The sequence below is a fragment of the Mandrillus leucophaeus genome, unplaced genomic scaffold, assembly GCF_000951045.1.
Source record: "Mandrillus leucophaeus isolate KB7577 unplaced genomic scaffold, Mleu.le_1.0 Scaffold142, whole genome shotgun sequence".
NCBI lineage: Eukaryota > Metazoa > Chordata > Mammalia > Primates > Cercopithecidae > Mandrillus > Mandrillus leucophaeus.
Genome location: NW_012101388.1, coordinates 3,993,202 through 4,057,177, shown reverse-complemented (window position 1 = coordinate 4,057,177; position 63,976 = coordinate 3,993,202). Strand labels below are relative to the sequence as shown.

The window sequence follows — 63,976 nt, the reverse complement described above, 5'->3', positions numbered from 1 at the left end:
TTTTTTTTTTTTTTTTTTTTTGAGATGGAGTCTTGCTCTGTCATGCAGGCTGGAGTGCAGTGGCATGATCTTGGCTCACTGCACCCTCAGCCTTCTGGGTTCAAGTGATTCTCCTGTCTCAGCCACCCCAGTGGCTGGGACTACAGGCATGTGCCACCATGCCTAGCTGATTTTTGTATTTTTAGTAGAGACAGGGTTTTGCCATGTTGGCCAGGCTGGTCTTGAACTCCTGACCTCAGGTGATCCACCAGCCTTGGCCTCCCAAAGTGCTGGATTACAGGCATGAGCTACTGTGCCTCGCCCCCTTCCCATTTTGAAAAGTTCTTTGGTTTTTAACCTTCCTTACCAAAAATGTATTTTCATACCTATAAATCTTTTTAATTTCTTTCTCACATGCTTACTGGTTTCATTCTATGTTGTTTCTCTTTCCTTTCTAAGTCTGTATTTTGAAACAACCATTAAATGACCTCCGACTTAGACAATAAAGAACTCATTTTCTATGCCTTTCTTATAATTTTTTCCATCAAAAATACATCTTAGTTTTCTGATATACTTTGAGTACAGATTTATATATACTAATTAGGAATTTTACTCATAGTAATCTTAATTTCTAGTGAAACCTTAGAAGTGAGCAGTTTTGAACTCTTATTCTTATACCAACATCTTATAAATACATATTTTATAATTTTTAGAAACATAGCTTCTCATAGAACAATTTTTAATAGTTAGCAATTTTATTAATAGAGTCAAATATATTTAGTTGTTCTATAAAATTTAAGAAGTCAAGAACAAACTTGTACTTGTGTTCAGCAATTTATTTTTCACAGTGGAAATGACCCAGGCACTTAACAAGTATTTATTACTTAATTCAGCATAATACTCTAACATTTCAAATTACATGAAAAGTTCATTTATAAATATTTATCCAACTTATGTTTACCAAATTTATTTATTTTTAAAACAATTATACCTAGATTACTTATGAAAACTGCAATATTCAATGGGTCTAGTCATTATTTCAAGTGATTTCTTTGTTAACTGCTTTTATAGCCTGTAAATATTATGCATTTATTGCCCAAGTAAGAACTTTAAAGTAAATATGTATTTTGCTAATAATTCAGAAGGTATAGCTATTTTCATTAAATTAACAATATTAAACTAGTCTTATTCGTCAAAGACTTACACAAAGATCATTTTATTTTTAAGCTAGATTTATACTTTCATGACTTTAAAACATCTAGGGAAGACTAATATAATCCTGTCTGACCAATAAACCCAGGCAAAATGTATGCTGATAATTCTGAAGACATTTCTATTTTTATATTATCAATAATTAAAAAATCATGGGAACTTAAAAACATTTGAGTTAGTTGCTATATTTTTGATAACATATTTGATTTACACACTTATTTTTTTCCTTTAAGTTAGTTAATTAACTAGTGCTCTTTCATGAATTTTGGTTGAAAGGTATTACATACACACATCTTAAAAACATACAAACAATGTAAATACAGAAGCAGATTCCCTAGCTTCAATTTTATTTATTTATTTACTAATACTTGTTTACTTATTTTTAGAGATGGGGTCTTGCTCTGTTGCCCAGGCTGGAGTGCAGTGGTGTGATCACAGTTCACTGCAGCCTTGAATTACCGGACTCTACTGATCCTCCCACCTCAGCATGCTGAGCAGTTGGGATTACGGATGTGAGTCATGGTGCCCACCTTCCCTAGCTTTCATTTTAGAATTTTAGTTGTGAAACAGTAAAATATAGTAAAACAAACTCATGACATTAACTGTTTTATATTTTTATCCCAATTGTGTTTCTGACAAAATGGGACAAATCTATCCTGTTTGGTAGCTTAGCTTTATGATTTTTATTTGCCTGATAATCTTATGAAGACTATGGAATACATTTGGGATAAAACAGTTTGGTGTAAAAAAGTATTTAACCATGTTTTCCCCTCTCTTTTCAATTTTAAGTGAGTTGAGGGATTGTTTCAGTGTTTACATTTTACAGTCATGTGTTGTTTAATGATGAGGATACGTTCTGACAAATATGTCATTAGATGACTTCCTCATTGTAGGAACATCACAGAGTGTACTTACACGAACCTAGGTGGCATAGCCTACTACACACTTAGGCCATATCATATTGCCTATTGCTACAAACCTGTGCCGCATGTAACTGTACTGAACATTGTAGGCAACTGTAACACAATGGCATATTTTTGTGTATCTAACATATCTAAGCATAGAAAAGGTACAGTAAAAATACAGTATTATAATCATATGAGACCTCAGTCCTGTATGTGGTCAGTTGTTGACTGAAATGTTGTTACGGAGTATATGAATATAGTTAGAATTGGCTGAATTGTGCAAGACCATCTCCAAGTGGTCTTACATTTTAGTAACAAATTTTCCTTTGTTTGCTGGTCTGGTTTGCTTGACTAGTCAGTGCAGGCAGGGAAGCATTTTAGAAAAGTTTATTCGCAGTTTTTTCTTTTTTTATGGCAGACCAAGTAAGTTTTATGCTGGACAGAGATATATTATAGCTCTGAGCTCAAGATATTGACCTGTTTGACCTGGAAGCCTTTTATAAGAACATTTATCTAGTTCTTTCCTTTCAGACTATCAATCCCTCAAGTAACAGTTCCATTACTCTAAGTGATTATTAGACAGTGAAATCCAAATTTACATTAAAAGGGATGACTCCTTAAGAGGCTGTCATTGAGAATGGTCTTCTGGTGAGGGAAGTGGAAGTTGAGAGAAAGATTGCATGGACCTTTTTCTTTTGTGGCAATATTTTTTTTCCAGTCAGCTGCTTTTTTATACTCGTTTTTATACAGGGAGCTTCTATCTGTCATAATTGAAGTTTAAGGGTTTTAGTGGTTTTCTTTGTAGTAGCATCCTCACGAGTGCAGGCAAGCTGGTTTGCTAAATTAATTATAGGGAGTGGGCATAGTTTCCTATTCTGTGTGAACTCCTTTAACAAACTGGGAAAGTTTTTAAGAAAAGCAATTCACAAACATAGAATTAAAATTACTCAAATAGAATCAACATCAATAGGTAATTGATATGGTTTCGCTGTGTCTCCACTCGAATCTCATCTTGAATTCCCATGTGTTGTGGGAGGGATCTGGTGAGAGATAATTGAATCATGGGGGCAGGTCTTTCCCATGCTGTTCTCATGATAGTGAATAAGGCTCACAAGATCTGATGGTTTTATAAGGGGGAGTTTCCCTGCACAAGCTCTCTCTTTGCCTGTTGCCATGTGAGACGTGACTTGCTCCTTCTTGCCTTCCACCATGATTGTGAGGCCTCCCCAGTCACCTGGAACTTTAAGTTTATTAAACCTCTTTTTCTTTATAAATTACCCAGTCTTGGATATATCTTTATTAGCACCATGAAAATGTACTAATACAGTAATCAAGAATTAGCTAGGAAACTTCTAAGAAAAATAAGTTTAGGGAGTTTGAAAGATCTGTTTAATAGCCACAAATTATCCTTGGTGTAATTTTTCCATTGATTAAAAATGTATACAAGAATGGACCGTAAATTTTGAATAGATAGCTGGCTGGAGTCACAGAAAATTTGGCATGCCTCAAGATTTGAGAATCCCATTTCATTTCTTAGTCTTTGAGAGCAAAAAATAAATAAATAAATACAGTCTATAAATCCTATCAGGCCATGTCAGGGGTTTGGACTAATGTTTTAGATGGTGGATACTGCCCTAGGTCTTTTGATTTTGGCCATCTTGTGCCTACCATATGGAATGTTCATTTTTAGTCTTGGGAGATGTTCAGAAATGAGGTAAGGGGAAAAAAGTAAAATAGCCAGATAATTTACAGAAATGTGTAGCCAAACCAAGATGAAATTAAAGAGTGCTCACAAAAATTTTAGACCAGGCAAGCAGACCAAACAAAAAAAACTTAAATTAGGCATGTAAAAAGATCCCAAACTGAATTCACCAGAAAAAAATGAGGTCCTTACAAACAAAGTAAATTTGGTAGAAGCTAGAGTACTCTCCAAAAGGACACTCGTCTATATCAGAAAGGGCTTGCCAAAAAATACTTTATAGTCTCAAGAGGGATGCAGGGTCCTTCATTTAAGGCAGTCTTATACCAGAAGAGAAGATCCCAAATAAAGTCAAAAGAACTCATCAAAAGGAGGGAGTACAAGAATCAGAGAGGAGATTCACCAGAGTAGAAAAGGCGACTACTGGAAGTAGATAGTGCAAAGAGCTCTGCTGGGACCACTCTCAGTTCCAGGGACTATTGATCCATCTGAGCTGAGCTCACTCTATCCTGCTTCTGGACACTATTTTGTCAAACTAAATAACAAGCAGAGAGGAAGATTCTCTAAATAAAAAGTATTTATTCAGGAGTAGCATTGCAGTGGGAATACATGCGCCTTACTAAATCGTATGTGTATTCAAAGAGGTTCAGGAAAGGGGAAGTTTTTGAAGGCAAAACAAGGAGGATTATGTAAGTTGCTTTGAATTCATTATCTTTGGCTCCAAGAATCAATAGCAAGGATGGCATCAGTCCAAGGTTGGTCAGGAAGTTGCTGGACAGATGCCCTCAACGAAGTATTTTCTAAGGTTTTGATGGCCTGTATGCACAGTTGCAGCTTTGCAGAGTCTTTGGTGATAGTTCTTGTTATCAGGCATATGTGTGTGAGAACCTCCCTTCATGACTTTCCCAGGCTACGTTTTGTCAGGGATTGGTACAGGTGACTCGATTTTGATTCGACAGCTTTCACAGATGACAAGCAGTTTGGAGGAAATAGATTGAATTCAGTTTGGATTTGCTAGGTTTGATGTGTTGACAGTTTTCTACTAGCCCAGATGTCAGCACTTCATTTAAAATTATGTATCGGAATATTCTTTCATAACTTTACTGCATAAACTGGTGGAATGCTCTGTGTGTGTGTGTGTGTGTGTGTGTGTGTACCTGTGTGTATAGTTCGGGTGGGAAGAGGTGTTTAAACCAGTGAAGCATAATTATGCCAATTAAAAAATAAAATAAAATAATGTTTTGTTTATTGATTGGGGCACAAGATTAGGTTCCTTTTTTCCCCTCTGTTCATATGAAAGAACTCTTATTAGTCATCTCACTTGTTATGTAACGTTTTTCTTCCCTTTTTCAGGAACTCCTTCCCATGACAATTAAAAAACCTACAGGATGCACACTTGCTCCCAGGAATCATTGCAATTGCTAGAATACTATAATATTGAGGGAAAAAAGTTATCTAAGTCTGTGAAGGGGTCTCATTCTATTGCCGTGGTCACTGTCCCTGTTCAAACACAGGCACAAGGTACATGACTTCATTCGCTGCTAAATGATCTGGGTGACCTGGGTATGTAATGTCCCAGCCAGGTTGCTTTTCAGTGGTAGGGCATCCCTGTCCAATGAAACAAAGCTCTTTGGTGACCTAAGGCTGAAGCCAGTATTATTGGCACAAGGATGGCATTTTAAGGATAGAGTGGGAGATGTCTTTGCCTTGATTAGTATTCTGAGTTACAAAAAGACCACACCACCATAGGCCTGGACTCTCTACAGTTACACTGCCATTTTGGTGCTGATGTTTGTTTATTAATGTATACACACTTGCAGCCATTTTTCTAAGGAATGCCACAGGATGCCCAGGTCTAGACCCACCTTCCCCCTAAACTTCCATATCTCAGCTTTTGAAGCAGAGGAAGAACTTCCTTCCGTTGGATTCAGGGCTTGCTTCTACTTCTTGTCCTAGAATGACACTTCTTTAACCAACTTGTTAGAATCAATCAAACAATAGATGAAAGTCAGGCGACTGTCCCACTGCTGCCTTCGAGAGATGTCTTACTTTCAGAGTTGCCTCAATGCCCGGTGTCAAGTTGTACTAGACAACATAATCAGGTCGTGAGTACTTATCAGATGCCCACAGGGGGTGTAATACATGGTGCTCACACACTCAGGCCCTCCTTCAAGGATTTATAGGTGATAAGTTCATAATTAAGCGAAGTATATCACAGAAAGGCAGTAATTACAACTGTATCCTTAAATGGGAGGGGAAGGTTAGAGAGGGGGAGAACGAATTGGGAAAACCTAACCAAGGTGACCGACTTTGAACCATTCAGAAACTCAGTTTCATATTTAATAAACACTTACTGATCAGCTACTAAGTGCCAGGCACTTCCACATAATTATTTTTGCTCTAAGAAATAGAATTCATTCTCAAGTGTATGCTGCATGGCTCGAAAAAAACAACAATTCTTTAAAATCATAGAGTTCTGCAAGACCGAATAGACCTAAATCTTTCATTACAACATTGTAGCCTAAAGAGTGTAGCCTGCTTGCTCAAATGTGCAGGAGTTTGCCAAACCCCAGATGCTCAAGAGAGTTCAATGAGCAATTGTCGATAATTATGAATCCATGCACAAAAATGGATGAAGAGTTTCCTTGGGTCATTAATTTTCTCTTTCTTTATAGATCCTGAGACTATTAAGCTTGAGTTACTGTGGCCTTTCTCAAATGGTAGTCAACATTTGGGTTACTAATTTGTTCCAACTTCACAGGGAGGGACAAGAAATGTCAAAGACCTGGACCACGTCTGTGTTTCTCAAACATTCAGGGATGGACCGCCGAGCAATTTTTACTATCAAACTCAAATAGCATTGTTCGTTGGATGTAAATACAGGCAAATAGTTTTTGAGGCAGTAAAGATTTAAGAGTAGGAAAGATACGGGTTTGAGTTACCCTACAATTTAGAGTTCAGAGACCTCAGCAAGTCACTTCACCTCTCTGAGCTTCCATTTCCTAATCTGTAAAACTGAGATAATATTCCCTGTCTCCTACTGAGGGTTAAGTGACATGAACTAATAAAATACCCAGTTTAGTGCCTGGCAATAGTCAATATTCAACAAATATTTGTTACTTCTTTTTCCGTTCTCCTAAATTAAATATCATCTTACACCTGGTCCTAATATAGATAACTTGCAACAAATGCCAAAGTTTTAAGATATTCTTTCAATGAAATATAATTGTATTTATTACCTTTTCATTTCTGTGATTTGGGGAAATGCTGTTATTTAAATATGGTCAAGGAAAATTTTAATCCAAACTGTGGCACCCAGGGCATTGTGAGATCACAGCTTGAGACCCTCTAGCCAGTGTGGTTTAGGGATGACTGTTGCTTTCCATAATAAGGTAGCCGTGTAATCACATAATTCCCACTGATTTAAATAGTTATTTCCAAGATCTTGGGAAAGAGGATCATTGTGAATTTTCAAGATCTTTGGAGTAGTATCTTTGTATTAATACAAACCCATCAGATGGATTTCAAGGCCACTTGGACTCTAGCTCACACTTTTGCCTCCTTGTACCTTATATTCTACTGGGAAAGACAGAAGACATCCTTTCAGTGGTAGACACCCTACACAGATATAGGACACAGTCATACATCTTCGTTCAAGAGACTCAGGGGTTGCTTATCTCCAGCCTTCTGCTTACAGTTGCTAAGACCCTGACGTCCTCTTTCACATGGTTGAAAATACTCCCCATCGATATTTTAATGGTTGTCCATCAAAAACAGGGACATCTAGAGAAGGCCACATAGGTTATAGTAAGTTTTCACTTAGCCCTAGTTTGTCACACCAGCTAGTTGATATCTTCCACTTCCATGGGAGTGATGCAGACGTCAGTTTCTGGCTTGGGGCCTGAATATTGGGGGTTTGGGGTACAGCAAGAGAATGCTGATTAAGGAAGTGGGTACTATGTGCTGTAGCCCTGGGCTGTACGTCTATAGGAGTGGTGGGGATTTAGGAGGAGGAGACAAAAGTTTTGGACAGATTTTACCTACTCTATGGTTTTGTCTTTTACTTGCTCTGGCTCATCTTCAAAAGCAGGTTGTTTGAGATTAAAGAGATTGTCTCTATGGTAGATGTAAATGATTCTTGAAGTTCAGTAAGAGCTTGCTGAAGGGTTGCTAACCTCTCAGGGTGTGTCCACAAGTCAGGTGGTACTAATTCTGGCTTCTGAGTGATGTTTGATGAATATAATTGAAAAGTAAGGAAAACAACAACAGTAGCAGAAGCAAACCTCATCCCCATTCTTGTTTTTAGACCAGAATATGTTTGTAGCATGTCCCTATGCCTTTCTGAGCCTGAAAAAGTTGACCTAGCAAGTAATAGAAGCTTTTTATTATGTAAACCTTTGGTACCTAGTAAGTACTCAGTTCATGCCTTTTTTTTTTTTTTGAGACATAGTCTCACTCTGTTGCCCAGGCTGGAGTGCAGCGGCATGATCTCAGCTCACAGCAACTCTGCCTCCTGGATTCAAGCGATTCTCCTGCCTCATCCTCCTGAATAGCTGGGATTACAGGCGCCCAGCACCATGCCCGTCTAATTCTTGTATATTTGGTAGAGACGGGGTTTCGCCATGTTGACCAGGCTGGTCTGGAACCCCGACCTCCTGATCTGCCCACCTCCGCCTCCCAAAATGCTGAGATTACAGGCATGAGCCTCATGTTTCTTAATGAATGAATCAAACTTAAGTTCTGGTGGTAGGGAATGTGTAAGAAGGTTGAATCCTGAGTATGATATTTAATGAGATATTTCAACCTTGACAGCTTGATAAGATTACCAGTTAGTCCACTGTCCTCCCATACATTTCTCTTGTAAACAAATATGGCACCCAATTACACCTAATGCCGAGTCTGAAAATTATAGAACAGCAGAGCTGAGAGCAGTCTTAGAGTTTCTTTTATCCAACCCCTTAATTTTGCAGATAATGAAACAGAGGCATAGTTTTAATCCTTTTGAAAACACGTTAATCCAGATTCCCTCCTGGCTGTAATGAGTAGGTGCTGATCTCTTTCATTGTTGACCCAGAGCTGGGATTTTAGAGATTAGTTTGCCCAACACTATCTATAATAGAATATTTGTAACTCTGGCATTTTCCCACCTCCCTTTACGTGTACCCTCCCACCTCTTGAACTTTCATCGCCAAAGGAATACATCTACCAGCTTAGAATTACAGAAGTCCACATGTGCATGTGGGAAATAAACATATTTGGAGAAGGGGAGTTTTTTTCCCTCCCTCACATTTTCCTAGATGTAAACTTTTAGGGCCTTTTGAAATTTTGGGGCAGGGATATAGGCATAGATAAAGAGAATAACTGACTAAATGGGAATAGGTTGAATTCTTCAAGAATGTATATCATCTCCAGAGAACAAATCTGTTCTGTGAGGTAGTTTTGGGATGCACAGACACTGCTCTGGGCAGAGTTTGAAATTACAATGACACATCCTACTGCTTCCAGTCTTACTTGTCCTAGACTTGATTCTGGCTTTGCTTTATGGCGTAATTTAAAAAATTGATCCCTGTCACTCAACTCACAGGCCTTGTTGGAAAATTCCTCACCAATATTTTTAAATTAATGTGGCTTCACTGAAAGTCTTAGAATCTAAAAATAAAGAACACACTCATCAAAAGCAATTGTAGACTAGTAGCAATTGATACTCTGTTTTTTAAGGAGACAACTCATTGAAAACAAAAACAAAAACAAAACAAAACAATAAACCACCTAACAATTATCTGTGGATACCTGTGGGAAGCTACCAAAGTTAGAGGGCCCTGAATTTGTCAACTATGTCCTTGCTGCCTTATTGTATTATTTATCACACAAAAGGACCAGATTTTCTAAATCTGAATTACTCAGTACTCATGAAATTGTTTTATGAACTTTTCATGAATAGGTATTATATTGGCCAGCACAGAAAAGCTAGACTCTGCTGATACAGATAGTAGACTTGATTTCTGAGATTTTAATCTAGTGGAACGTGGAAATAACCTGAAATTCACAAACTTTCGTTTTCTTTTTTCCTGGTAGAAAGAATAGATGTTTAGGAGAAACCGGATCAAGCAGAATCCCTGGTAATTTGTATTCATTTCCATTCTGATATGGTTTCTCTGTAGTCGTCAGTACTTGTCTTATGAGTTGCTTTTCCAGAAGTGTTGACACTTTGCAATAACACTTTTGTCTTTGTGGCTTCTGATACAATGATTGGGTGGCGGAGGAAGCTGTTTGCTTGTGATCGAACCTATTTGGAAATTGAAACTGCAGAACATGGTCTCGTTCACAACACATTATGATCAACAAACGAGTGCGGAGCACAGTCACATATGCATGTGAAACACCCTTAGATTTATCATGAGCAGAGTAAATGTCGCAAATAAAGAATATTTTTCTTGAAACATTTTAGATGAGAGATGGAAAGCAAAACATAGACCAACTATGCTTAGTCAGAATGTTGCTAGTGGTTTATGGATTCTTCAGAACAGTTTTCCAGGTTGCCAACTAATAAATATAGAGAGAATAATGGTTAGAAAATAACTTTTAAAACATTATAGTAGTCATTGATTCAAGCAAAAATCATTAGTGGATGCTAAAATTTGAAAATGTTTGATGAGGGCAAGCACACTTACAGTCTCAAAATAGCTCCCTCCTTTATATTTATCCAATAAAAGGGGCAGTAATAACTTTACAGTGGAGAAATCTACAGGACATCACCCAACCAAATGATCAAAAGTAGAGTGATCAAAGGTAGAATGGGAAAAAGGAACATGATGCGCCTCCTGAGATGATGCCCCGAGATAGCTTAGGCATTGTGCTTGCCAAAAATGTGTAAGTTGAATCTAATCATGAAGAAACTTAAAAATAATACCCTAAACTGGGGAAACTGAGGGACATTTTATAAAATAACTGGCCCTTACCCATCAAATTGTTAATTCCATGAAAGTCAAAGAAAGGCAGAGAAACTTTCCTACATTCGAAGACAAAAAAGATATGACAACTAAATGCAATGTGCAATCCTGGTTTGGATCCTGGACTGAGAAATCTGGACGTAAAAGACATTTTTGGGATAGCTGGTGACATTGGATTATGAACTATGGATTGTGGATTGTGTTACATTTTCAGATTTCAGTACTTGTGCTATGGTTAGGTAAGAGCATTCCATTTTCCTTAGGAAATGCATGACAAAATATTTAGAGCTAATAGGACATGATGTATGCAACTTATTTATATATATACACACACACATATACACGTGTGTATATATATATATTTTGAGCTCTTTTTGTGTATGTTTTATATATGTGTGTGTATATATATGTATTCAGAACTATTTTCTCTCTATGTATAATATTTATGTGTATTCAGAACATATAAATATCGTATATGTAGAAAGAATTGTAAAACAAATGAGACAAAGTGTTAATAATTGGTAAATCTGGATAAATGATATATATAGTTCTTTTAAGTATTCCCACAACATTCTATACATTTGAAATTAATTACAAACAAAATAGAAAAAGACAGACTTGATTTAATAAAAATTAAAACCGTACGTTTTGAAAGAAATAACCATATTTAAATGTCAAATGACAAAAGTGGAAGAACATTCACAGTAGGTACAGTTAATATTTATAACAACAAAAAGGGAAGTATGAATCAATGAGAAAATATAAATTACTCAACTTTAAAAATTATTAATGGATACAAAGACACAGAAAAAGAAATAACCTACAAATGCCAATTAACTGATTAGATACTTAACTTATAACTAATAAAAAAATGCAACATAAAGCAAGGTGATTCCACTTTTTGCCATTTTTGGAAAGTTTATAGGAATTAATGTTAGAAGAAATTGTCTTTCTTATAGAGAGAAGAGGACTTCCTTTTTTTCTATTCTCATAAAAGAAGCACATATTGACTTATAATTCCTCTCTTTCCACTCCCCATCCATTTCACCCAATGAGGATTGGTTAGATTGGACAGAACCTGATCTCTATTGGTCTAAAACAACTAATCTCTTTTGTTGAGAACATTTGTATGCTAGGTACTACATGGTGTATTTTATATACATAAATTATTTCATTCACCTATCACAATAATTTGTTTTACAAATAATAATAGTCTTATTTTACAAATGTTTTAACTTTATTATATATATAAACTAACTAGATGGTAAGAGAAGCAATGCCAATCAAAGGAGGAGTTGGTAATTCATATAGTGCTGGGAACATTGGCTGGGTATTTAGGGGAAACAATTTATTTAAATCCCTACCTCACATCATAGAACAAAATAAATTTTTGGTATACTAAAAATAAAAAGTTAAAAATAAAACCTAGAAGAAACTGAAGATGAATAACTATCTGCTCTCTGGAAGTGGAACAACTTTGTAAATATCAAATAATTAAATAAGTTATCAAGAAAAGATTAAATTTATCACATGAAAACCTATGTTGATCAGAATCAACTAATACATCATGGACTACATGTCCAACATATCTACATCATGGACTGATTGCCAGCAATGGTTTGTTTGGAGACAGCTAGGGCCCTGTGAAAGAAGTGGCCTGCAGAGATTGCAGGTTGGCACCAGGTGCACTCTGTGTCTCTCCTAACAAGCTACATGTTCCTCCAGGGAAGCTACTGTGTTCTTCTGACCTGTGTGTTCCTATTTTCTTGCACTGCACCTAGTACACCTTGTGCATTGTGTTTTCTGTTTTGGTAAATCGAGTAAATGAAAGAATGTATTCAGGTGTGGCCAAAGGAGAATGATAGAAAAGCACAAAGCCGTGTTCCTAGACTGATGGCATACCAGGGGTAATGATAGAGTTGGAACAGTTTTATGCTTGAAAGATATTTGATTTAATTCTACACCCATATTTCTATATTTGTTAGGAGTGTGGATAAATTATATGAATATTCTTTCGTGCCCAATAAATTGTTATTGGAAGCTTGGGAGATGAAAACAATTCGGCAGAACTCTGACTTTCTAGGGAGGCAACTACAAACAATCAAGCCCAAGTTTTAACACTATCTGAATGAAATCTTACCATATGGAACCCTTCTTGTGCATGGTTTGAAAAAACTCATAAAGGTTGTCACATTTATTAATTTACACTTAATGACTAATCTTCAGAAACCATTTAATTACTGTTATTCAAAAATAGCATTAAGTCTTTGCACTTAGAGATGAGGTTTAGAGCCTGAGGGAGCACATTTGGATCAGTTAAGAGTAGGTGGGACAGGTATGAGACTGTGGTGGGATGAAGGCTATGGTTGAGGCTTTTCTAATATATAGGAGAAATTCCACCAGATGCTAATTTTGGATCTGTCTTATTCACTTCTAGATGCATCCACCGTAGTATTTAATAGATGCTCGATGATTATTTGTTGAATGATAATTGAGTGTAAAAATAACATGGAAATAAGATATGGAAGAACTTCAGGCACCAGGACTGGGCGACAGAGTCACAGAGTCTGCTGGAAGCCTTGATCTGTTGAAAGCAACATGTCTAGCACTTTTCTTAGAAAACTACTTTATTAAAATATAATTCACATGCAATAAAATTCACCCTTTTAAAGTGTATAACTCAGTGATTTTAAATAAATTTACAGAGTTGTACAGCCATAACCACAATAAATTTTAGAACATTTTCATCATCCCGAAATAAAACTCTGTATATTCGCAGTCCTCATTACCCTTCCCTCTAATCCTGGCAACCACGATAATCTACTTTCTCTGTCTATAGATTTGCCTATTCTAGATATTCATGTAAATGAGATTGTAAAACATGTGGTCTTTTGTGACTTGCTTCTTTCACTTAGCATAATGTTTTCAAGGTTCATCTATGTTGTAGCATGTATTAGTACTTCATATTTTTAAAGGCCAAATAATATTCCATTGTGGAATACATTACATTTTATTTATCCATTTGACAGTTGATGGACATTTGAGTTGTTTTTTCTTTTTGGCTATTATGATTAATATTGATATGAGTATTTGTGTACAGGCTTTTGTGTGGACATAGGTTTTCATTTCTCTTAGGTTTATACCTATGAGTGGAATTGCTGGATCATATAGTAACTCAATATTTAGCATTTTCAGGAACTGCCAGACTGTTTTCCAAAGTGGCTGCATCATTTTGTTTTCTAAATTGTCTGCATCATTTTACATTTCCACCAGCTATATATGATGGTTCTAATTTTTCCACATCTTTACCAAGACTTGTTATTGTCTGCTTTTCAATTATAACCATCCCATGTGTATAAAGTGGTATCTCATGGTAGTTTTATTTTGCATTTCCCTAACAACGAATAATGTTAGGCATTTAAAAATGGTGGCCGGGAGTGGTGGCTCATGCCTGTAGTGAATTCTCCTTGAAAATTTCCCCTTTGTTTCTGACCAGTATATAAATGATGGGGATCCACCTGGGATGGCTGAGACCACCAACCTTTCTCTCTATGAGAAGAGAATGAAGGTTGCTCCCTGACCAGGGTTATTTCCTCTCTCCTAGCACTGTTTTCTCTCTATGATCATGACTCTTCTCGAGGTCTCCAGTAGCTATCATCGGCAACCATAGCCAAGGCCCTCCCACAGTCTCAGTCAGAATGGATAGGGGGTTTGGAAAAAGAAAGCACGGTCTCTATATGCCTGTCCAACTTTTCAGTAATTCTAAAAGTGCGCTAAAGAAAATAAAGTCTATTCCACTTCCCCATGTCCCCTGAAAAAATAGAAACAAAATGCACAAAATTTCCATACTTTTTCCGGCAAAGCTGAATGAGCACCAGGAGGTACTGCATGCCCCAGTGGTTTTATCTCCATTTCTCCAGAAGTAGGAAGAGAAGGGTTCTAGATACATGAGATAGGGGGTAGCAGAAGGGATGTGGGAGGATTGTTTCCTGGGCCTGGGTCAAGGAACTAATGTCTATTCCCTCAATTTATCAATCTATTCCCTCCACTCATCAGGCGCCCCCCCACCCCACCCTGCCTGCTTTCAAAACAAAACAAAACAAAAACCACAGCGAAATCTTTTCATTCTTTGTGGGCATGCACACCAGTGTCTGGCACGGTGGGGTTGGTCTAAAATGAGTTATATTCCTCAAGCACACTGAGAGGCATGGTATAGGGTCATCACTCTCCCAGAAATCCTCCTGATAGAAGGGAGAACCGACTGGGCATTATTTCCATGTATGCTGTTTCTTTTAGCTTCCATTTTGTGCACAACTTTTACCAAATAAATTCAGTTTTTGAGGGTGATCTTTCTGTTTTTCAATGGTGTGTTCTATAGAAGTTATTGCTGGGTGCCACTGGAGACAGTTAGTACATGGACATAGAGAATTGCAATTGGGTGATAGAGTCACAGGGAAAATAATACAAGAAAGGTAGACTCCAACTTGTCTTTGGTGTTCCCCTAAGAATACTCAGAAAATTAGGTGGTTACACCCTGTTTCCACTCCGTGGTGAGAGATTAGCTTGAAGGATGCTTAAAACCTGGCTCAAATGAACTGTAGAATGTCTAAATAGTCACTTGTCTGATTGTGCAAAAGAGTGATTTATGTTAGAGGAGTTGTACAAAATGCTGATCTTTTTCTTTCCTCTCCTGAAGAGAGTGGAAGTTGGTTACCAGGTTTTAGGAGAGGAAAATGGGATGAAAAACAAAATAGTGCAAAGACAGTACATTCCATGCATTGCTGATAGGATCTCCCTGGAGTACAATTCAACGTGACGCATTCAGGCTTAAAAATGTTTGTGCATTTTTATCCCGTAATTCAACACCTAGATATTCTATGCTAAGGAAATCATCCGAGATTCAGATAAACTGTTAAAATCCCACTGCTGATGGGATCTCCCTGAAGTACAATTCGACACAATACGTTTCAGCTTAAAAATGCTCATGCATTTTCTCCAGTAATTCAGGACCTAGATAATCTATGCTAAGGAAATAATCTGAGATTCAGACAAACTGTTAAAATCCCACTGCTGGTGGGATTTCTCTGGAGTAAAATTCAACATGATGCGTTCAAACTTAAAAACGTTCATGCATTTTCATCCAGTAATTTAACACCTTGATATTCTATGCTCAGGAGATCATCTGATATTCAGATAAACATATTAAAACCACATATTTTTAAAATAAAACTGTGTATATAAATTAGAAATCACTTAAATGTTTAATTAATAGGAGAATGGATGTCATTAACATAGTCACTAAAATAATTCTTATGATCGGAATTTTAAAATATGAAGAAATATTTAGGTTTAAGTATTAAATGTTAAAAGGATACAAAATTACAAATTAGTATGAGCTCAGCTATGTATAAAGTGTGTATAGAGAAAAGGAAATTGTGGATTTTGATGGGCTTACAAATTATCTTTACTTTTATGTTTTCAGTATTTTTCATATTGAAATATTTTCTCAAATGACATATATTATTTAAAATTCATTTGCACTCGACTACCCCATATTTTGTACCATCTCCTTAATTCAAAACTTTTATTGCTTTGATAATTATATTCTCAGTTATATGATTATTCTGTGGGTTAAATCTGGTTCATGGGAACCTAATTTCATGTTTGCAAGTTACATGCCACTCGTTCCCTCAGATTCTCTTACTACCTGGTTTATAGGTTAAGCGTTCACAACTTTAACACCCACAGCACCGTAGGGCTTTCTCATGTGGTGGGGTAGGGTCTTCATTTTTAATACAATTGCAGACAGTGCATGCTCCCCAAGTTATCATCCTCACTCAATCATGATGCACGATGGGTTTTTGTAGATCTTGAGTGTACTATCCTAAAGTTACACTTCATGACAGGCGCCTCAAGAGGAGGAAACTTTTTGTGGAAATCCAAGGGCATGGCTTTGCTTTAAGACTGCAAATTGAACTAAATGTCCTCAAAATATCTCAAAAAACCTCCAAGGATGTGTTATTTTTCTTAACCAAATATGAACCACATTTTGAAAAAGAGCTGATGTTGTTCTATGATGATAGGTAATATTTAGTGAGTTTTGCAGGTGAATGAAGTCTTCTGAGGTGTTTGTACTGAGCTAAGGAGAGGAAGAGGGAGAGGGAGAAGGAGAAAGAGACAAGCAAATGGGATGAGGTGGGACAGAGGCGAATGGGGATGGAGGAGATGAGGAAGATAGAGATGAAGAGAAGGAACAGAGACAGAAGGGAAGAGGGGAGAGACGCCTTTTGTTCATTTGCTAAGTACAGTCTGACATACCAGAAGAAAAAACAATAACTGGTGAGGATGCTCAGGGAATTATCCTAGACAGCTGTGGAGTTGCAGTCATGATAGAGTAGCTAATAACAGTTGATAATACCTGAAAAGTCTAGCTTCACACTTCACTGAGAACCTCACAGTTCAGTCACTACTCAATTCCTTTGATGGTGGGCATTGGGATAGGCCAAGAAAAATATTCCGCCTGGATTTTGTGTATTCTGTTATAAATGATGAACTCATGTGTTACACAGTGACTGCAGGGCTCTGTAAGTTGTTTAGGGAGAATAAGGGACAGAGATATGACGCTTCCTCTTTACTGAAGGCTCTAACCCCTACCCTGTGTTTTTCCCACTGTTCCCCTCGAAAGGAGAGGCCCTTGTGGTGGAACGGTTTGTTCTAAAGGAGTGATAATGTAGAGATAATCACTTTAACTTAAAATTCATTGAATTGATGGCCATAAATGCCTGTCTTGTTTTCCCCCTCATATGTTAATTGTCCTGATTCACAATCAGTATTTAAAGTGACAGAATATGCCTCTCAATGCCTCTCCTTGTAAGTTTTCACAGGCTGTAGGACTTGCCTGGTTCCTCCTCTGTTTGATTGATTTTTGAATTGACTTCATCAGAGCACAGACCTTAGCTGGGGACGGTCCTCACTGGCTTCCAGGTAGGTGCTGGGAGGTGGACAAGCTATTGTTGGTAGAGATGCCTCTGGGGGCTACTTGTCCTGGTAGTGAAGCTATATGTGTTGCAGGTCTCCATTCTTGGGATCAGAGAGTCAGAGAGGTGCTAAAGTTATTCTGCTACTTTCTTTTTTTTTAACTTTTATTTTAGGTCTGGGGGTACGTGTGCAGGTTTGTTATATAAGTAAATTGCATGCCAGTGGGGTTTGGTGTGCAGGTTACTTTGTCACCCAGGTCATAAGCACAGTAACCAATAGGTAGTTTTTCGATTCTTACCCTTCTCCCATCCTTCACCCTGAAGTAGGTCCCAGTGTCTGTTATTCCTTCTTTGTGTCCATATGTTCTCAGTGTTTAGCTCCTACTTGTAAGTGAGAACATGTAGTCTTTGTTTTTCTGTTCTCGTGTCAGTTCCCTTAGGATAATGGCCTCCAGCTCCATCCATGTTGCTGCAAACGACATGATTTTGTTCTTTTTAATGGCTGCGTAGTATTCCATGCTGTGTATGTGCCACATTTTGTTTATTTAAATCATTCTGCTACTTTCTAGCATTATGATTATGAGCAACTTAAGGCCTTCTCTGAGTCCTTGTTTTCTTATTTGTCATATTGGGATAATAATGTCTCTCTTCCTGACTTATCAGGAATGAATGAGATAATGGGCATGGAAGGGCTTGTTACATAGTAGGTCCTTGAAAAATGTTTATTGTATCTAAATGCAAGTCATCTAGTTGGACTGTAAGCTCCTACTGCATGAGGCATCATGAGTGCAGGGACAATGGCAGTCCCCTCTACTAAAGGCTCTAACCCTAGCCTGTGCCTTTCCCACTGATCCCCTTGAAAGGACACTCTCATGGTGGAATGCTTCATTCTAAAGGAGTGATAATGTAGAGATAATCACTTTAATTTAAAGTTCATTGAGTTGATGTATACTCAGTGCCTGACACATTGTAGACACCTGATAAATAATTGTTCAACAAATGAATGTCTAGGCTGTTATTTTACTACAATACTGAAGGGCATTAAGGTTTTGCTTGGGGTTAAGATCTAATCAAAACATACATTTTATTTATGTATTTATTTTTATTTTTATTTATTTATTCATTTATTTTTATTGAGACAGAGTCGCACTCTGTTGCCCAGGCTGGAGTACGGTGGCGTGGTCTTGGCTTAGTGCAACCTCTGTCTCCCTGGTTCAAGTGATTCTCCTGCCTCAGCCTCCTGAGGCAGGGATTACAGCCTCCCGTAGCTGGGATTACAGGCATGCACCATGACATCGGGCTGATTTTTGTATTTTTAGTAGAGATGAGGTTTTGCCATGTTGACCAGGCTGGTCTTGAACTCCTGACCTCAAGTGATCTGCTGATGTCAGCCTCTTAATGTACTGGGATTACAGGTGTGAGCCACTGTGCCTGGGCAAAATGTATAGTTTAGATTTAAGAAAATAGGTTTCTTGTTAGCATATTACAATATTTATTCTATGTAAATAGAGGTTATATATCTAAGGATATAAAAACTTCACAGGTTTTAAAAACCATGATATTTCATCATTTAAAGCAGGGATCAGCAAACTTTTCAGTAAAGGGATAGATAGTAAATATTTGCAGCTTTGCAGGCCATGGGATTTCTTCTCCACTACTGCTGTTCAACTCTGTCATTGTAGAGCAAAAGCAGCCATAGACAGTAATAAACGAATGGATGTGTTTTGTTCCAATAAAGCTTTATTTACAAAAACAGGCAGAGGGCTGGATTTGGCCTGTAGGCTGTAGTTTGTAAGCCATGATGTGAAGGATGAAGTCTTCATTTCCAGTTTTGGAAGAAATAGATAATGTTATAAAGATTTGGCTAAGAAATTAAAAAAAAAAAGCTTTGTGCAATACTAATTCTATGTAATTATATTAAAAACATGAATAGTTGTAAACACATAAGAGCTTGGAAAAACCATATTATTATTCTTATTTTTTTATGGGTGAGAAAATTGAAGTTTTCATGATGTAGTTGCCTGAGGTCTCAGCTAGTAAGATTCAGCCCAGGGTCTGCTTCTTCTGATTGTTAAGTTTACTGCTTTTTCTATGTGTTCTTTGCTGTCTCATGGCTTTGCCTGTCTTTGATCTCTGTGTCTCTGTCATATTGGGGTGGACAGTTGACATTTTTTCAATCCTGGAGACGTCAGTTTTGAAGCTGAAAGAACTAAGGGCTTTTATGAGAGGGGTAATTGATATCTTAAGGGTGATTGCAAGTTTTGAAACGAGTTTGTGTTTTAGTCTTTATTGTTGTTTTAATAGATTTTTTCCTCTTTTTATGTGTTATAAGACTCTTCAATTTGGAGGATACAAGATGAACATCAGGAAAACTGTCTGCTTTAGATAAAAGATGCGTTTTTTCATTAGGTTGAAAGTGTCTATGCTGATATTTTTCCTATAAACGTGTTTTCTTTTCTCAATATTGGGTTGTAAAATTAAATGTCAAAGAGCCTCTTTATAATACTTCAAAAATACTTCCTTTATCATTAGGGGAATATTAATCATATCATTTTGCATCATAAACTGGCAAAGACTTTGATTGTTGAATCATTCTGGCATCCTCACATTTTTAATTCCAGGCAGAAAAAGCCTAATTGCTGAAAGATTGATTGGCTTATAATTCATGCTGAGTTGTAACATACCTAGGAGGAATCATCTAACTCTATACTTGATGAAGTAAACATTATTTTTACAGCTTGTTGACATAGAAACGTAGAACTTTTTTTTTTTTTTGGTTGCCTTGAATAGCACTGTCAGGCTAGTTGACCTCCAAAATTCTTTCAAAACCTAGTGTAATTCTCTGGCACTTGAAGTCACTGATACTAGGGAGGCTCGCTTTCTTCAGTCATTCAATGATAAATTACATGTGTAAAGTGCCAAATGCAGCTGGGCATTTATTAAGTGCTCAAGAAATTCTCATTCCCTTGTTAGTGATTTATCAAACTACCTTAATGTTTAGCTACATTTAGTGTCAGATTTCATCATCGCTCATTGAGCAATTGCACCACACCAAATTTTTAGGCTTGTAGGGTACAATTATCTGTAGTTAGATCTTTGTTGAATGATTTGAGAGGATAAACAGATGCAATCCCAGATGAAAGATATTCAAACAAGTTTATACTCTTCTCAGGTACCCAGAAGGCCAGTGAAATTTGAATATTATCCCCCAACAGTAACAGATGTGACACCTGCTTCCAGGAAGCCAGGCAAGAACTCATCCTGTTCTGAATGTGAATGGTATATACTTTTGGAAAGGCTATCATGGGCAACATGAAGTAGTAATCAAAGACGTAAGATACGTGAATTAAATAATTCACATGTTAGAATTTTCCAAACTCTTAAAAATCATAACCAATGACTAGACTGGTTTTTAGAATTTTGTGGAAGAATTTAGAAAAAATAACCAGAACTATTTTCAAATGATCACGGAGTAAAGAAAACTAACAGCACCTTTCTTTTCTATGCTTACTATTGAGAATTCAGAAAAACTCTGGATGCTTACTAATTTCCACTGGTCAATATCTTATAAAATGCTTTTTACTTGTTTTATTTATATACTAGCTACATAAGTAGCTTATATTTTCCATAAAGGCCATCTCTCTATTTTAAAAAGTTTTCTTTTGAATTTCCCTACGGCTAATATATTTGTAGGGTCATGGTTCAGATAATATTGTTGTCTGACAACAAGTTAGAAAAGGAAGATAAAGGGCTCAGTAGGAGAACCAGGTCAGAGAGGAGCCCTCATTTGTCCTTAAGTCAGGTCAGTTCCTGGAGTTTGACTCTTCCTAGCTTTCTCCTAGTTGCTCCATACTTTTTGCTCTATCCACTGACCCTGATGTTTACAGTCAGTAATATAACAGGATTGTAGAGTGCTAGAACCAAAAGTAACATCAGAACATGCTTTGGCTAAGTTTAAAAAGTTTTGTGTTTTCAGTTGTAAAATATGTGTTTCAATAATCAAATAAGAATTCTCATCCCTACCACACACCTACTGCAGGGAAACAAAAACATTGAAGTAACTTAGAGCACATTTTGCAAATCCTGTGTAATAACTTACAAAGATTTTAGAACAATGCAAAAATTCAAATGTAAGAGGTCATCCGATACAATGCGTATTTGAAGTAAAATACATTTCTGCTTCCTGGTCTTCTGGTATAGAAATTTGAAATGAAAAGTGTGAGCCAAGTGTTGTTTTGAGGGCTCTATAAATTGGAAAGCGCAAAGAAAATATAAGCATATTAAGATAAATATTCAATTACTTGAAAGCATAGCATTTGTTTTAAAAAGTGTATGCCACTCTTTTCCCTTTAATCAATCAATGATGATTTTACTGTGGGTTCCAAAATGGCATTGGAAAAGTGCCACAGAGGGAGGGGCAAAGTTGATATATTTCCATTCCTGACAGGGTGTGTCTGGAAGCTTACCTGACCAGCTGTTAGCAGCAACTCTGAAGGCAAGAAGGTAAATGCTTGAATTGCCTGATATAATTTTTAACAATGAGCACTGCATTGGAAAACCATTTTAAAGAATAGAAACCCAAAGGAGATGTGATTGAAATAGAAGGATACACTTTTTAAAAAATTAAGTCAAATACTTAAAAAAAGAGAGTTAGTGTTATGATGTTCTGGATTTTCTGCAGATGTGGCAGTCCTCACTGGGAGATATTAATAACACTTGTCGCCTCGCTCAGCACCAACCACCTGGTCAGATGCCTGATGTATATGATTGATTTTTTTAAAAATGTAGATGCTTGAATAACTTTTTAAACTTTCACATAACTTGACATATTGTATTTTATCTTTCAATGAATTATTTCTGAAACAGAAAATGGTATAATATTTAGAATATCTATATTTTAAACAATGAGAGTTTAGATTTTTTTTTTTTGCACCGTAAGTTGGAAAGCACTTTCGATGGTATCTTTCACAAGTATTTCTTTGTTTTTAGATATTGGTTATTATTTAGTTCGCTATAACCTGGTTTCAATATTTGTTCCTGCAGAATAGCATCTATCTGTGTAAAGTTTGAATTTCATTCTTGAGTTGTTAGCAGTTTTGTGGGAATTATAGAAATTATGAGACATGAAATATTTTTGGAGTTAAATATTTTTCTTCCTACTATATATAGAAAAAAACAGTTTTACTCAGAATATTTTGTTAGAACGTCTATCTTGTCTAAACCTTTACATTTTTACTACAAGGGAAAATTGTAATAAATGAGCTTTTTCTTATATAGTAAATGAACATTTTCTTATATTGTAGTAAATGAACTTTTTCTAATATAGTAAAAATTAATAAAAAGTTGAATCTCTTATGCAGAATCTGTTAATTACAGCTGCCTGCAGAATGTATAAAGTTAATATGAAATGCTAAATAATCTTCTAGCATATCAAACATTAGGATTATCTACAATGAAAAATGGGCAGATGATAGCAAACCAATTCATAAATATTATGAAGGGCTCTCATGTGCTGCCATTGTGTTCTTCACTGATGGATAAAAAGATGAACTAAAAACACTGAACATACCTTCAAGATAATTATGATTTGGAAGTAAAGACAGCAGTATAAAAAATAATTACCTTACAGTGTGATAGAGGAGTTAAGGGAAACAAATGCTGTATGGTTATTGTATACAGTGGTGACTAATTAACTCTTTAGAGGGAGAGGTTGGAGGAAAGTGAAAGAAGGTTTTACATGTGTAATAAAGCCAGAAGGAAAGAAAACAAGCAAAATAGATCATTTGTTGATACCTCAAACACTGTAAAAACGGAAAAAAATACCTTTAAAAAATTAAAAATGCTACACATTCCAGATAATTAATATTTAAAAATGTATCTTCAAAGCTAACAACATAAGTTAAAATCTTACAGGAAATATTTTTTTTCTTGTAAAAAATTGAAAGTAGATGAAGCTTTAAAATTAAGTTGAAAATACATTACTTTCAAAGTTTTGAAGTGATAGAAGAGAGTGCCAGAAAATATCGATAATTTTAAGTAAATAAGAGTAAAAACAGTTCTATAATAACAATAAAGAAAATAAATAAAGGAGAGTAACAGCTAGAGGAATTTTTTTTTAAAGAACAAGTTTGAAAAACATAAAATGTTTATATAATATGAAGAGTTCATAATGATCAATAAATAAATGATCAAGACTTCAATAGATAATTGATAAATAAGTAAGAGACAGTTAATATGTGAGAATGAATAAAGAGAAAAGAATGCATGGAGAAACATTCAAATGTTAGCAAGTATCAATGCCATGTAAATCTAAAAATAATACAATTTTCTTTTGATTTTTTAAGTTATTAAGAATGACAATAAAAAAGGTGAAAAAGGTGATTACGATATAGCTGTTTCATCTGTAACTTTTGGTTGACAGTATGAAAGTTAAAAATCTTTATAATATTTGACCTAGAAATCTCATGTTGAAGAAGATACTCTGAAGAAATAATATGAAGGGAGATAAAAGCTCTATTTATGACAATGTTTATTGTAGAATTATTCATATTAATAAAAACTGGGAAGCTAATTTAAATATCTAGCAATATGATATTAGTTTAAACGTTTAGATATATCAGTATAATGAGATATCATAAGGCCATTAAAAGAACATGTGTGAAGATAGCGTTAGTGAGGATAAACACTGAAGATGCAATTCGAAGTGAAGACAAGTGAACATAAAATGTTCATATAAACAGACACACACACACACACACATGAATGCAGTGATTGAGAGACTGGAAAGCGCATGGAAAAATAAAGGAAATTTATTTGTCAATATTATGAGGGCAAAATTCCTCATTACTATTATTCTGCCATCTGTATAACAAATTAGACTTTGAGAATAAAATACCTTCTTCTGCTTCATCAGAGGTTAAATTGTGAATCACTTACCTGGAAAACATTATAGGCAAAAATATGATAGTATTTGTATCGATATAAAATGAATTTTTTTCTTTTTCTTCTGACTAGGAACTGCTTATCATCTCCTTCCTATATAGCTATGGTCAGTAGGAGGTGACGTTGGGGATAGTACATGGGAGATACCATGTAAGTCAGTCCCAATTAGACTAAGATTGTTTGCAATCTTGAAATCTCAATCTATATTTATGATACATTTGCACAGATTTCAATGCAATTTGAGAAGGATTTTTTGAGTAAATTTTCAGTCTAGAGAAGCAACCCCCATAAAGATCGTAGGAATCTTTGGAGGACAAACTGGAGCTTGAGATGTGCCTTCCAGAGAGGGAGTTCGAGGCCATCCTGAGATGGACTCTCAGTGCTAGGGGGTCCTTTCTATAACCATTGGCCTTGGTAAGAGACACAAACAAGACATGGACCTGCTGGTGGCATCTGCATCCCATAGAGCCACATGGTGGTCACTCAGGACACGGCCTTTGTGAGCACAAGTGTTATCTGCTCCAGAGGGTGGCCTGGTATAGGAGGAAAGAGGGTGACTTTGAAATCAGACTGACAGAACTGATTTGCACACCACCTGTGCCACATAGTGGTTGGATGTAAAATGAAAATTATTTCTCACTTACAGGATGTTTTGAAAAATAGAGACAGTATTTGTGAATTGCCAGACATATCACAAGCTCAAATTAAACAGTAGCTATTAGGACTATAATGTCATTGCGGGTGGAGTTAGCACCAATTACTTAAGCTGAATGAATTTTCGGGGACCTTACTATTTTAAAAGGTTATTTCAAGTCTGTTTGAAAATAATGATGACTGAAGTAAATTGCATACAAGTTTTTCAAGTTGTAGCTTACTAAGAGGCAGCCTGTGTGAGCAATTGCCTTTAGACTCAATCAAACAGTAACTTCTTTGTGCGGTGGATATTTTCCAGAGTAAACACCAAGTACGGCCTGTGAGTGCTTGGGGAGCATTTCCTAAATGCATCTGGAGCCAAAATTTCATTGTGAAAAATTTCTCTTCCATTTTCCATACACAGTATTCTTAGCTATTGGGTTAGGTACTAACTTGCAATGTCTTAAAATTAACTGCCATGTTTAGTAATACATCTACAATACATTTTAAAATTAAACTTTATACATATATGCCTACATGAACATCCCCCCACACATTAATACATAAGTGCATAAGAAATAATTGTAAGTTTAATGTGTAACCAACACTTCAATTGAAAAAGGAACCAGTACCAGCTTCCTAGAAGTCTCCTTCATGCCTAGTTTACTTCTGTGCATCTTTCCCCAACTCTGGGTACAATGGTGTCTTGTTGGCAGTTTGAAATGAACCTTAATGGGGTATTTACACCGTAGAAATTAGCAAACATTGTGAATCATGGATTTTTGTTGACTTTTGTGTTTTGAGGGACAGTTTACTAGTCTGCTGCTGCCCCTACCTGTGGCTAACCACAGTTCTCCCCACGCATTCCTAAGGGTAGCCACTCTCTTGACCTCTAAAACTGCAGAGTAGTTTTGCCAGTTTTGGAACTTTATGTAAATGGAATCATACAGTATGAATGTTTTCATGCATGATTTCTTTTTCTTTTTCTTTTTTTTTTTTCTTTTTTGAGATGGAATTTCGCTCATTGCCCAGGTTGGAGTGCAATGGCATGATTTTGGTTCATTGCAACCTTTGCCTCCCAGGTTCAAGCGATTCTCCTGCCTCAGCCTCCCAAGTAGCTGAGATTACAGGCATGAGCCACCATGCCCAGCTAATTTTGTATTTTTAGTAGAAACAGAGTTTCACCATGTTGGCCAGGCTGCATGTATGATTTCTTTTACTCAATGTTATGTTATGATGTGATGTGAGATCCATGCTATGTGTTTATTCTGCTGATGATGGACATTGCGTTGTTCCTGAGTTTTGGCTATTATGAAAGTGTTGCTATGAACATATTTGTACATATATTTAAAAAATTCTCAAGGTGATTTTGCTGCATACCTTTGAGAAATCTCTCTTACAATTACATTTTAGTATTATAATATTTAGATCTCTGCCTTTTCTATTTCTTGCTAAATGGGTCCTATTTTGAATCCAATTGATTCAGAATTTGTGATTTAGTCATTACTGTTTTCACATTAGTGTCCATGTAAAAGGCATTATTGAAATGCCAGGGGTTTGGTCTATGTCCTATTGCTCACCGCACAGACAGGCAATCACTGAGACAAGTGTTGCCAGGGAAGAAGGCTTTAATCAGATGATGTCAGTCAAAGGGATGGGTGATAAATCTCAAATCATTCTCCCTTAACTTACTAAAATGGGAGGTTTATATAGTGGGGAAGAGACGTAGCTACATATGGGAAAATAAGAATTAGGGAGCGGAAAGAAAGCAATCAAGATGAGTGAGGGTTCTGCCATCTCTCTGCATGGCATGATGTAAATTTCAGTTGCTTGATACTCTCTGGGAGGCCTGCGGATGGGTTTCCTGAGGAAGGAATTCAGATAAGACAAATGTGCGTTTCAAGCTTTAAGACCAGGAGGGTCAATTTCTATGTTTATTCATAAAGACCATAAACTCACTTCCATGGAATAATTAGGCTGATTTCAAAGGGATTTTTGATGAGGACAAAACAACTAACCTTAAATTTCTTTCTCTTTTCTTTTTAATTGCAACAACATAGCATAACATGACTTTTACTAAGAGTCTAAGCTTATTTTTAATAAATAAAAGCAATGTTAAAAGCTTAAAACTATTTTTAAAGTGTCATATTTTAAAATTGCCTATTTGAATCTGTGTTATTAGAATAATCAAATCTTAATGAGTGCTTCCTACAAAATACTCGTTTTTCTTTTCTATTTCGTTTTATAAATTAATATCTTACTCTTCTATGCTTCTTAAACTCTACTCCTGAACCTGTGAATGCATTATCTGCTCTGTTAGGTCATAGATTTCTTGAAGGCAGAGATTGTGTCTTGTTCAGTTCATCCTTTTATTTAGAGTGACTAACCCAGTGGGAGAACTTCATAATTAGGTTGGTGTCAGATTTAGGCAGTTTCTAATTTAAAAAACTGACTCCTCCCAACCCCCCCCAAAACCAAACGACCCTTCAGAAGGTGGTTAGCAGATGACATTTTAATCAAGTCGTTAAATGTTCATTATTTGCTATGTTTCAGACTTGTATGTAAAGCCAGGAAAGATCTTCCTATTATAAGTGCTTATATATAGTGATTAAACTTTAACAGCAACTGTCCAGCTGTTTCTTTTTTTTTTTTTTTCGTTGTTTTCTGTTACTGTTGTTCCCTCAACTCCCTTGGAAGGTGAGGCAGCATTAAAGCTGCACACAACTGTAATGAAAGCTTAGAACCAGGTAACACTCAGAAAAGGGAATTGTTGCTGGGGTGAGAGCATCACAGTACTCCTGGAAAGTAGTTCACAAAGTTTATAGAAGCTTGATGCAGAAACGGGCAGAGAGAGTTTTGGAGAGTTCTGTAGCCCACAGAGTGAGTCAGTGTAGTGCCAGAATTAGAATGGAATGGAATGTGAAAAACTGTGTGATCTAGGAGGAAGCAGCCCTAGGCATGAGGAGGTCTTAGCCTTGCTTTGCTTTTGGACAGCTGCGTGATTGTTGCAAGTCACTTCACCTCATTTGACCTCAGTTTTTTTTTATCTTGAGAAGTAGGGAGTTGGCCTGCATGAGTAGTCATGTCCTTTCTAACGCAGGCAAGACTCTGATCATTCAGTTCTGGGAGTGCTCATGTTAGAAGACAGCAGGAGTGAAGCTAAGTGATTACCTGGAATATTTGAAGAGCCAGGTTGGGATCATTCAGTCTTTCTATCCAGTCGCTTCTTTTCCTTCAATATAGTCAGGCTCTAGTCTTCTTTTAATAGTGGTGACCAAATGGCCAGAATGCCCTTTACCTTCTCCTCCTTTGATGCTGAAGATTTTGATCAAATATCAACCTAAGTTATACAACAAAGGTTTTAAAAAATATTAGACTACGTTTCACACAAAATTTTATCATTAATCAAAAGCCTGTGAAATCCCCCCAACTCAGACCATCTTTAGTTTGTTGGTTTTCTTTTCTTTGTTAGTAGACTTGTTACTATATGGGTAATGTGAGCCATGTGTAGAGAAAATATGCTGGACATCAAAATGTTTACCAACATGTGCAAGGGTAGCTTTCTGAGATGTGAGGCATTATTGAATTTTCAGACACATCCAGGACATCTATTACTCAGAAAACACCCGCCAATTAAGGCATAATGCTCCTGAAAGCACTCTGGTAGTCTCTGATTACCCTGAAATTCATTTGAAAATACAAAGTATGTCTCAAACCCAGTTCACAGATGCCAGATGAGAACTGTGAGTCAGGTACAAACTTGGCAGAAATAAAATGTAAGAATAAAATGGACTATAAGCTGAATAACGCGGGAAAGTACCCACATAGCAGGCATGCATTTGGTCATCTATCATCAGTTGAGGGGCAAGTTAGAAATGGTAGATACGGTAGAAAGAGCACTAGTTAGTTTTGGGCCAAATATACGTGCTGTTTGATTCTGCAGTTTTCTTTTCTGAAAAAGAGGGAATGATCACATTTACCTTGCAGATTGTAGGATTAAAGCTAACATATGTCAGATATTTAGCACACATTAGACACATTTTTTTAAAAGTTACATAATGTTATCTTTTTGAATTAGGTTTTATAGGCTAAAAAAGTCTATTTTAACTGGCTGGGAAAGTGTTAAAACAAATTACACCATTCCATTCAATGCAGCAATATTTCTTCATGCTTATGGTGTGCTGTATCTGATGATAAAAGCACGAATAAGAGGATTTGCATTTCTATCTTGGAAATGCACAATATCCATAGGCAAAGAGACAAAATAAAAGGCATTTCATCTGAGAGGCATAGGTCAGTGGTGAGATCTACATATTCTCTTGATACTCTGGAATAGATTGGGTGGGGAAGGCAAGGTACCTGTTCTTAGGAAGTCACTGTCTTACTTTGGTTCTATATTATATGTGGTTTTACACTGTCAAAGAGGACATTGAAGCTGGTGATACGGTTTGGCTCTGTGTTCTGACTCAAATGTCATCTCACATTGTAATCCCCATAATTCCCACGTGTTGAGGGAGGGACCTGGTGGGAGGTGATTGGATCATGGGGGCACTTTCACCCATGCTGCTCTCATTATAGTGAGTGAGTTCTCACGAGATCTGATGGTTTTATAAGTGTGTGGCAGTTTCTCCTTTTCTCTTTCTCTCTCCTGCCGCCTAATGAAGAAGGCACTTGCTTCTCCTTCTCCTTACGCCATGATTGTAAGTTTCCTGAGGTTTCCCCAGCCATGCGGAACTGTGAGTGAATTAAAATTCTTTCCTTTATAAATGACCAGTCTCTGGTATTTCTTTATGGTAGTGTGGAAATGGACTAGTACACTTGATGACATCAAAACTCCCAGCATCATTCAAGATTTATTGTTTCTTGAACAATATGAATGATTGACTGAAGCGCCTCAAGTTCTGTAGTTTGCATGTGGGATGAGTCAAAAGCGGGTGAAAATGTTAACAAGGGACATGACCCATGGGAATTTGCTGGGCATATCCTCAGTCACAGAGCAACGAGGGGAGAGTACAGGCAAAAGGTGTAAGCTGAACCAGCCACAACCTGTGGAGAAGAATGAGATGGGATGATGTTTGCTTGGCTGCTAACTTGATAATAAAGAACGTTAGCCTTTGGCTTCATTTTGCCTGAATAAAGGGAGTTCTGCCACAAAGTGGGTAGGATTGTGTCCCCTCAAAATATTAGTTAAAGTCCTAATCCCTCTACCTGTGAATATGACCTTGTTTGCAAATAGGATCTTTGCAGATGTAGTCAAATTAAGATGAAGTTGTACTGGCTTAGGATGGGCCCTAATTCAGTGACTGCTGTCTTTAAAAGAAGAGGGAAATTTGGATACATACGTGGATGATAAAGAGAAGAATGTGAAGATGGAGGCAGAGATTTGAGTGATTTGTCTACAAGTCAAGGAATGTCAAAGTTTGCTGGCAACCACCAGAAGCTGAGAGAGAGACGTGAAACAGATTTTCCCTGAGAGTCCCGAAATGAACCAAATCTGCCGACATCTTGATTTTGGACATCTGTTCCCCAGAACCATGGGAGAATAAACTCCTGCTATTTAAACCACTCAGTCTGTGGTAATTTCTTATGGCAGCCCCAGGAAACAAATTCACACCACTAAATGAAAATAGATCCCTGTCTATCAATATCAATATCAATAAATATCAATATCAACACTAATGTTTATATACAGGGAAGATAATGACCTTAGTTTTCCAGTTCTTAATAGCATACTGAATAATTGTGCATGATTGCATTTCAGGTACGTAAAATAATAATTGTTTGTTCACTTATTTTCTTCCAATCACCATTTTCTCCTTCTCTCTTTTTTTTTTTTTTGGTTTTAGATCATTATAGGTTTTACAATGGACTCTCTTGTTGCAGCAAACACCAAATTTTGCTTTGATCTTTTTCAAGAGATAAGCAAAGACAATCGTCATAAAAACGTATTTTTCTCTCCCCTGAGCCTCTCAGCTGCCCTTGGTATGGTCCGCTTGGGGGCTAGAAATGAGAGTGCACATCAGATTGATGAGGTACGTGTCCGCTAGGGTGCTACACAGGGTCCTAAACTCTGGGTCCACACTCAAAGTCAGATGCTAATCCCACTCAGGCAAGCCAAGGTGCTTATTGCACCCTGGGCTTGGTCAGAACCCATCCTGCTCTCTGAGTCTTTATTTGTATTTTCCCCACTTTACTTCCTCTTCGATCCTACCATTCTTAAAATCTCACTTAAACTTCTACCTTCTTTAGGGTGCTCCCCAACCTCATGTCTTGCAGCTTTTCTCATTCATCTCTATCTTTATCTCTGTGTGCATGTCTGTCACTCTTTTACTCTATAATTACTAATACCAATATTGCCAGCAATTTTCAGTATGTGTATATGTCTTCTCTCTCACTCATTTCATTAAATAAATATTTATTAAGCACCATAAATGGTTAATTGGCTAGACAGCTTGGTGTCCTCCTGGACTCTTTCTCTCTCACTTTATACCACCTTTGTTAGCAAATTCTGTTGGCTTTTCTTTTGAAATATATCCATAATCCAGACACTTCTGCCAGTCTCCTTGAGGTCTGAACCACCACCATCTTTTCTCACCTGGATACTGCAACAACTTCTGGATGGGCTTTCCTGCTCCCACTGGCAATCTATCCTTTGCACAGCAGCCCAAGAGACCCTTTTAAAACCTGAGCCAGATAATATTTCTCATCTGTTCAAAAACCTGAATTTCTCATTTCACTTATGATAGATGTTCAAGTCCTTACTTGAACTTAACTTAATGGAATAAGAAAGTAGTACACCAACTCTAAGTAGATGAATAAAGCAGAATGACCCCAGAAACACATTCTGTCTTAATCCATAAATTCTCCTGCTCCATGTTCAGGGGAGACAGCCTGATTTGTGCTCACAAGGATTTGTGCCACAAGGATCTGGAGATCTGAATGCCAGATAAGCCCTGTGACTCCCTCTCTCACTTTCATCCCTCCTCACTGTACCTGTCACACTGGCCTCCTGGCTTCCTTGGGTAAGCCATGCCCATCTTATCTTGGGGCCTTTGCTCTGGGTCCCTTTGCCTGATGGCGCTTTTCCCTGATAATTGACCTCAGCTCACTTTCTTCTTCAAGACTTTGGTCAGTGTTTATCTCCTCTACGGGGCTTACTTCGACCTCCTAATCTAGTGCTGCATCCTGAGCTCCAACCCCTAAGGGATACTTTTTTTTCATGTGGCATTTTCCACCGTGTAACATACTGCATACAGTAATTAATTACTATGTGTCTTGATTTTTGTATGCCTCCTCCACTAGAATATAATCTTCTAGAGGGCAGGGATTTTTGTCCTAGAACAGTGCTTGGCTTAGAGTAGGCACCTAATAAACATTTCTAGAACAAATAAATGAAGATGATAAGAACAAACCCCCAAATAAACTACAAGTTCCCGTGGTTGGCCTTATACTTCCTCGGGTGTAGCACACAGTGCAGGGGTTATGCACAAATCAGGCTGTTTCCCCTGAACATGGAGCAGTAGAATTTATGGATTAAGACAGAATGTGTTTCTGGGGTCATTCTGCTTTATTCATCTACTTAGATTTGATGTATTATTTTCTTATTCCATTAGCAAAACTTAGCTTTAGAGTGTAGTTTGCATCTTGCAGGGCAGAATTCAGATGTTCTTTCTTAGGCACTTGAGGGCACCTGCTGACCAACTAGGTCTGAGCAGTGCAGGATGTGACGCCTGTCTCCTACCTTTCTACCAGGCTCTGGATAACTTGTCTTTTGCTGTCCTCAGTCCCTTGATTCATGTGAAACTCTAGATCAGCACTGTCTAACACAAACATAATGAGAACCACATAGTAATTTAAAAATTCTTAGTAGCTGCATTACAAAAGTAAAAAGAAACAGGTGGGACTAATTGTAATAATACTTTTTAAACCTAGTATATGCAAAATATCATATCCACATATAATCAATATAAAAATTTTAATGAGCTTTTTTTTTATACTATATTCAAGATCTGGCGTGTTAGTTTGCACTTACAGTCAATTCAGATTGGGTATCTATGAAATGCTCCATAGCTACATTTAACTTGTGGATACCTCTATATTCTTTTAGTTTGGTTTTATTTATTCATAAATGTTCTCCCAGGGTAGCAGTTGGTACTTCTCCTCCATTCCACCTCCCAGTCCAAGGACAGAAGCATCCACTTTCCTTTAAACCGTTGTTGATTGTTTTGTTTGACTATGTAATCGTTGCCATTGTCTCACTACGAAAATGTTTCTGAAGTTATTCAGGCTTCCCTCTGTTCATACTGTCTGAAAGACCCCATCCCGTTATCATGCAGGTACTACACTTCAACGAATTTTCCCAGGATGAAAGCAAAGAACCTGACCCCTGTCTGAAAAGCAACAAACAAAAAGTGCCGGCTGACAGCTCTCTGGAGGGGCAGAAGAAAACGACAGAGCCTCTGGATCAGCAGGTGAACCGCCACCATAGTAAACTCTTGCCCTTCTTATTTATTAACTGCTCATTCTGACTGTAGGATATTAGGTGATAGTCGCTTATCCCCAAACATTAGACTCTGGATACCATCAACAGCAATGACCTCAAGTGATCTGTGATTCCTTTCTGAGTATAGATCTCAGATGTCCTTGGCTATGAGCTAGTTTCCTAAAGAGTAGGATCTGGTATCTTCTGCTTATGATAAAGAAACCTAGATCATCACTGTGTCACTCATCTGCTTCTACAGGCCACAGGGCCCCAACATAGAGCATGGTCAAAGATAAAGCTGGTAAGGAGTAGGGTCAGCTGTGGAATTCCTACCGTCTCCCTCCACCTCTGCTAGTTCCATTTTGTGCTGAAATCTGCACTGACAGACAAAACTTTTATTGGGTGCCTCATGCCAGGAGGAGGAAACATATTCTCCAGGGTATGCATCCCCCCTACCTTAGAAAGTTTAAAAGGAGGGTAGAGAGATGATTGTCTTTCTTTTTCTTTTTTTTTTCCTGAGATGGAGTCTCGCTCTGTCTCCAGGCTGGAGTGCAGTGGCGCGATCTCGGCTCACTGCAACCTCCGCCTCCTGGGTTCAAACGATTCTCCTGAGTAGCTGGGATTACGGGCATGAGCCACCGTGTCTGGCCTCTTTTAAATATAAAGAAAATCACGGTGTGTCAGTCTGAAATATAGTGAGCATTGCTGAGTTCCCCAGATGTGTTTTTCCTGGATGATCTTGATATAGATGCGGGAGCCATAATCTTCCACTGGGACCGCTTCTCACCCTCCATTCCTCTGCTCTTCCCAGCTCACTTCCCCTGCATGGTAACAGAGACAACTGACATCTTACTAAGAAGCTCTATCTTGCTTCTGTACAAAACACGCATCCTTTAGTTGTGTTTAGCTCTTCTGATAGACACTGTGAAGGTCACATTTTGTTTCTGCTTTCCTTAGGCTGAGTCCTTAAACAATGAGAGTGGGCTGGTCAGCTGCTACTTTGGGCAGCTTCTCTCCAAATTAGACAGGATCAAGACTGATTACATACTGAGTATTGCCAACAGGCTTTATGGAGAGCAGGAATTCCCAATCTGTCAGGTGAGTTGCACACAAATGGTGACAAAAGCTACCATGTAGCATACTATTTAAAAATCAGGGAGTAGCTGGGTTACTCACCTGCCATCTAGAACACAACCTCTTTGACAGGATGATGCGCTGTGGACTGGTGAGGTGTCCAGGACCTCCTTCTTTCAGTCCCACACTTTTGTTCTCTTCCCAGTGTTCAACGTGAGCATCGTGGGTCGAATAGAGTGGGTGAAAAAGGGTTGTGTGAGTAATGGAGACTTAGGAGCATGTGTGGGCTTGGTAATGGCATCCTCTCCTACTGTCTTCCCCAGTCAAGGTGCCTGGTTGCTGTGCTTTTCTCTCCCTTATCTGTTGGGTGCCCCCAAGACGTTTCTGTGGAATCTCCTTTTGTACCAGGATCATGCTACCCCTGCAATGCAATCGTGTTCACTATGCTCTTTCGAGAGTGGGGTAGTGGGGGAGTGGAGAAGACTGCATTTTGGCATTTGGAGCTGAAAGGCACAGGACTTGTCTCTGTGGCTAAACAGCTTTGTACCTAGAGCAAGCTGTGTCTCCATCTGGGCTTCAGTTTCCTCTCGAATTACTAGAAGGAGCCATGTACTAAACAATAAATGTGGGGGATACGACCAATGGTCAAGATGTGACATGGCTGGTTAGTGAGGGACTAGCTAGGGGTCCGGTGGCCTCCTTTGGCCAAAATAAGTGTGCTCCCTTGCAATGAAAGTAAGATTTTTCATGCTGGGTTTTTAAAAACTAGCTTTTTTTTATGAGCTGTAAATTCACATATTAAACAATTCACCATTAAAAGTATACAAACCAATGGGTTTGGTATATTACATTACCGATTTTTTAAAATTATGGTAAGATACACATAAAATTTACCATTTTAACCATGTTTATGTGTACATTTCAGTAGCATTACTTACATTCACAATGTTGTGTAACCATCACCTTATCTATTTCTAAAACTTTGTTTCTCATCACTCTAAACAGAAACTCTGCAACCATTAAGCGGGGGTTTAATTCTTATAAACAGAAGCATTTTCCAGCCAAGTCTCTCAAGTTACTTGATATTTACCTTGTGAAGGCTCCACAGATGGGTTGTTGAAATAAAAGGATATCCAGCAGGAAAGCCTTGTCCTGTTGTAACTATAGACTGTTCATGAATAATGTTCAATGTCCTCATTTGCGACTACAAAAACTGAAATGTGTCTGGCTAATTTAAGACTGGGGATGACTAGAAACTGTCAGGCCTGTCCCTGCAATGTGAAATGACCAGGCTCTTCTTTCTTGGGAGACTTCTCAGGAGAGCCTTACTCCTATGAGCATCGCTGCCTGATTTTATTGCACTATTTCCCTTTTATTCCAATTGAACAGGAATACTTAGATGGTGTGATTCAGTTTTACCACACGACAATTGAAAGTGTTGATTTCAGAAAAAACACTGAAAATGCCAGACAAGAGATTAACTTCTGGGTTGAATGTCAATCTCAAGGTAAGAAAGCCAAAAGCACGGGAACTGGTATTGGTTTCCATTTAAAAGAAAATTGGTCTGCCTAGCTTTGCAGATTGCTGGGCTACTGGAGGCCAGAGGTTCACATATGTGGACTGTGTTCAAAGCATGGTTTGCAGAATGAGACACCATCTCACACCAGTCAGAATGACTATTATTAAAAACTTAAAAAACAACAGATTCTGTCAAGGCTTCAGATAGAGGGGAACACATACACTATTGGTGGGAATGTAAATGAGCCATTGTGGAAAGCATTTGGAAATTTCTCAAAGAAGTTAAAACAGAGCTATCATTCGACCCAGCAATCCCATTACTGGGTATATATCCAAAGAAATATATATCATTCTACCAAAAAGACATATACACTCATATGTTCATCACCACAGTATTCACAATAGCAAAGACATGGAATTAACCTAAGTGTCCATCAGTAGTGGGTTGCGTAAAGACAATGTGGTACATATACACCATGGAATACTGCACAGCCATAAAAAAGAATGAAATCATGTCGTTTGCAGTAACGTAGATGGAAATGGAGGCCATAATCCTATGAATTAACACAGGAACGGAAAGGCAAACATTGTGTGTTCTCACTTATAAGTGGGAGCTAAACATTGAGGACACACAGGCATAAATATGGGAAGGAACAATGGACCCTCCAGATACTAACTGGGGGCAGGGAGGGAGAGAGGAATGGGTTGAAAAACTACTTATTGGGTACTATGTCTACTGTCTGTGAACAACATGCCCATGTAACAAACCTGCACATGTACTCCCTGTATCTAAAATAAAAGTTGAAATTAAAAAACAAAACAAAACAAAACAAAACAAAAAAGCATGGTCTGAACAGCATCAAACAGTTAAACTGCTTGGATATTGCTGTTATTTATTATTGCAGTTTTGGTCTCTGGTCTCGCTGGCTCTGGGTGGGAAAGAAAGGAGAACACCAGCCTCATTAGGGCTGATCTTCTAGGTGAGGTTTACAGAATGCTCCCTTCTGCCGGTGCCTGTGTGAATTTGAAAAACAGAATAAACTCTCTTCTCTCCAGGCACAAAGTTAGTGACTTGAAGGGTCAGGTCAGGCTGCTGGACACAGATTAGACCCCTTTTTGATCACTGTTGTTGGACTGGGGAAGATGTTCGTGTGCAGTGAAAAGTTTGGCGTGCATGAGAGAGCACAGGTAGTGCATTGCGTCTGCTGTCTTCAGTGAGACCATGACCCCAGGCATTTGCATACATTTTGAGTGGCTGGAGGCTGGGAAATGATAGTTGACTTATTTTAGGCTGTCCTTGGTACCAGAGCGACACTTTCGGTTCTTCCCTTCCATTTGGTGGCTTTCTCTCCCTGTCTCCTCTTTTTCTCACACTGACTTAGGGATGGGATACCCCTGCCTGGCCTTTCCTTGAAAGAAGTCTGTAAATTCCAAAATTATGGCTTCTTCCTTCTTTCATATGCCACAAAAATGACCATTCTTTCAAGGCTCTACTGAGCTGTCAAAAGGAAAGCAATTCATTAACGAAGTTCATATTAAGGCCTGAATATGCACTTTCCTCTTAGTGAGTTAACTACTCCAGAGTGTGTTAAATGTAGATGATGTCAACCTAATCTATTATTATGGGATTTAAGTAGAGCTCTTGAGATGGAAGATCTTTTCTTCTTAAGTCATCTGTAGACATTCAAGTAACTGGTGATTTGGTAGTTTGAGGTGGAAAAGGGCGTGTCACGAAGATGGGCCATTGCCTGCTAGCCTGGGGCTTTTCAGGTTGGGTTTAGGGCTGTATTATTGTGGAAGGAGCCCCAGAGCTGAGCTTAAAGGTGGAACGCCTGAGGACCCATTCCCGCCAGTCTTACTGCTTCTTGGCTGTGTGACTTCAGCTCTCCCTGGATGCAATTGATTCTTCTATGAAGAAGGGATAACGATAACTCCTTATAGTGGTATGGATCAATTAATTGATTAATGTGGGATGGAATGAGAAACAGCATGTAAAAGTATCTATAAAATAGATTTCATATCATGGCCTAGCACATTTATGTGTATTTTTATTTATATGTAAGCATATATCTTATGCTATGTTGAGTGCTTGAGACAGGAAGTTTATATTGTAGTTCTTTGTTCTCAAGGGAGCTTATCATATTGTCAGATGACTAACTATATAATTTGAAAGATAAACCATAGTATAAGATGTCTACTGATAAGTTCCAAACACAAGCAATACAGGGAATCAAAGGAGATTCCTTCTGTTACAGTGCTGTGATTGGACCCCCTGCAAGGTCGAGTGAGAGCCCTATCACTGCCTCTCTTACCTCCAGCCAGGACTATGGATTAATCTTCTTGGGTTAGTTCTTGAATGAGACACTCCCTAGTCTTGGGGGTGATAAGCTGCATTAAAAAAAATTATCGGCCCGGCACAGTGGCTCACGCCCGTAATCCCAGCACTTTGGGAGGCTGAGACCGGCAGATCACCTGACGTCCGGAGTTCAAGACCAGCCTGGCCAACATGGCAAAACCCCGTCTCTACTAAAAATAAAAAAATCAGCCAGGCATGGTGGTGTGTGCCTGTAATCCCAGCTACTCTGGAGGCTGAGGCAGGAGAATCGCTTGAACTGAGAAGGCGGAGGTTGCAGTGAGCAGGGATCACGCCACTGCACTCCAGCCTGGGAGACGAGTGAAACTCTGTCTCAAAAAAATGAAAATTATCTATACAAATACTTTTGATGTAATTCATACTCAGGATATTCTCTGGGATCTTTTCTTAGGTAAAATCAAGGAACTCTTCAGCAAGGACACTATTAATGCTGAGACTGTGCTGGTCCTGGTGAATGCTGTTTACTTCAAGGCCAAATGGGAAAATTATTTTGATCACGAGAACACAGTGGATGCACCTTTCTGTCTAAATGAGGTACTGTATCAGAACTCACGGTTTTCTAGCTATGCAACTCATAATTTGCACTAGGAATGATGTGCAATATGTATACTCAAAAAGTTACAGCTTACATTTACAATAAGAACATTTTTCATTGATAAGAACCAGTACCTGAATTTCACTGAGTGTTTTTGTGCCAAGTGCTTCCTGCACTGAGTAGTTTTCCATTTGTTATGTCATTTGTTCCCCCAAAGAGCGTTATGAGATGGGTGCTATTATGATTTCCACTTAGGATTTGAGACAAAAAATGGAAAGGCTAAGTTAGTTAGCCAGATTCATGCATTAGGATTCAATCTGTGAGCGTTTACCCCAGAAACCTGTGTTCTAAGCTAGTAGATTTAGAAACGAAGGGTTGGGTCCCAGCCACCCACTTGTCGGCCGGCTAGCTTATTACCGGAGATGCATTTTTCTGTCAAGCACTGAATATCCCCATCTGCAGGTTGACGATCCCTCACCTGCCACCTTGAGGTTATTGTGAGATTTAAGGTGCCTGGGGTTGTGCCTTCCCAGGAGCAGGTGTTGTTATTTAAGATGGAGATGATTCTCACTTAACGATGGCTGCCCTTGGTGCTGTGGTGGGGTCATCCAGGCCAGCTGGCGTGGGGTGGTGTGAGGCCAAGAGGCTGGGCTGGGGCAGGCCCTACAGTGGGACAGCTGGCAGGGCGTGTTTCTGCTGACTTAACAGTGGAGATGCTTTGATAGTAAGTTTACCAATAGTCATCTTGGGAGCTGAAGAACTGATTAAAAAACATGGAAAGGGCCAGGTGAGGTGGCTCATGCACGTAATCCCAGCATTTTGGGAGGCTGAGGAGGGAGAATCACTTGAGACTAGGAGTTTGAGACTAGCCTGGGCAACATAGGGAGACCCTGTCTCTACAAAAAATAAAAAAAAAATAGCCAAGTATGGTGGTCCGTGCCTGTGGCCCCAGCTACTCAGGAAGCTGAGGTGGGAGGATTGCCTGAGCCTGGGAGGGCACCACTGCACTCCAGCCTAGGTGACAGAGCAAGACCCTGTCTCAAAAACAAACAAGGAAACCCCCCCCACCTCCATCACTCCACAACAAAAAAAGGCACTGAGAGATAAAGTGTTGGCAAAGTAAGGGCCACTGATGAGTGGGCGGACTCTTGCAGTCTGGATCCCTGGTGTGGCTCAGGACTTCTGCAGGACCTTCTCATCTTTAGGAACCCCTGTCCTCAGTGAAGCCGGGACCATATGAATTTGGGAGCTTCCCATAGCCATCCTGTGACTTCCTATCTTGACTACACAGAATGAAAACAAGAGTGTGAAGATGATGACACAAAAAGGTCTCTACAGAATTGGCTTCATAGAGGAGGTGAAGGCACAGATCCTGGAAATGAGGTACACCAAGGGGAAGCTCAGCATGTTCGTCCTGCTGCCGTCTCACTCTAAAGATAACCTGAAGGCTCTGGAAGAGGTAACTCTTCATTTCCACATCTCTACAAAATATTTAATGATAGATCCTTAGAGAACAACACTGTCTACCATCTACCATCTTGAGGAAATACAGTACCTCAGCTGTCAGACATCAAGGAATGTATAAGAATCTGCATTAGATTAGATATTTATCCTCATTTGTTTAGAAGTAAACAACAAAAGCCAGAAATATTGGGACTGGGGTTTCTTCTTTAACCTCATAGCTCTCTGCCACTGTTTTAGCAAACTGAGGAATCTGGGTTCTGAATAACTTGAGAAGTTTTTAAGCTTTTCCTTTTCTCTGAATATCCTGACTTCTGGCCTCTTACTCATACCATTTTTCTATAGCTCAGTTAAAGAATTAACTGAATCCTGTTTTGGGGAATAGGTACCTTGACAGAAGCGTAGAGGTGACCCCAGAATTGATTGCTTGCCAGGCAGGAATTAATAAAGGCTGGAGAAGCTCAGCTACAGATTTTGTCCAAGGGGGTAAAGAGATAAAGATAGAAACAGAGAGAAAGTGAAAGAAATACCAATACAGCAGGCAGAGTAATTACAACATCAGTAACAACCATTATTCAGAATTTGCTACGCGCTATCACTGTGTTAAGTACTTTATACACATGATTTCGTTAATGCTTGCAAGAACTTAATCGTATTATCTCTGTTTTATGGAAGAGGAAATTTAACTTCAGAAAATTAGGGCTTGGCCACAGCACCCAACTAATCGACTGAGCTTTGCTGTACTTTGAACATTTGTCTGTCAAACACCAAAGCACACTGGAACCTGAGTTGTCCCCTAACTCTTTGCAAAGAGGAAAGATATTTGCTTGAAGTTTTAAATGAAATCAGACTATTCTCTGGCTTAGAGAAAGGCCTTGAAGGTCGTCACCCACCACTGAAATGGACTCAGGCACCTTGAAGTAATTGGGGCATTCTTTGCGGTCCCATAATCTGATGCTAAATATTATTTCCTTTCTCTTGTAGCTTGAAGGGAAAATCACCTATGAAAACATAGTGGCCTGGAGCAGCTCAGAAAACATGTCAGAAGAATCGGTGGTCCTGTCCTTCCCCCGGTTCACCCTGGAAGACAGCTATGATCTCAATTCCATTTTACAAGACATGGGCATTACAGATATCTTTGATGAAACGAGGGCTGATCTTACCGGAATCTCTCCAAGTCCCAATTTGCACTTGTCAAAAATCATCCACAAAACCTTTGTGGAGGTGGATGAAAATGGCACTCAGGCAGCTGCAGCCACTGGGGCTGTTGTCTCGGAAAGGTCACTACCATCTTGGGTGGAGTTTAATGCCAACCACCCTTTTCTCTTTTTCATTAGACACAACAAAACCCAAACCATTCTCTTTTATGGCAGGGTCTGCTCTCCTTAAAAGGGAAGCATTGTCTAGTACTTTGGAGCTGGAGGAAAATGTCAATACAATCTTCCCCTGGCATAAGATGGGCATTTGAGGTTTTGGTAATATCTAAAGCATCCCCTTCATCCTTCAGCCATCAGCCTGTGCTTATCTTCATCTTTCCGTCACCCTGTAGCTTATTTTCATCTGAGTCTGTTAGTATTGAAGGGCTATTGTTCTCTAACCTAAACTTTCAAGCATATACATTCACCCTCTGTGACCTGAAGGTCAACACAATTCAGAACAGTACCTACCTCCTTTTGAAGGAATCCTAAAAGTTCAGGTCATTAGACCATTTCTAAGAGATAGCAAACTCAGAAGCCACTTTAACATGGGCAGCAAGAGAACATGTTTGACTGGAACGTGTTTGGAGACTCAGCTCTCTTTCTGGGGTAGTTATGATTGTGGTCATCACCGGGCAAGATGCCCTGTTTCTTCCTTTGACAGCTACTGCATGGAAGACGTCCTGTGAGGTCTTTTCACCTAGGAGAAGGTACGGCTTGGGTGTATTTAAGTGATAGCTCAAAGACGTATGAATGCGCCAACCAGCACTCACTTTGCACAGAGCAGGGGAATAATATTTGTCTTGTGATTTTGATACTGACCCAGGAAAGTGGCTAGTGGATTTAAAGGAGGTTTATCTCAGTTTTCCTTGTTGGGTCCCCCAACATTATCATCAAACACTTCCCTCTGTCTCTCCTCCCGCTAGCTCCAAGAATTCCCACCTGTGGCTAGTTCCTCTTACACACCCAACACAGGCAGGTGTGGAGAGGAATGCTGCTGCCATTGTGGATGGCTGGCCTCCTTGTGCTCCTCTCTCTGCCTTCTGGCCATGTGGACTTTTGTGTCTTCCCAGAGGTCTCATTCCAGGCCACATGGTGAGAACAGGCTTGAGCCTGGGCATGGTGTCCATAGAAATGCTTGTTGGCTGGGCATGGTGGCTCATGCCTGTAATCCCAGCACTTCTTGGGAGGCCAAGTCAGGTGGATCACTTGAGTCCAGGAGTTCAAGACCAGCCTGGGCAACATGTTGAGACCCTGACTCTACAAAAAAATACAGAAATTAGCCGGGTCTGGTGGCGTGCACCTGTAGTCCCAGCTACTCGGGAGGCTGAGGTGGGAAGATCACTTGAGCCCAGGGGATGGAGGCTGCAGTAAGCTGAGATGGCGCCACTGCACTCCAGCCTGGGTGACAGAGCGAGACCCTACCTCAAAAAAAAAAACAAAAAACAAAAACACAAAAAAACCCAAAAAGCCAAAACAAAACCCGAAATCCTTGTCAAGAAGGCCATTGGGTTCATCTCAAGTTCTAGTCTACTGAAGCCCTGACCCCTGAGTGTTCCTACTCGCGGACTCAGGGCCTCTGTTCTCTGGTGTGGTAATGTGAGTTCCTCATTTCCGTCTTAGCTGAATGTTCTGCCGTGACCACTGACATGTCTGACTCACATCTCTTTGGAGTCAGTCTCTTTCCTATTGAGGTGGGTTTCAGGTCTTGCTTGTGGCTCAGTTCCTTGGCCCACCTTGTGGCTGTTCTCCTCCCAGCTGCCACCAAGTCATTCAGTGTGGCCGCAGCAGTTTTTTGTGGGAGAAGGCAGGTGAACCACACCTGCTCCCAGGCTAGCCTCCTCTCTCTTTTCTCACCTACCCCAGTGATTTCTTTGTGCTCTGAGAGACAAGTTCCACATTCTCCGTACAACCTTCTCATTGGTGAAGCTTGTGACCTAAAACAATTCGTTGTTGGTAACTGAGGCAGTTTGAATCAGTGCCTTTTCCAGAATGCATGTCCCATGGGTCACATTTATTTCAGATAACCAAAAGCTTCATGTCCCCTGTAGTTCCTTTTGGGGTTGACATTTTGGGGTCCGTTTCCATGTTTGACTTGGCATCACTGCCAGACACTGAGCTGGAAACCATGACCTGTATATAAGCCTGCATTGCCCGGCATTTCTTTTGTTCTTATTCTTTTACTTGGTAAACACTTTTTTTTTCCCATTTATATCGGGATTTCTCATATTTTAAAGCATGAGAGGGAGAATGTATCTATTTACAATAATGAGGAAAATTAAGAATCTTAGATTTTTATGTAAATCATAAACATTCTTTACTAACTTTTGATGTATTAAACAGTTTCTTCTGAATGAATAAAGCACTTTTATTATTAGTTAAAATATGTACGATGTGTTGCCAACTGATTTTTTCAGGGATATGAATCTAACTTCAAACTGTTTCATCCAAAAATATAAAAATATATAATCTATGAAACTAACAATTCATTTCAGTTACACAGGAAAAATACATTTTGCCCCAGTAATAGTTTCTCCCAGCTTTCCATCATAATTACCCTATGAAGGCATATAAAACAGATGAAAACTGACAATGCTAAAACTGGAGTGATAGCCAGCTGATCATCAGAATATAGAAGAAATTTCTGCTGACTACAAGTTTTTCCTTTTTTTTTCTTTGAGATGGAGTCTTGCACTGTTGCCCAGGCTGGAGTGCAATGGTGCAATCTTGGCTCACTGCAACCTCTGCCTCCTGGGTTCAAGTGATTCTCAAGCCTCAGCCTCCCAAGTAGCTGGGATTACAGGCGCCTGCCACCACGCCCGGCTAATTTTTGTATTTTTATTAGAGACGGGGTTTCATCATGTTGGCCAGGCTGGTCTCGAACTCCTGACCTCAAGTGATCCACCTGCCTTGGCCTCCCAAAGTGCTGGGATTACAGGCTTGAGCCACCACACCCGGTCCCTGCTGAGTACAAGTTAACGAGTCTGGGCAGTGAGGCATTGTTGAGGGGTCATCAGCATCTCATTGCCAGTGAGTAGTCTGCCTGTTTCCTCCCATTGCTGCCTTCCTCTGAGTTCAGAAACATAAGCTGTCTCCCAACTTGAATTTTGGACGTCTATCTCTTTACTTTGCACTTGATGCTGTCCTTTACCCTCTGTCTTTCTTACAAGTTAGTTTTTTTTTTTTCCTACAGCCGTTTGAAGACTGAATGACCTCCCAATTATGATTTGGAAGAAGGCGAGGACAGGCATTTGTTCCTTCCATCCTAGGCAGTTTAGTCATCAGAAATAAAATACTTTTGGTGACGCCAAGGACAGGAAAAGCCTTGGTGGCAGTGTTCTTGGATATTTTATCTACGCTGTCTGTTTAAAGTGTCCCAGACCCAGCCCATACAAGGAGGAGAAGATTTACCTGAGCCCAGCAGAACTACACTAGATGGAACCCTTTCAGACACTGGAAATTATGCTCCAAACAGGGAGATCTTGACTCTTCATTTTTCTTGCACCAGCAAGATTGACCCAGCAATATGGTGCCCAGGGGTAGAAAGAACATACAAGTTGGTAGGCCGATATAATTGCTGGAAAGCCAACCAGAGAATGATTTTAAATCAACAAGAAAATGAGCTCCCCACTTCCTCAGTTTAAGGTTTCCTCTGCATAGCAATGTTGACAGGTAGAACAGATGAGGTAATATAGATTCAAAGACAATAGTTTCGCTTATGCTGACTGGTAAATATTCTGGTAAGAGACACATGGACATATAGTACTCCACAGGCTCCCTAATACATCCAGAATCTGTATGTTCAATTGCATTTCAAGTCCTCCTTAGAACTTCATACACTGTCTAGTGCATACTTCTCAAACTCCTCTGTAGTTTTTTCCTTGAGCTGGGACAAGCCAGAACATGTGTTGCTTCATTCCTAATTGCTGTTTACAGCTTTTGCATGCTGGTATTTTTAAAAATTACAGTGTCATTAACCCGAGGCGGAGGTCCAATTGGAGCAGCAGGGTGAGGAAGCTTGTGCAGTTGTCTCAGTGGATTTCTTTGCTCCACACTTGAATGCCAATTCCAGATGTGTTCTTGATCCACACCACTCATCTGGCATTCTTAGTTTCCCAAATCTGTTTTATTTTCTCCTTACTCAATTAAAAGAATCCAAATCCTCTTTTTACCCAATAAAAATAGAAAATATCCCCAAATGTGCATACTTAAGTATATTAAGCATATTAATATATGTATTAAGCATATTAAGTAATACTCTCTTCACAGTGTTTATATGAAGCATAATATATCCTTAATATTTAATTTATAAATGCTCATATTCTAATGCAATAAATTTTCCATTTAAATAATGTTTTCTTTCATGTGCATCAACAAAGTTTTAGCTACAGATAGGTGAAAAGGATTTGAAAAGCAACCCAGTGCACAACAGTGGGGCTGAGAAATTCGCACACCCCTTGTTGACACACGTAAGTTCTGAACAGATCATTCCGTGTTCAAGATTAAATAAGTGGAGACAAAAGTATAAGGTATGAAAAAAATAAGTGCTGAATAAGAAGAGATATATCATGTTATAAATGAGAGAGAGAGCGAGAGGGAGGGAGGGAGAGAGAGAGGCTGACTTCATAAAATGATATACAGCAAGAACTGGAAGAAACTTTTAGAAAGCTTTTGGGCATAATTAATAGGATTTAAGAAGACACAAAATCTATGGAATAGGAGTGCAATGCTGCGAAGATAAACTCTGATAAGATGTGAAAAAGCTAAATGAGATAAAAACAGACCACTAGGGAATGAAAAAATGCAATAGATGCAATAGAAGAATTTAAATAGACTTTAAAGGCAATAAAGAAGCAAAACTGAGACACTGGAAACTTTAGTTAGTGATGAATAGGGTGTATTTGAGTGTGTCTCTTAGAATGTATGAGAAATAATAAGAGAGAAGTTGGTAGATATAAAGAGAGAATAGAAAGTAAACCCAACAACTATGGTGTTTCTCAGGAAAAAAGAAGACTAATTGGCATAAAGTCAACAATCCAAGACATGATGGAAGAAAATCTTTTTAACTTGGATAGTCACAGGATCATACTCAATGATTCCCTCTTCCCCTGCAGAGCAAAAATAGACATGCTAAAAAACTTTAAAAGATTGAGAAAGTAATCCTATCAGCATTTGGGCAAAAAAAGAAATAGTTACAATGTATAAAGGATTAAAAAAAACCAGATGAGCATCAAACTTTTGTTTTGTACAAAATTTCTGAAGATAGTGAAACTTAGTGTGCAGGTCTGAGGGAAAATACATGATTAAAGAATTTCTAATCTAGGCAAGTTGGCTTTTTTGTATGCATGAAACAGAAAGCCATTCTCAGATCTATTTTGGTGTATGTGAGTGCAGATATACTTTATCTTTAGCTCCTGACATCATGATGTAAACATCACAGGAATTAAAATTAAATGCATGTTGTTTTGAGTGGTATCCAATGCAGTCAAAGACTCGGAAAGCTAGTGTATTAATCCGTTTCCTACTGCTAATAAAGACATACCCAAGACTGGGTGATTTATAAAGAAAAAGAGGTTTAATGGACTCACAATTCCACATGGCTGGGGAGGCCTCGCAATCATGGCAAAGGAGGTAGGAAGTCAAAGGAGGAGCAAACTCATGTCTTACATGGTGGTGGGCAAGAGAGCATATGCAGGGAAACTCCCCTTTTTAAAACCATCAGATCTCATGAGACTTGTTCACTATCACGAGAACAGCATGGGAAAGATCTGCCCCCATGATTCAATTACTTCCCACTGGGTCCCTCCCGTGACACCTGGGGATTATTATAATTCAAGGTGAAATTTGGGTGGGGACACAGAGCCAAACCATATCAGCCAGTAAAAAAATTCCTTCAGTAAAACTATGACCTCAATTGATAATCAACGGAAGAAGAGAAATTCCTCATTTAAAATTCTCACTATGCCCAATAATTGTTGGCAGCTGTGACTTTTCCCCTTAGCACTGGAGTTTTTACAATGTTGGGTTCAGGCATGGAATGAGTTTCAATATCCAGAATAAGACTGCAATCATGAAATATCTGCACTGGGACAGTAATAATACTAATACTTTTTGTGCTTATTGTATGCCAGCTTTGGTCGAAGACCTTTATGTTCACTAGTCCATTTAACGTTCTCAATCATCCTAAGAGGTGGGTTATTATTATTATCCGCCCGTAACAAATGAGGAAACCAAGGCACACAAGGATTAAGTAATTTGCCTAACATCCCTCAGATAGCAAATGATTGAACTAGCATTTTTAACCAGGCTGTCTGGCTGGATGTTATACAGAAGATGTGTCACCACCACTCAATAAAAGTATCAAGAAGTAGAAGTTCCCAACAAGGTTTGTAACCACTAATACGCTTGCCCAAAAGCACATCCAGGCCATACCACCGTTAAACTGTCAAGGCAAGTTGTGGTAAACCCCAAAGCAGTATTCATAGATAGTTTAATGAGGAATCTCAAATACAAAGAGAAACGTACAACCCAGATCTCTCACATGATTGTAGAGAATAATCACATGAAAGAAGGGTATCAGCCTCAATGGGGTTAACAGGTTAAGCAAGAGATTTTAAAAAATATATAAGTAATATACTTGATAGCATCCATATATCAAGAACAGAGTATTATTAAAAATATTCATTTAGAGTTTCTGGAAATAAATTTGATTATTACAATTAAGTAGATTGAATAGTAGAAAGAAAATAACTGGAGAGTTAGCTGGTAGATTGAGCTGTGAAATTGTACAAAATGTAGAATAAAAGGATAAAGGGATCAAAAGTACTTAAAAATGTTGGCCAGGTGTGGTGGTTCATGCCTGTAATCCCAGCACGTTGGGAGGCCGAGGCAGGCGGATCGCCTGAGGCCAGGAGTTTGAGGCCAGTCTGGGCAACATGGTGAAACCTTGTCTCTACTAAAAATACAAAAATTAGCTGGGTGTAGTGGCACACCTGTAATCCCAGCTACTTGCAAGGCAGAGGCATGAGAATCGCTTGAATCTGGGAGGTGGAGATTGCAATGAGCTGAGATTGCTCTACTGCACTCCAGCCTGGGTGACAGAGTGAGACTCTGTCTCACAAAACAAATGAAAAAACAAACGAAAAAACAAACAAACAAAAACTTTAAACATGTTAAGAATCATGTAAGGTAGTTTAAAGGGTCTCAACATTCGTTAAGGGGCATTTCAGGAAAAAAGAACAGAGAGATAACTGAGGAATAGAAATACTCAAAGAAATAAGAAAAACAATGTACAGAATTGAAAACAGTCATGCATTCTCATTTTGAAAGGACCCATTCAGAACCCACACTTCCACACTGTGGTAAAATTAAAGAAGATCAATGCAAAAATAACATATTCTAAAAGCTTTTTGTGTTAAAAGGTCAAATTTATAAACTGGAATGAGAATCATATAGAGTTTAGCTTTCTCTTTGTCCTACAAGAAGACACAGATCAATATTTTGAATTTCTGGCAGAAAACAATACTGTAAACTGAAATATTTACCCATAAAAATTTTTATTCAAGTGCGACGGCAAGATGCATGAGCAAGCACTCTAAGTTTACTATCTGAAAACTTTTACCTAAAGAAATGACTAGAAGTTCTGCTCCAAAAAATTTTAAAAAATGAATTGGCTAAAAAGTATGGAATATAAGTAGCAGTGATGCAAAAAAGGGAGTAAAACATGATTGAAGATTAAATTGGAATTAATAATTTAAGAATTAAAACTCAGATGATCTCACATTGAGAGGTAGAAGATAGTAGGCTTGAGGAGTACAAAGGGAATTATGGAGAGAGAATGGAAGGAAGGACATAAAACCTCTGGGGTTCTTGTTCTTTTCAGGGGATGATGGGGAAAATAGTTTAACCCTGGACATTAATTTAAAAATTATGTACAATATTTGTGTTAAACTAAACTATAACCAGTTGAAGATTGAAGTGGAACGCATAATCTCCAAAACAGTAGAGGAAAAAAAAAAAAGAAAAATACTTGAAAAAAAATCAAAGGAATATAAAAAAAAAAGAAAGTAAGAAAGCATAGCACATATGAAGCATAAAACAAGACAGCAAATAAGTACAAATATGACCAGTCTCAAGATATGTGGATGTTTTAAATTGGCCAGTTGAAAGAAAGACTGCATTAAAAAGACAAAGATCTACTTATAGACAATTTATAGGACACAATTCTAAAACAGTAAAAACAAGAAGATTAAAATAATGATAGAGAAAAACAGACAATACAGAAGTATTAAAAAGAGAGAAGTAGAAATAACAAGAATAACACCAAAAAAATTCTACCCAAAGTCCAAAACAGTAATAAGAACAAATATAAATATTTCAGTTTGATAAAAGACGCCATGTGTTAAAGGTAAAAAATAATATCACCTAATAGCATAATTCGAAAATACAGGGAAGTACAAATAAAAGAAGAAATGGAAACATTTACAAAAATAGTGAATAACTTTAACACACCTTTTCTAGTGATCAATAATTTAAGTAGAAAAAATTACACAGAGAAAAAATTAAACTTTTATTTTATTTATTAGAAAACAGAAAATAATTAAAATGTGTAAATTGTTCTATTCCCCAGAATTTTGAAAAAAGAAGAACATACTTCACAAACCCAAATAAAGATGAAAATAATAAAGACAAAAGCAGACATATAAAAAGTGAAAGACAAAAGCTTAAAAAAATTAGAGTTATGACAAAAAGAATAATGACACTAACCAACAATTTAGGAACAAGAAAGGGATATATGCTATTTTGTATTTATGGAGGTATACCTTTAGGGTAAATTCCTAGGAGCTGCATTGCTGAGCCAAAGTACAATTGCATATGTAATTTTCTTAGCTATTGCTAAATTCTGGTTATAAGGATTACACCATAGCACTCCTATTAGCAATAATATGTATCTGCCTATTTCTTCACAACCACACCCACAGAATGTCATAAAGGCTTTGGGTGCCTGCCAAACTGATAGATAAAAAATACTATAGTAGTATATATGTAATTCAAATTTCTCTTGTTTTGAGTGAATTTATGAGCATGCAATCACATGCTCTGTCATTTATGTCTTTCCCTGTGTTATGTCTGTTCTTTTTTTTGACATTTATATAGGTGCATTTCTTCTTGATTTTTAAGAGATTTTTATCTGTTACGAAGATTAACCCTTTGTATTAGAATTAGCATAAACCTTTTCTCAGTTTGTCAGTTCTCTTTGACTTTGCTTATTAAATCTACTTTAAAGTTTTTTATAAGCTGAATATATCAATCTTTTCTTCTACCACTTCTAAATTTTTAAAATCAGGTTTTCCCTAGTTCCAGGTTTTAAGGTATTTACCCATACTTTTTTCAATTACCTGTATATTTTCGTTTTTAAAATTTAGAGCTCAGATTCAATTGAAGCGTACTTGGCATGAGATAAATTTGAATGCTATTTTAATCTTTTTCCAAATGGCTATTCAGTTGCTCCAATACTACTTATTAAAACATCTGTCTTGGCCATGCACGGTGGCTCATGCCTGTAATCCCAGCACTTTGGGAGGCTGAGGCAGGCAGATTACTTGAGGTCAGGAGTTAGAGACCAGCCTTGCCAACATAGCGAAACCTCATCTCTACTAAAAATACAAAAATTAGCTAGGCATGGTGGCGGGTACCTGTTTCCCAGCTACTCGGGAGACTGAAACAGGAGAATCACTTGAACCCACCAGGTGGAGCTTGCAGTGAGCCGAGATTGCATCATTGCACTCCAGCCTGGGTGCCAAGAGTGAAACTCCATCTTAAACAACAACAATAACAACAGCAACAACAACAACAACATCTATCTTTCCCTTTGGGATTTGAATTGCCACATTTATCATGTACTCAATTTCCATATGTGGTTAGGTCTGTTGATGGATTTACTAGCCTCTTCCTTTGGTCTGTTTATTCATGTGCCAACATCAGTGTTTTAATTATGGAAGTTTTGTTGCTTTTCCTTTGCAGTGTTTACCTATTTATTCTTGTTTGTCTGTTTTTCCATATGAACTTTAGTATCATATTGTCTTGCTATTTTACTATATTTTCTCTCTTTAATTTTTTCTTATGATATTTAGAAAAGTTTGTATTTTTGTTCTAGACATTATTTTTATGCTGTATTATGACCTAATGGCCTCACGTTACTCTTTTATTTACTTAGGCTTTTATCATTTTTAAGTGATATCTTTTGACGCCCATCTGCTGCCTGAGTAATAATCAACAAATTTATATTCTACTTTCTAATTTTCTTGCTAGCATTTCCTCTCACGTTTTTTGTCTTTTTTTTTTTTTTTAACTTTGGCAGCACATATAAAACATAGAACATGTATATATTACTTTCCTACTCTTATTCATGTGTTTGCTTTAGTCTTAGAGCTATAATAAAATATATTTGTGCTATCAGTCTTTTGCTAAAGTTTCTTCAATTTTTTTTTTTGTTGTTGTTACTGGATGAAGCTCATCCTCTGGTAGATTTCTCAAGAAGGGCTAACAAGTACAATATTCTCTAAGTTCTTGACTGTTTAACACAGTTTCTTTATGGTCATGAAAGACCATTCATGAAAGAGTACTTTTTGATATATAAAATTCTTGGTTTGGATTGAATTGAATTGGTTTGAATATCTTTATTGCTCCACTGGTTTGTATGTTGTTCTCAAGAAGTCTGATGTTAACTTGCTTCCTTTACTTTATATTGACTTGATCTCTCTCTCATTCTCTTTCTCTCTTATCTTTCCCTCTTTTTCTCTTCTCTGCAGATGTTAAGACTGATTTTCCACAATATGTCTTAGACTTCATCATTCAGGGTCAATTTTCCTAGGTACATTGTAGGCCATTTCAATACAGGTTTGGGATTTATTTTATTTTTGAAATTTTTCTTGGATTATAGCTTTAAATATCATTTCTACTCCACTGTTTTATTTCTGTACTTCAGAGACCATGGTTACACATATTTAGATTTATTTGCCTGTCTTTATTTCGTTATTTTATCCTTTTACTGTTCTTTATTTTGTTTTTGTTCTCTAGCCTATTTTTTATTTCTCTTCTCTATGTTCTTTATTGTACTTTCTCCTGTAGGCAACTGGTTGTCTAGGCCCATTTCTGAGATGATTTTGTTATTTTTATTATTTCTATTTAATTCAGACATATCTCATTACAGCACTTTCTTTCTGTGGTTGTTTTGTTATTCATATATATCCTGAGTTTTTAAAATTATGACTTGAAGCATTCTTCATGTTCACAATCTCTTTCCAAACAATATTTAGTTCATAAGGTAGTGTTACACTGCAGCTTTATTCTCCCTCATGATTGATTTCTTGGGTAGTAGCTCCATGCGCTAAGAGTTTTAATTTTCACCGTTTTCTTTGTATAGTAATTTTACATATTTGTTGGGCACTTTTTCTTGTTCATACTGAAATGTGCAGGATTTTTGGACGAAAAAGGACAGGCAACTTTATGAAGAATTGAGTGCTATACTCTGTTTTCTTGGTGCAAGAGCGCCCTCTTCTGTCGGTACAGTTAAGTGCAGTTTTAAAATGGTGCCTTATTGCTACGCTTGTTCATCTGAGTTTTGTGCAGAGATTTGAAAGTAGATGTCCTCCATTATACCGAAGAATAGTTCCATCAGAGGAATAAATATTGGTAAAAAGAGGCCAAACCATTATTCAGAGCTTTTATGATCATCTTTCTAGAAAATCAAAGCTAATAAGCTTATAATTTACCATAAAAGAATATTCTTCAGGATGGTTTGCTAGATATCCAAAAATTTTTTTCTTATACACCAGTAATAATTATTCACCAACACAATGCCTTATTCAATTCATAGCACTTAATTATATTTGAGATTATCTTGTTTTTGTTTATTTATTGTTTGTATCACCCCAATAGAATGTGCATTTAATGCGAGAATGGACCTTTTACACGTACATCTTATTCATTGCTTTACCTCAGTACCTAAAGCAATATCTGGCAAAGAGTATATGCTCAAGAAATATTTCTTGACTAACTGACTGAATGAATGAATGGAAAACCCAAAGACTGTATTCACAAGAATATAAAAATGATAAAATATCTATAAATAGATTGAACAAATATATTTTTCTTGTGATGAGTAACACAAATATGGAAATATTAAAATGTATACATATAGCTCAATAAATTATCACAAGGCGAACAACCAGGGAAACACCACCCAGATTAAAAAAATAGAACATTACTATTGCTCCAAAATTCCTCTTACATCTCTTTCTAATTATTACTTTCTTCATCCTCTTCGATATGTAACCAATATGCTAACTTGCAGCACTAGACAGTTGACCCTCAAACAACACAAGTTTGAGCTGCATGGATCCACTTACACTCAGAGTTTTCTCAATAAATACACTGGAAAATATTTCTCAATAAATATACTGGAAAAATCTTGCAGATTTTTCAAATCACAGATTTTTCAAATTGCTGTGTAGTCTAGAAATATCAAAAATACTAAGAAAAAGGATGTCACGAATGCATAAAGTATATGTAGGTATTAGTCTATTTTATCATTTACTCCCATAAAATATGTACAAATCTATTATAAAAAGTTAAAATGTATCAAAACTTATGCACACGAAAACTTACAGATGGTCATGCATGGTGCTATTTGCAGTTAAGAGAAACATGAACAAAAGTAAAGACACAGTGTTAAGTCATAACTGCATAAATTAACTACAGTACATAGTGTATTACTGTAACAATTTTGTAGCCAACTCCTATTGCTATTACAGTGAACTCCAGTGTTGCAAGTATCTGCTTGAAGGAGTGTGAGGACAATGATCTCTGCGTGAGCAGCTCATCTGTCCAGTAAGTTGTGTATCACAATAAAAAGTGATCTCTCACAGTTCTTGCGTATTTTTCATCATGTTTAGTGCAATACCATACAACTTGAATAACATCATGGGGCCTATACGAAGTGCCACCAGCGATGCTGAAAGTGTGCCCAAGAAACAGAGAAAAGTCATGATGTTGCAAGAAAAAGCTGAATTGCTTGATACCTCTCATAGATTGAGGTCTGCAGTTGCATTTTCCTACCATTTCAAGATAAATGAACCCAGCATCAGGACCATTGTAGAAAAAGAAAAGGAAATGCGTGAAGCTGTCTCTGCAGCTATAGCAACAGATACGAAAACCTTGCACTTTTTGAGAAACACGTTTTCATTTTATATTGAAAATGTGGCTTTTATATGGGGGCAGAATTACTATAAGAAAGGCATACCTATAGACTCTAATGTGATTAGAGAAAAACCGAAGTCATTGTATGACAAAGCAAGAGGAAGGTGCAGGATCTAAAGTTGGAGAATTTAATGCCAGTAAAGGATGGTTTGATTATTTTAGGAAAAGATTTGGCTTAAAAAATGTCAAGATAACATTTTTTTTTTTATGACCAAGAGGCAGCAAATTCCCAGATGCCATTAAGAAAATAATTGAGGAGAAAGGATACCTATTTGACCATGTTTTTGAAGCAGATCAAAGTGCCCTATTCTGGAGGAAAAAAAGGCCGCAAATGACATGTATTAGTAAGAAAGAGAAGCAGGCATCAGGACTTAAGGCAGGAAAGGATAAGCTAATGCTACTGTTTTGTACAAATACAGTTGTGTTATATAATCAAAATTGTCTTTATTGATAGCACTAATCTCCAACTCTTGAAGGGAAAAGATAAATACCAGCTGCCAGTCTTTCAGTTGCATGAATATGAGAATATGAGAGTCCTTTTTCTGGATTGACTAATCAATGGTTTGTCCCTGAAATCAGGAAGTGCTTTGCCAGAAAGGGACTGACTTTTACAACTCTTTTGCTATTGAACAATGCCCCTGGTCACCCAGAACCCCATTAGTTCAACATCGAAGCCATCGAAGTTTTCTCCTTGCCACGAAACACAGTATCTCTAATTCAGCCTCTAAATCAGGGGGCCATAAGGACCCCTGCTTACACACAGTACTCTATGGAAAGTATTGCCAACACTATAGAAGAGAACCCCAGGAGAAAGAACACCATGGAAATCTGGAAGGATTATACCACTGAAGGTGACATCATTGTTATAGAAAAAGCCATGACAGCTGTCCGGCCTGAAACAGTAAATTCCTGCTGGAGAAAACTGCATCCAGATGTTGCGCATGACTTCAAAAGATTTATGACAGAACCGATCAAGGAAACTATGAAAAAGATTGCGGATGTGGTGCACACACACACACAGACACACACACACAAAGGTAGGGGATGAAGGATTTCAAGATCTGGATCTTGGGGAAATTCAAGAGCAAATAGATTCCACACCACAGGAATTAACAGAAGACCATTTTATAGAGATGAGTACTTCTGAACCAGCTCCAGATGGTGAGAAAGAAGACATAAAAGAAGCAGTGCCAGAAAACAAATTGACATTAGACAATCTGACAGAGCAGTTCTGATTACTCAAGGCTGCTTTTAAATTCTGTTTTGACATGGACTCTTTGACGACACAGGCATTGAAGCTAAAGCAAATTATGGAAGCAGGATTGGTACCATGTGGAAACATCTTTAATGAAATGAAAAAGAAAAAAAGTCAGAAATGATGATGTATTTCTATAAAGTTACACCAAGTCTATGCATCTGCTGCCTCCCATTCCGCCTTCTCCACCTCTTCTGCCTCTGCCACTCTTGAAACAGCCAGGCCAACCACTCCTCTTTCTCCTCCGCCTCAGCCCACTCAATGTGAAGATGATGGGGATGGACTTTACTGATGATCCACTTCCACTTAATGAATAGTAAATATGTTTTCTCTTTTTTAATCTTCTTAATAATTACCTTTTCTCTAGCTTACTTTATTATAAGAATATGGTATGTAATACATATAACATACAAAATGTGAGTTAATAGACTATGTTATCGGTAAGTTTTCTGCTCAACAGTACGCTATCAGTCGTTAAGTTTTTGTGGAGTGAAAAATTATACGTTGTCTTTGGTTGTAAACTAGGGGTGACTTTTTTGCCCTCTTTATGCTTCCTTTGTTTTCTACAAGTTTTGTATATTATGAACATGTATTCTTGTAATCAAGGACAAACATTTAATAGCTTTATTAAAATATTATTGTGAAGGGTAAAAAAATACATATATACACAAGCTGGGCATGGTGATACATGCATGTAGTCCCAGCTACTCAGGAGGCTGAGGTGGAAGGATTGCTGGAAGCCAGGTGCCCAAATCCAGAATCTAGCCTGGACAACATAGTGAGACCCTATCTCTAAAAAGAAAATTATAAAAATAAAAAATTATACCTGGATTTTCAACTGTGAGGGGTGTTGGCATCGCTACCCCTGTGTTGTTCAGGGGTCAACTGAAGTTTAGTTTTGTCTGCTTTTGTACTTTATGTAACAAGAATCACACAGTATGCATTCTTTTAGATTTGGCTTCTTTTGTTCAATATTGTTTGAGATATTTATCTGGTTTTTTGTTTTTTTTGTTTTTTTTGTTTTTGGCCTGTAGCTTTAGTTCATTCATTGTCATTGCTGTGTAGGATTTCATTGTGTGAACATATCATTATTTACATGTCATGCTGTTAATGTACATCAGTATTTGGCTATTATGAATGTTGCTATGGGCACATGTCTCTTGGTGCCCATGAGCACACATTTATATTGGGTAAATATCTGGGGTGAAATTATTAGGTCATGGGGTGTATCTGTATATATCCAACTTTGGGTATATATAGCTCTCCAACTTTGAAAGTGTTTTTTGATTAATAAAAGCTTTTAAATTTTGTGTTGTCCAGTTTACTAATTTTTACTATTATTGTAAATGCTTTTGTGTGTTTCAATGAGCTCTGTGATCCATTTAGAATGGAAATCTGTATATGGTGTGACGTAGTAGTTAAGATTCCTTTCTCCCCCATGTGATTATCCAATGAACTCAACATAATTTATTGAAGAGACCATTCTTTCTCCACTGCTCTGCAACAAACTTGAAAACAATCAAGGTGCATACATGCATCAGTATTTTTCTGGGCTTCTGTTCTGATCTATCCTTTACCAAAAGCCATGCTGACAATTAATAATAAATCTTGCTATCTGACAGAGCAGGTATTACCTCTTCCTCCTTCTCTTTCGACAGTGTCATGGCTGTTGTTAGCCCTTGGCTATTTCATATAAATTTGGAATCAGATGGCCAATTTTTTGAAAAATGAACGTCCTGAGATTTTGATTGAGATTGCAGTGATTAATTTTGAGAAAATTGACATTCTTAAAATATTGAGTCTTTCAAATCACAAATAAAATGTACCCCTCCATTTACTCAGTCTTCTTAATTTCTCTAAGTTATGTTTAATCTTTTTCTATATGTAGTCTTAAACATCTTTCACATTTACTAGTTGTGTGATGGTTTTTCATTATTTAAAAAAAAGGACATAAAATTATATGTATTTATTACATACAAGATGTTTTGAAGTATAGAACATTGCATAATGACCAAATCTAGCTAATTAACACAGTATTATCTCACATAGCTTATTATTATTTTTGAGATGGAGTCTGGCTCTGTTGCCCAGGCTGGAGTGCAGTGGTGCGATCTTGGCTGACTGCAACCTCCACCTCCTTGGTTCATGCAATTCTCCTGCCTCAGCCTCCCGAGTAGCTGGGATTACAGGTGCCTGCCACCAAGCCAGCTAATATATTGTATTTTCAGTAGAGATGGAGTTTCACTATGTTGGTCAGACTGGTCTCTAACTCCTGACCTCAGGGGATCTGCCTGCCTCGGCCTCCCAAAGTGCTGGATTACAGGTGTGAGCCACCATGCCCAGCCTCACATAGCTTTTTTATACTCTTTTACATTATATATATTCAAAACGTTTCTAACTGTATGTTGCTAGTATATTAAAAACACATGAGTTTTTATATCGACCTTGTATTCAGCAATCTTGCTAAACTCACTTTTTAATTCTCATAACATTTGCCTCAAACATTTGAATGATTCTATTTTTCTTTTTAAATTATCTTACCTTTCAAATAATTATCTAATTAATCAGTTAATCAATTGCTTTGTTGCACTTGCCAGGGTCTCTGGTTCAATTCTGAGTGGAAGCAGTGACGGTGAGCATACTTGTTTTGTTTTTCATCACGAAGAGAAAACTGATTCTCTCTCTCCTTCGTCTCTCTCCCCGTCATTTCTTTCTATTAACTATTGGAGGACATGTAAGATGATCATACTACTTGCTCATTATGTAAAGATGACAGTTTTTCCCATTTAACATATTAATTCTAAAGAGTCCCAATCTAAACCCCAAAAGTGTTTTTCATAGGTCTTGATAAACTAATTAAAAATTTTATCTAAAGAGAATATATGCAAGGTTGCAAATAAATTCTTAGACAGCAAAAATAATGAGGGCTTGGGCTAGATATCGAAACACTTTTGTCATAGGTTTGGCACCCTAGCAGCAGAGCCAAAGACAGGGACTTTTCAGGTAATTTTGGGGGGGAGTGTGATGGGGAGGGTGCTTGTTTTAGAGAAGCAGAACAAGGCAAGGGGAAATGTTAATTAATCATGTGATTTCTGCTAAAGACTGACTTCAGTCTAATCTCGTGGGGGAGGTCTGGAGGAGAAGTGACACTATAAAGTTAGTCTTACCCAGGTGGCTGTCTTTTTTTTTTTTTTTTTTTTTTTTTTTTTTTTTTTTTTTCTTTTCTTGGAATTTCACTCTTGTTGCTCAGGCTGGAGTGCAATGGCGTGATCTCAGCTCACTCCAATCTCCACCTCCTGGGTTCAAGTGATTCTCTTGCCTCACTCTCCTGAGTAACGGGGGTTACAGACATGTGCCACCACGCCTGGCTAATTTTTGTACTTTTAATAGAGACAGGATTTCACCATGTTGGTCAGGCTGGTCTCGAACTCTTGACCTTAGGTGATTCACCTGCCTTGGCCTCCTTAAGTGCGGTGATTACAGGCCTGAGCCACCGCGCCCAGCCAGGGGCTGTCTTTTTATGACCTTATGCCAGTGAGTCATGCCTGAAGTGTGCCCTGGTGAGGGGGATGGGGTGGTACCTGGCTTCCCAGGTAGGTAGCTGTCCTTTAGCCGAGAGAAGGGCATCTGTGAATTATAAGGCAAAACAGAAACTGGGTAACAGGCATGCTGGTAGGTTAAGGAAATCTGGTGGGAACATCAGCAGCATCCACTATGAATATGCTTGGAGAAGAAAAATACTACAAGTCAGTGTCAGTAATAGACACACAGAGGTTGGAACAAAACTGTGAGCTATGGAACAGGGTTGGGAACCTATCAATACTCTGCTTCAGAGGATAACTATTTCTTCTCCTCACTTGTCAGCACAGAAATCATTTTTTAAATGGTTCTTGATCATCAACACATATTCTACCTCTGGGGCAGTTTTGATCCTAGAAAGGAGAGACGGATAAAAGAGAACAGGGAGGAGTCCTATGATAAGAGGTTGGGAAGGCATTGAAAATTAGGTTTAGAGAGAATAAGGATGAGAATCTGTCACCAGATGGAGGTACCTGAGTGTTAAACAAGAGCGATTCCTGGTGTGAGTGGGCTACTATAAGAGAGGGAAGGTAAAGGTCCGAGAAGTGAGAGGCGCTGGCAACAGGAACGATGAAGGCGTACAGGGTGGCAGTAGCAGCTGGGGTGGACAGGAAGACCATATGCAGAGTCCTGGAGGGGCCCGTGGGTGGGAACAGAGCAGCACGGCACGATGGCCTAAGTTTCCAAAGGGGAACATGGGAGGTGACTGAAGGAAGAAAGACTTGGAAGAAGAGGGAGTGCGAGGGAGAACAGGAATGGTGACTTTGCTTTCCCAAGATATGAGTGGCCATTCCCAGAAAAGACTACGGGATGTAGTAGTCCTCAGGAAAAGCCAGGTTTCCTGCTGAAAGCAGGTGGTAGAAAAAAAGCTTTAGCAAAAAGCAGAAGGTCTGTGGAAATGGCTGGGCAATAGAACAGGAAGTCTAGGGGCCACAGAGAAAGAAATGAGGAGATATAAACTGATAGGGATATTAAAACATAAAGCATTATGGCTGACTCAGAGATTTTATGCCATTTTAAAAAAATGAACATTTCCATTTCACTGGCATCCTGGGTTAACTAAGTGTTAATTCTTTCTAAACCTTACTCAATTTGCAAGATTCTCAGTGCTCATTAAAAAGCAAATCAATTAAATGTGCCTTTGAGTTTACTTAAAGAGTAGCAATTAAAATATTTTGAAAAAAGTAAATTGTGAGTATGGAGATTGGAACACATGTGACCCGTATGCCCTTCGAGCCTGCGTATCTAGGAGGTGTTCTTCTAGGCAGAAGGAAGAGCTAAGACGCCCTTCTAGGAGTTGCTGCCCAGCAACGATGGCAAATCTCCAAGCCCTTTACTGAAGATTAAAGCTGAGACTAATCCAAGCACAGTTTCTTTTAATGAACTGGTAGGGCCAGTAGAAATGCTGCAGGGTTGGCAGGAAAAACTGGAATCTGGGGGTGTAATTTCCTGTTGAGGTTTTTTTGGTAGTGTTGTTTTCCTGAAATCAGTGAGGGTATTGAGGGCTTATGAATTATTAGCGTTAGAGACAGTAGCTGGTACATAATAGACTTGATAAATGTTTATTGAATGAATTAAAATGAGATATTTTATAATTAATGGATGGAATAATTGAGAGTAAGAATAGGTGTGTGTGCGTGTGTGTGCGCGTGCGCGTGAACTCTTGCTTGTATGTGGCTGCCTACCCGAAATTTTCTTGTTCCTTTTTCTTGTTCTTTTCTAGCAAGATAGTTTTCTTTCATTTTCTTCCTGGCATCTGGTACTCCTAAACAATACAACTGCAAAAATAACTCTGTTACAGAGAATGACTTGTCAGGACACAGCTCTGTCCATCGTGGTAAGTAAAGTATGCGTTTAATGTATGTCTTCATCAGGCTATATACCTTTGGTTCCCAGCGTTGGTTGTACGCTGTAATCACCTGGGGTGATAAAAATTCTGATGCCTGGTTTCCACCCGAGAGATGCTGACTCAGTTCGTCTGGGGTGGGGCTTGAGCATAGATTTTTTTTAAAGTTCCAAGGAGATTTTAAGGTGCACTCAAGGTGGAAAACCACTGCTGAAGCAGATGTGGAGAACTATAAATTAAGAATCCCAGCTACTTAATTGACATATGCTTCCTAGTTCCTTGCCCAGCCACCACTGTCTCTCCAAAAACCCGAGGTAAGTTCTTATTTTGGCTCCAATTTAAGACCTCTGTATTTTGAGAACGATGATGTTTGTTGTTTGAAAGGATTACTTGTATTGTGCATGGACTTTCTGGAGGTAGTTTTATTTCATTCAGTTCCTACAGGGCCATGACAATGTATCATCTTTGACAGTAAATGAATCCATTTTATTTATTAGTTAACCTATAAAGAATCCCTGCAAGGAAACCCGAGGTTGAAATGGAAGCTTTGATATGGATGTGGGATGCCTTAGCAGGGATGGGCCCTTGAGGGCAAAAGTCCCCAAAGTATGTGGGCTTTAAAAAACTTTAGTTTTCGTTAATCTTATTTTTGTTTTAGGATTTCTCCTAAAGCCTTTACTTCCTAGTTATAAAGTAGCTGATAATAAAGCAAACATAAAAACAGTTCTACCTATTTATTTTTGGCAAACATTAATTGCTCTTTAAAAATTATTTTTGTGAAATGACAAAAGTAATGCAAGCTCATGTACAAGCCTAAAACAATACAGAACAGTGTAAAACAAGAAAACCCTTTCATCTCCACCTAATAATTCATGACCAGAGATATGTGGTTTGTGCTTCAGAAAAATTCAGCCCAGAGTCAAGTTTTTATGCAGTTAGGGAAAGGGGTTTAAGAGATTTAATCAATCCTGTCCCTCTCTGGGCTGAATTTTGAATCCATTGAGAAATAGTATCAGATAAGGATTCAAGTCTTGGCTTTATTATTGCTAAGGTTGGATCAGAGAGCACTGCTTGAACTTGAGGGCCCTGGAGATTCTTGTGCCTACCCCCCTGCCTTATCATGGGCCCCACATCTGGACAAACTGGTGTTGCCTGGACAAGGGCTGGGTCTACCTGGGGAAGCTTTCGTGAAGAGGAGGTTGTGGGGAGGCAGAGGCAGGCAGGTTCAAACACAGAACAAGAGAATAAAGTCATTAACACATGAACCCTGCCCCCCGGGGTAATGAGAACTGAGCACCACCAGAGGATGGAAGACTGCGGTGGATTGATGGATGTCTCCCGGCAAGAGAAGGCCAAGAGAGGATGTGAGAAGCAGGTAGCAGCGACCTTTCACCAAGAGGGTGGAAATCCCTGTATTCTGTATCAATGCAAGAAGAGGAATGGAAGCAGGAAGGGTTCCCCTGACACAGAGTAATTAAAATGTTCAGTTTTGATTGTTGTTCTTGCTGTTCTAGATATCGCTAAATCATCATCATGGATTCACTGGGCGCCATCAGCACTCGATTTGGGTTTGATCTTTTCAAAGAGCTGAAGAAAACAAATGATGGCAACATCTTCTTTTCCCCTGTGGGCCTCTTGACTGCCATTGGCATGCTCCTCCTGGGGACCCGAGGAGCCACCGCTTCCCAGTTGGAGGAGGTTGGGCACAGTCGGGGGGCTTCCGTGTTTTCCATGCACAAATTCATTCTGGGGGTTGTTCAGCCCTCTTGCATTATCTTAAAAATATGTTCATGGTGGACCAGGAAACAAAGACTTTCAAGACGGGGAGCAATTTCAGGTCTATCAGGAAAGCCCTCTTCCCTTTCCAAATACCGTCTCCCCACCTGCTCCCAGAAACTTGAATTGTTTTGAGTAGGGACTGGTTGAGTGACTTCGTCTAAAGCCATTGCACTCATAATTAAGACAGAGCATGAAAAGCACTTATGGAAAAAATGACATAATCCCCACAAGGGTAAAAATGACACATCCAAGATGAACACAGGAACACATAAGCCAATACAAGCTCCTTAGAAAAAAACCAGAGGTATTTTTAGTAGAGA

The 63,976-nt window shown here is 38.1% G+C and overlaps 2 protein-coding genes across 3 annotated transcripts in view; both read left to right on the top strand.

Annotated features, from left to right (window-relative positions):
- The first annotated feature begins 31,161 nt into the window (after nucleotides 1-31,161).
- Nucleotides 31,162-42,341, top strand: SERPINB12 (serpin peptidase inhibitor, clade B (ovalbumin), member 12). 2 transcript variants are annotated; one of them, XM_011974166.1, is made up of 7 exons: nucleotides 31,162-31,329; nucleotides 33,634-33,708; nucleotides 34,737-34,877; nucleotides 36,243-36,360; nucleotides 39,137-39,279; nucleotides 40,572-40,739; nucleotides 41,726-42,341. In XM_011974166.1, exons 1-7 carry the CDS (start codon nucleotides 31,162-31,164, stop codon nucleotides 42,128-42,130), a joined length of 1,218 nt encoding a protein of 405 aa, XP_011829556.1. In that variant the 3' UTR covers nucleotides 42,131-42,341. The 2 variants fall into 2 exon arrangements, with proteins under 2 accessions (XP_011829556.1, XP_011829555.1); XM_011974165.1 differs by having other exon boundaries at nucleotides 33,634-33,768.
- A 19,714-nt stretch (nucleotides 42,342-62,055) lies between these two features.
- Nucleotides 62,056-63,976, top strand: part of SERPINB13 (serpin peptidase inhibitor, clade B (ovalbumin), member 13) — a 19,775-nt gene continuing 17,854 nt past the window's right edge. Inside the window, exons 1-2 of the mRNA XM_011974163.1 lie at nucleotides 62,056-62,191; nucleotides 63,392-63,632. Of these exons, the coding sequence (XP_011829553.1) occupies nucleotides 63,411-63,632 (222 nt within the window). The 5' untranslated portion in view covers nucleotides 62,056-62,191; nucleotides 63,392-63,410. The remainder of the gene's footprint in view (nucleotides 62,192-63,391; nucleotides 63,633-63,976) is intronic.

Excerpts from the sequence above, each read along its gene's own strand:
- SERPINB12 (XM_011974165.1), top strand. The coding sequence starts at position 31,162 with ATGGACTCTCTTGTTGCAGCAAACACCAAATTTTGCTTTGATCTTTTT. Across the intron at positions 34,878-36,242 it reads AGGAATTCCCAATCTGTCAG|GAATACTTAGATGGTGTGAT; the intron begins GTGAGTTGCACA and ends CCAATTGAACAG. Across the intron at positions 39,280-40,571 it reads CACCTTTCTGTCTAAATGAG|AATGAAAACAAGAGTGTGAA; the intron begins GTACTGTATCAG and ends TTGACTACACAG.